At 47.9% G+C, this 72,089-nt stretch overlaps 1 long non-coding RNA gene across 1 annotated transcript; it reads right to left on the reverse strand.

The window, feature by feature from the left end:
- Positions 1-8,553: 8,553 nt before the first annotated feature.
- On the reverse strand, positions 8,554-32,025 carry LOC141083633 (uncharacterized). The gene is made up of 2 exons (XR_012230774.1): positions 31,807-32,025; positions 8,554-9,671 (listed from the first exon to the last, which is right to left on the reverse strand). It is a non-coding gene; the product is annotated as an uncharacterized lncRNA (long non-coding RNA).
- Between the last annotated feature and the right edge of the window lie 40,064 nt (positions 32,026-72,089).

The raw sequence follows: 72,089 nt of genomic DNA on the forward strand, positions 1-72,089 counted from the left end.
GGATAATGGAGATTTTGAATCTCTGCGTACACTTTTGGACACTGGACACTTGTGGATTGTGTGCGGCCCACTGATATCTAAGCTCTATGTGACACGCTCGATGGCACAGCTGCCTGTGACCAAAGTGACGAGAGGATAATGGAGATTTTGAATCTCTGCGTACACTTGTGGACAGTGGACACTTGTGGATTGTGTGCGGCCCACTGATATCTGAGCGCTATGTGACACGCTCGATGGCACAGCTGCCTGTGACCAAAGTGACGAGAGGATAATGGAGATTTTGAATCTCTGCGTACACTTTTGGACACTGGACACTTGTGGATTGTGTGCGGCCCACTGATATCTGAGCGCTATGTGACACGCTCGATGGCACAGCTGCCTGTGACCAAAGTGACGAGAGGATAATGGAGATTTTGAATCTCTGCGTACACTTGTGGACAGTGGACACTTGTGGATTGTGTGCGGCCCACTGATATCTGAGCGCTATGTGACACGCTCGATGGCACAGCTGCCTGTGACCAAAGTGACGAGAGGATAATGGAGATTTTGAATCTCTGCGTACACTTGTGGACAGTGGACACTTGTGGATTGTGTGCGGCCCACTGATATCTGAGCGCTATGTGACACGCTCGATGGCACAGCTGCCTGTGACCAAAGTGACGAGAGGATAATGGAGATTTTTAATCTCTGCGTACACTTGTGGACAGTGGACACTTGTGGATTGTGTGCGGCCCACTGATATCTGAGCGCTATGTGACACGCTCGATGGCACAGCTGCCTGTGACCAAAGTGACGAGAGGATAATGGAGATTTTGAATCTCTGCCTACACTTGTGGACAGTGGACACTTGTGGATTGTGTGCGGCCCACTGATATCTGAGCGCTATGTGACACGCTCGATGGCACAGCTGCCTGTGACCAAAGTGACGAGAGGATAATGGAGATTTTGAATCTCTGCGTACACTTGTGGACAGTGGACACTTGTGGATTGTGTGCGGCCCACTGATATCTGAGCGCTATGTGACACGCTCGATGGCACAGCTGCCTGTGACCAAAGTGACGAGAGGATAATGGAGATTTTGAATCTCTGCGTACACTTTTGGACACTGGACACTTGTGGATTGTGTGCGGCCCACTGATATCTGAGCGCTATGTGACACGCTCGATGGCACAGCTGCCTGTGACCAAAGTGACGAGAGGATAATGGAGATTTTGAATCTCTGCGTACACTTGTGGACAGTGGACACTTGTGGATTGTGTGCGGCCCACTGATATCTGAGCGCTATGTGACACGCTCGATGGCACAGCTGCCTGTGACCAAAGTGACGAGAGGATAATGGAGATTTTGAATCTCTGCGTACACTTTTGGACAGTGGACACTTGTGGATTGTGTGCGGCCCACTGATATCTGAGCGCTATGTGACACGCTCGATGGCACAGCTGCCTGTGACCAAAGTGACGAGAGGATAATGGAGATTTTGAATCTCTGCGTACACTTTTGGACACTGGACACTTGTGGATTGTGTGCGGCCCACTGATATCTGAGCGCTATGTGACACGCTCGATGGCACAGCTGCCTGTGACCAAAGTGACGAGAGGATAATGGAGATTTTGAATCTCTGCGTACACTTGTGGACAGTGGACACTTGTGGATTGTGTGCGGCCCACTGATATCTGAGCGCTATGTGACACGCTCGATGGCACAGCTGCCTGTGACCAAAGTGACGAGAGGATAATGGAGATTTTGAATCTCTGCGTACACTTTTGGACACTGGTGGATTGTGTGCGGCCCACTGATATCTGAGCGCTATGTGACACGCTCGATGGCACAGCTGCCTGTGACCAAAGTGACGAGAGGATAATGGAGATTTTGAATCTCTGCGTACACTTTTGGACACTGGACACTTGTGGATTGTGTGCGGCCCACTGATATCTGAGCGCTATGTGACACGCTCGATGGCACAGCTGCCTGTGACCAAAGTGACAAGAGGATAATGGAGATTTTGAATCTCTGCGTACACTTGTGGACACTGGACACTTGTGGATTGTGTGCGGCCCACTGATATCTGAGCGCTATGTGACACGCTCGATGGCACAGCTGCCTGTGACCAAAGTGACGAGAGGATAATGGAGATTTTGAATCTGTGCGTACACTTGTGGACAGTGGACACTTGTGGATTGTGTGCGGCCCACTGATATCTGAGTGCTATGTGACACGCTCGATGGCACAGCTGCCTGTGACCAAAGTGATGAGAGGATAATGGATATTTTGAATCTCTGCGTACACTTTTGGACACTGGACACTTGTGGATTGTGTGCGGCCCACTGATATCTGAGCGCTATGTGACACGCTCGATGGCACAGCTGCCTGTGACCAAAGTGACGAGAGGATAATGGAGATTTTGAATCTGTGCGTACACTTGTGGACAGTGGACACTTGTGGATTGTGTGCGGCCCACTGATATCTGAGCGCTATGTGACACGCTCGATGGCACAGCTGCCTGTGACCAAAGTGACGAGAGGATAATGGAGATTTTGAATCTCTGCGTACACTTTTGGACACTGGACACTTGTGGATTGTGTGCGGCCCACTGATATCTGAGCGCTATGTGACACGCTCGATGGCACAGCTGCCTGTGACCAAAGTGACGAGAGGATAATGGAGATTTTGAATCTCTGCGTACACTTGTGGACAGTGGACACTTGTGGATTGTGTGCGGCCCACTGATATCTGAGCGCTATGTGACACGCTCGATGGCACAGCTGCCTGTGACCAAAGTGACGAGAGGATAATGGAGAATTTGAATCTCTGCGTACACTTTTGGACACTGGACACTTGTGGATTGTGTGCGGCCCACTGATATCTGAGCGCTATGTGACACGCTCGATGGCACAGCTGCCTGTGACCAAAGTGACGAGAGGATAATGGAGATTTTGAATCTCTGCGTACACTTGTGGACAGTGGACACTTGTGGATTGTGTGCGGCCCACTGATATCTGAGCGCTATGTGACACGCTCGATGGCACAGCTGCCTGTGACCAAAGTGACGAGAGGATAATGGAGATTTTGAATCTCTGCGTACACTTTTGGACACTGGACACTTGTGGATTGTGTGCGGCCCACTGATATCTGAGCGCTATGTGACACGCTTGATGGCACAGCTGCCTGTGACCAAAGTGACGAGAGGATAATGGAGATTTTGAATCTCTGCGTACACTTGTGGACAGTGGACACTTGTGGATTGTGTGCGGCCCACTGATATCTGAGCGCTATGTGACACGCTCGATGGCACAGCTGCCTGTGACCAAAGTGACGAGAGGATAATGGAGATTTTGAATCTCTGCGTACACTTTTGGACACTGGACACTTGTGGATTGTGTGCGGCCCACTGATATCTGAGCGCTATGTGACACGCTCGATGGCACAGCTGCCTGTGACCAAAGTGACGAGAGGATAATGGAGATTTTGAATCTGTGCGTACACTTGTGGACAGTGGACACTTGTGGATTGTGTGCGGCCCACTGATATCTGAGTGCTATGTGACACGCTCGATGGCACAGCTGCCTGTGACCAAAGTGACGAGAGGATAATGGAGATTTTGAATCTCTGCGTACACTTTTGGACTTTGGACACTTGTGGATTGTGTGCGGCCCACTGATATCTGAGCGCTATGTGACACGCTCGATGGCACAGCTGCCTGTGACCAAAGTGACGAGAGGATAAGGGAGAATGGATTGCTTTTAAAAAAGCAGTTTGCGGAGCAGTGGGTAAACAGCAATGCCAGCGTTTCAGGAAGCCTTAAAAGGCAGCCCAACAACCAACACCACTGATACACCACAATATAGCCTCCCCTTGCACTGCACACACAGTGACTTGTGTGTTGTGCAGGCCAAATCGCTAGCAGCAGAAGCAGTTTTTTTCTTCTTCCCTGCCTAACGCTCTCCCTACAGAATCAGCAGCAACCTCTCCCTATACTAAGATCGGCAGAAGTAAGATGGCGGTCGGCGTGCACGCCCTTTTATACCCCTTGTGACACCCACCAAAGCAAGCCAATCACTTGCATGCCCTTCTGAAAGATGGTGGTGACCCGTGCCTATGTCATTACGTTGCCCACAGTGTCCGTGGATCCTGATTGGCTGAAAAAGAGCGCAAAACAAACTTTTGAAACGCGACTTTGGCGCGTAAGTCGCCGACCTCGTGGCCGACCTCATCCTAGGGTCGGGTTTCGTTTCATGAAACCCGACTTTGCCAAAAGTCGGCGACTTTTGAATTTTTTCGACCCATTTTGCTCAACTCTATTTGGGACATCTGGAAAACGGCTTATTCGGAGAAGACCAGGTGAGCGCTACCACCAGTCTTGTCTCATGCCAACTGTCAAGCATCCTGAAACCATTCATGTGTGGGGTTGCTTCTCAGCCAAGGGAATGGGCTCTCTCTCGGTCTTGCCTAAAAACACAGCCATGAATAAAGAATGGTACCAGAATGTCCTCCAAGAGCAACTTCTCCCAACCGTCCAAGAGCTGTTTGGCGATCAACAATGCCTTTTTCAACATGATGGAGCACCTTGCCATAAAACAAAGGTGATAACTAAATGGCTCAGGGAACAAAACATAGAGATTTTGGGACCATGGCCTGGAAACTCCCCAGATCTTGATCCCATTGAGAACTTGTGGTCAATCATCAAGAGACGGGTGGACAAACAAAAACCTTCAAATTCAGACAAAATAAAAGCATTGATTTTGCAAGAATGGACTGCTATCAGTCAGGATTTGATCCAGAAGTTGATTGAGAGCATGCCAGGGAGAATTGCTGAGGTCCTGAAGAAGAAGGGTCAACACACTGCAAATACTGACTTGCTGCATTAACTTATTCTAACTGTCAATATAACCTTTTGTTACTCATAATATGATTGCAATTATATTTCTATATGTGATAAAAACATCTGACAAACACACATAAAAAACAGAGGGCAGCAGATCATGTGAAAATATAATATTTGTGTCATTCTCAAAACTTTTGGCCATGACTGTACATGTGGGGGAACTGTGGGGTAAAATTGTAGATGATTCACTATGAGGATATCATACTCTGTGAGCGTTCAGAGGAACCTTTTACTCTATAATGGCCATGAATGTGTATGGCAGTCTTTCAGTAACCTTTTAGTCTTAAAGGGATGTAAAATATGAAGGATACATGGGCAGTCCATAATCAGAAACAAACCATACCGTGCTGATGCTTCCCTCACCCCTCTCCGGTCTCTATTCACCAGTAGTGTCATTGTCGGGAACAACAGCATGCCTAGGTTCCCTCATTTTCACTTCTATCATATTGACGTCAGATACAATAAATCTTGAATGAGGTTTAGTTACTGTAATTGGGAGATTTTGATCAGGAAAATTCCCAGGCTAATGTTTTAGTGTTCACATATTAAACTAGAGGAAATGATTGACCGTCGGGGTCATTGGTTAAGAATAGTTCCAAGAACAGGGAGCAAATCTGGAGAATGCATCATAGACATAACCTCATGACAATCACATACTTAACCCATGCCTTAGTCCCCTTGGGGATCAATGTTCGCTATTTAGCATTAGTGGTTTGATGACTACTCATCAAAATAATGATAACTAAGTACGCTATACTATTGACATATACTATCACACTATCCAATGCAAAATCAGCCATGTGCCATTTATAATCCATGGATTGTTTTATGTGGCAAAAAACCTTTAGAATTCTTCAGGAAGCAGGTCTTAGGGACAATTACTTTCTTGTACCTCCTAGAGCTACACCCCTGAGCATTAATCAGATGTTTGCAAAAAAAAAATTAGGTTGAAAATTTCTTTGACTTTTGCCCATTAAAGACAACATATTATACTGGCTGCATCACAAATTACTATCCTATAAGCCTCGCACACTCTCTGAATGGCAAAGTCATTGGTTAACAAGGTAAAGGAAATCTGTCACTGGATTTCAAAATGCAAACTGTATACATTATTAAATAGATCTCTTATACCTGATGAGGCTTGTGTACTTACTCTGATAACTCACGTCAGAATGGCTGTTTTTTTTTTAAAGTTGCTCTCCCTGACAATAAAATGCTTAGGTTCAGTCAACAGGCTAATGTGTATAGGGGTCCCAGATAGATGATAGAGGAGTTGAGGATCTGATATTTCCAATTTTAGAGTACCGATTCTTTTGTTCAACCAAAAGTAGGCCGCCACCAGAGATCTCATAGGGAACACAAGTGTGCTTGGCCAATCGAGTACTCTTATATTTAAGAGAGACAGCAAAGAAGGCTGCTGACGGAACAATCAGCCGAGAGTGCACCGAGTGCCTGTACTTGGTTTGAAGAGTCATTCTGTGTTGACAGAGTTCTGTGAAGTCCAACTTCCCATCTGCTTGTTCTACATTTATCTCCTCTCCTCCCTTCTCTGGTTCTATGAAGCCAGAGCTGTCAATCAAAGAAGAGGAGAAGTAGGAGAGAGGGAAAGCAAATTGGCATGGAAACCTTACAGTTTGGAGTGTGACTGTTTGAGGTTGTGGACAGGTGTCTTTTATACTGATAACACGTTCAAACAGGTGCCATTACTAATGGTAATGAGTGGAGGACAGAGGAGCCTCTTAAAGAAAAAGTTACAGGTCGGTGAAAGTCAGAAATCTTGCATGTTTTTAGATGACCAAATACTTATTTTCCACCATAATTTGCAAAATAAATCTTGCCAAATCAGGCAAGTTGATTTTCTGGATTTGTTTTCTCATTTTGACTTTCATAGTTGTGGCCTACCTATAATGTCAATTACAGGTCTCTCTCATCTTTTTAAGTGGGAGAACTTGCACAATTGGTGGCTGACTAAATATTTTTTCCCCACTGTTGCTGTAAGTTAGACCCGATGTGGACACACCTTTGGTGCAATTTCTCTAACCGTACAAGGGTCCATAAGGTAAGGGTGTCCACTTCAACTTATAAAACATGATACAGCTTTTGTCAGAGACACATAAAGCGGTGCATTATGATGAGCTATTGGACAACTAAGGACCCATATACTGTTTTGCACACTGTTCTGTCTGTCTACACCTGTGTCTGTGACCGTAGTCGTGTCTTCTTCCCCTTTCCCTGTTCATAAGTCCATTATAAGCCCTTTTTACTCCCATCCCACTTCCCCACCCTCTCATTGTCCTCTCCCCACCCCTTCATTGATATCTCCCCCACCCCATCATTGTGCTCTCCACCACATCCATCATTGTCCTCTCCCCATCCCCATTATTGTCCACTCCCCACATTCATCATTGTCCTCTTCCCCACTCCCCATCATTGTCCTGTTCCCCAGCCCCATTACTGTCCTCTCCCCCACCCCACATATTGTCCTTTCCTCCACCCCAACATTCTTCTCCCCAACCACACCTCAGTGTTCTCTCCACCACCCCATCATTGTTCTCCGCACCACACCTGTGTCCACATGCCTCATCATTATTCTCCTTCACCCTCATCATTGTTCTCCCCCACAACTGTCCTCTCTCCCACCACACCTTAGTGTGATCTCCCCCACCACAACTCAGTGTCCTCTCCATCACCCCATCATTGTTCTCCCCTACACACCTGTGTCCTCTCCCCCACCACACCTCAGTGTCCTCTCCACTAGCCCCATCATTGTTCTCCCCCACCCTCATCATTGTTGTCCCCATCCTCATCATTGTTCTCCCCACCACACCTCTCCTCTCTCTCACTATACCTCAGTGTCCTCTCCACCAGCCCCATCATTATTCTCTCCCACCCTCATCATTGTTCTCCTCCAACACAACTCAGTGTCCTCTCCCCCAGCCCCATCATTGTTCTCCCACACCACCTCTCAGTGTCCTCTCCCTAGTGTATTGCTTAAAAAAAAATCAAACCACCACTCACCTCTTTGTCCACTCCCAGCAGCATCATCAGCTTTCTCTCTCTGACACAGGCGCACGCTACTTGCTGATGTTGTAAGAAATGAAACCGGGTTGGGGTTGCCTTTCTTGTGCCTGGTCCGGAACTGTCGGGGCTGTCTCCTCTGTTGTTCGGGGGAAAGTTTAGGCATCCGGACCAATCTTTGCACTGGCTGACAGGGGGCATGGCTAAGCATTACCAGGGGCAGCGCAGTGTGATGGAATAGACAGAGTTGAGGGAAGGCGCAGGGCATGGCTGAGGAGAGTGAGAGCTCCTGCTTCAGGGGCCGTTAGCAGCAGAGATGCGCACCCGGCCATGAGAGAAACCTACCACAGAGACTCTGACGAGAAGGCCGCCATGTGCAGGTTGGCTCCCTGACATCGAGGTGCCAATCGCTCTATAACGGTCAGTGCTGTGCGTGTGCCGCCTGACAGATACTGAGACTGATTCCTGAATCCCCGGTACATATTTGTAGAGTTTCGCTTAATTTTGACAGGACTGTGGCCTATACATTGCCGGCCACTGGAGTCTCCTTGTTGAGGTAGGGCTAAATTAACCCTTCACGGTTGAGCCAGTGATTTCCAAATTAATTTACAGGGCGTTGCTAGCAACTGGGAATGACCACACGGAGACGGGGGTCTCTGTACGGGAGGATCGAGGCAGATCACTGAGCCCCTTTACTGAATCTCACATTACATAGCATTCTACTTAATTATGCAAAGTATACAGCTACCAATAGAATCGTAATACATTTAAGCCAATAGTATTGCAAGAAAATCGGAATATGTCCCCAGCTGTGTGACGTAGAATATAGAACAATAGCGCATTCTTTTAGGGTCTCATCTCATATCTTGTACAAGCTGGAACAGTCTGGTTTCATAACAGCCGTGAACTTTCATCTAGTTAAGTTACAAAATTTAACTCATAAACAACAAGATGGCGTCGCAAGCACAAAAATGGAGTCTGAAGAACAAGATGTCCAGTACATCTGAATACTGTACTTCACAATTCCCCCCTAGATAAATTTTGATAACACATATGCAGCATCAGAGGTGCTATCCCAAGCTAACAGCTCAAGGGGTACTGGTCTTCACATGACTGATGCCGTGTTATCAGTCATGGCTGTCGCAGCGCACCCGTACCCCCGTATACTGCAATTTACGAATAACAATTTTTGATCACGGTGGTGGGGATCTTTTGTAGGTAGCCATGCGCTTGGCTTCAACATCTTCATCAAGTAGCCTTTTGAGATCGGTGCAGAGAAGAGCAGGGGCAACGACACCTTTGGTATCATCATTAGCTGGCTTAGTGTAGAATTTCCTAATACATACAGAAGTACACCAAAAAACAAGTTTTAGTATCACATATACAACAAGGATACAGGCAGCAACGTGTAACAAGCTTTGTAAGATCCCAGCTATCCAGCCCCCAATTCCCTTAAATCAATTGGCTGGATTGAGAAAGGAGAAGGTGTCTGACCACCAACTGTCCTTAGTACGATCATTGTTTTTATCGTATTGATCTCTGAGTCTTTGAATATCTTCTAACTTTAACTTTAAACTTCTACCAATAATAATATGGAAAATGCGAAAAACCAAAACATTATGTCCCCTTCATTTGCTATTGGCTTGTTGGGTGATGAGAACTTGATAGGGACCGTCATACAAGGGTTCTAGTCCGTGCTTCCTGACATGTCTTTTCACGACAACCAAATCACCAGGCTTCAGGTTATAACAGGTGTCGGTTTCTGCTGAATCTGGAAAAGAAGAGAAAACTAGAACATAGGTGTTAGCAAGATTTTTACTAAGCAGAATAACATATTGAACAGCACGGTCAGTTTCTTCTGATAACTGCTGAGGCTGGAAATTTGCAACTGGGGGCCTAGTACCAAACAATATCTCATATGGGGACAGGCCATATTTTTACAATAGGGGTAGTACGAATGTGGTATAGTACAATGGGTAGGAGCTCTGGCCATGGAGCCGTAGTCTCCTGCATCATTTTGGTCAATTGTTCCTCAGTGTGCCGTTCATCCTCTCAACTTCTCCACTGGATTGTGGGTGGTACGGAGTATGGAGGGCTACAGTGGATCCAAGCATTGTCAGAACTTCTTGGTACACATGAGAAGAAAAGGTCGGACCTTGATCACTTTCAACAACTTCTGGAACCCAATATCTGCATATAACTTCCATCACCAGTTTCTTTGCTGTGGGTTTTGCAGTCATGTTGGTAACAGGGAATGCTTCCAACTGGAGAACCGGGGCCCAGTAGAATTTTTGCGCCAGTGCGAGGGCCTGATTCTTTCCTCGATGTGTAGGCCCATGTGCCCATATGGCAATAGCAGGGTACATCCGCTTAGGGAGACACACAAGTTGGTCCTTTTTCCAGAGACCATTATCCATACGTGCCTCATCAGTCTTCCATTGCTTCACCTCTTCCTTTGGAGACATTCTCTGCATCGTCATTAAGCGGTCTCGCTGGGTCCGACAGAAAACTTCAGTCTGTTGTAGATCATCAGGTTCTTGTAGGGTTAATGCTTCTTGTAACTGTTTACACTGAGAGCGTGTGGTCACCATAGTTGGTATGGTTAGTTCAACGGGTAAGAGAGCGGAGGCTTTTGCTTGCATATCCGCAAATGCGTTGCCAGCAGTCTGTGGACTGTTCCTAGGACCGTGCACCTTAACTTTGATAATGGCCACCTGAGTAGGTAATTTGATTGAGTCCATGAGGGTTTTATCAGCTTCAGCATTTTTCACTGGGGTTCCAGCAGTAGTAATAAACCCTCGATTGGCCCATAGAGCCCCAAAATCGTGAGCAATACCAAATGCATACCGTGAGTCCGTGTATATATTAGCCCGTCTGTGCTTGGCCAAAGTACATGCAGTAGACAGAGCCTGGAGTTCTGCTTCTTGTGCTGACTGTGAGGGCGGGAGCGCAGCTGCGTGCACTACAGTGTCCTCTGTGGTAACAGCATATCCCGTGTGGAATCTACCAAACTCGTCAGCATATCTTGAACCATCCGTGTATAACACCAGATCAGGATTTGGGAGTGGATTCTCACTGACATTTGGTGGAGTAGCTGTTTCTTCAGTCAGAAGTTGGGAACAATCATGTTGGAGGTAATCCTCATCACTGCCATCTTTCCTTATAGTTCATTATACGTCTTTCAAGGCGTTGTAAAGGGGTTGCATTACGCGGGATGCATCCGGTATCCACTGACAAAAATAAGTGCATAGGAAAACACTGGAGTTCAGTTTCATCTTTTGGGAAAGGAAGGGAGCTGGCAGCTATTTTTCTTTCTTCTGCGAGGTGTCTGGCACCCTGAAGGAGACAGTGACCCAAGAACATCACTTGACCAAGGCAGAACTGAAGTCCCGAGGCCGAAACCCGACAGTTCAGTGCTGCCAGATGCTTTAAGGAGGCTAACAATGGCAACAATGGCAAAAGACACCTGCTCAAATTTTTTTTGCAAACTGGTCGGGACTGTTTTGGGCCCCTTGTGACATAACTGTCCATGTTAACTGTCGTCCCTGCTAAGTGAATGCAAATAGAAACTGGCAGTCATTGTGTAACGGAATGCTAAAGAAGGAATTGGTAAGATCAATAACTGTAAACCAAGCAGCATCCTGGGGTATTTGGGACAAAAGAGTATGTGGATTAGGCACCAGGTTTGAGAAACACTTTTACTGGTTCTACAGGCATTTTCCCTATATCATTTGACCAGAGTTTAGATAGTATCTCTGAGAGGTATGGGGTGAGCCATTGATCCTCAGGCAATATTGGGGGTGGATCTGAGCCTATCAGGGCCATCATAACTGTAGGAAGGGCATGCAAAATACAGATTTCCTCACTGTCCTCATAACGTAAGAGCCATCTGACCATCATCTTGGAATTGTATTCCGGAGCGGAACTGTGATAATAAATCTGCCCCTAGTAAATTTACTCAACGTGGGGGAGATTACAAACTGAACAGTAACCTTGGGAAAAGGTCCCACAGAAATAGGGTTTATAAAAGTATATTAATTGGGTCTACCATCTACTCCGATTAAAATAGCAGGGGAATGACAATCTCTGAAAATGTTCGAGTCTGGCACAGCACCATAATTAGCAGGGAGGGGCTGAGGAGTAAGGTTCTCAGTAGCTGAAGACTGGGGGGGGCAGAGTTTGCTGTGTGGGCTGAAGGGCACACTGTGTGCTCGCAGCTGCGGTGGGGACTGGAGGCTGCTGTTTGCTTTTGCTTTTTTTTTTCTCTGTACGCTGAACAGACGGGTTAAATACTTCTGAAAACTTTTTTTTCTTTTTTTTTTTTTAGCGGGGACTGAGGCTGGCAGCGGTGGCTCATAAGAGATACTGTGAGTGTTTAACAAATAAAAGGTGGGGGCTGCGACTCTCGGTCTCCTTGTACAATTGTCATCTAGCAGGGAGACCTCTTCTTTCAAATCATTACTTTTAACTATTCGTCTGCCTGACACATTAGTATCATTAATTTCAGTTCCTTCTTTTAATCACTTCCTCACACCACAGCCACTTGCTTGAACCACAAACAATCCATCTTTTCCATAATAGACAATTTTCCATCTTCAACATAGCAGTAAGAGAAAAAAATCAGAATTCACTTCCTCTGTTCTTCCTAACACCTTCGTCAGTTCCACCCAACCATCAAACTCACCCTCAACTTTTCAAAATCCCAAATCCATTTTCTGGAATCTACAGTCAAGCTCTAAGGTACATTCGGATCTGTTCAGACAATGAGAATAGAAAACTACAACTACTATCACTCAGAAAAACATCGCTGACCTCCAACCCATATTCCACAGAGACCACAGACTGAAAGCAATATTCCCGGAACCGCCACTGCTCTCCTACAAACAGCCTCCCAACCTAAGGAATATCCTTGTCAGAAGTGCCCTCGCATCACCTTCAGAGACAGGCACAGTCCCCTGTAACAGTAAGAAATGCAAGACCTGCACCCACATATCACCAACAGATGAAGTCCCCATACCCAACACAAATCAGGACTAGAAGATCATGGACTCTTCTTCATGTACATCCTCCAATGTCGTATACATGATACAGTGTACAAGGTGCAATGCAGGGACATACATCGGGGAAACTAAGTAAAAGCTACAAAAAAGGATGAATCTGCATAGACATACGATAAAGACTGAGCTGGACACACCTGTAGGGATACACTTCTCTAGACCTGGACACAGCTTGGCAGATCTAAAAGTCCTAATATTGAAAGGTCATTTTAATAGTGACAGAGAAAGGAAGATTTGGGAGTTTAAATTTATAAATATGTTCCAATCGCTAACAATAGGACTGAATTTGACACCTGGGTTCATGACTCATTACATGGACACAGTTCACACCTCCACAAGAAGGTCTTCAGATCTCTAATAGAACACTTGGTCCTCATCTGCATGTGTAACAAAAACCTTAATTTGATTTCCTTGGCCTGTCTATAGCTAGCATCATCTCATGTCCTGTTGTAATTCCTATTTAAATGTTGCCATCTTTTCTCAGTGATTCACTTGTAATCGAGCCTGATGAAGGGGCCGCCTGAGCCCTGAAAGCTTGCTTACAAATATAATTTCTCTGGTTAGCCAATAAAGGTATCACACCTTGAATCATTACATCTATTTTTCTGGCTAACACGGTACCACAATTTTATTTTGTATTATACATGTGCCAAGCCACAAAATTCTTCTTTTCCTTCCACAGATTCTCTCATTTACAGCTAAATACCCTTACTTCAATTGTGCACAATACTGGAGCGGCCGTCTCAGTCTGTTCCACAGGGTCAATAATCCCCCTCTGGGATTGCCCAAAATTCGTGGTACTCAGTGAAAGGAGGAGGGCGTCTCAGACTATCCCTCCAGACACCTCTGGTTATATATATATATATCTATATATACCTGAGTTACGTATCCTACCCATCTTCGATCACATGACCACCCTGATAACTAACAATGATCAGGAATTCAGTATATTTTGACTATAAAGAGAGTCACAATCACTGGTCAATCCGGGGTGTCCGTCCCTTATGAGGTACGGTTCGAGCACTGGGCCCCCAACGGGACTGCACCTCTATATGATTCCACCCATGAATCACCCCACCACGGGGACAAACCTCAGATCCTCTTTGCAGCAACAAGCACAGGAAAACCACACCAACGGTCAGTCTGAACAGTATAACTGCCAACTTACCGTGGTTGTGGGGGGTGATCAGTCCCAATTTTCCAACACCTGTTTCCGCTCCGAGGGTCCTTTGTCTTGTTGTCCTCCGGGGGCAGAGGCGTCCCTATTCGGGGGCCCCACGTTTGGGCGCCAAGACTGTTGAGGTAGGGCTAAATTAACCCTTCACGGTTGAGCCAGTGATTTCCAAATTAATTTACAGGGCGTTGCTAGCAACTGGGAATGACCACACGGAGACGGGGGTCTCTGTACGGGAGGATCGAGGCAGATCACTGAGCCCCTTTACTGAATCTCACATTACATAGCATTCTACTTAATTATGCAAAGTATACAGCTACCAATAGAATCGTAATACATTTAAGCCAATAGTATTGCAAGAAAATCGGAATATGTCCCCAGCTGTGTGACGTAGAATATAGAACAATAGCGCATTCTTTTAGGGTCTCATCTCATATCTTGTACAAGCTGGAACAGTCTGGTTTCATAACAGCCGTGAACTTTCATCTAGTTAAGTTACAAAATTTAACTCATAAACAACAAGATGGCGTCGCAAGCACAAAAATGGAGTCTGAAGAACAAGATGTCCAGTACATCTGAATACTGTACTTCACATCCTTACTGAGGACTCCACAGGAAATTTCTAACACTCAACGTTGCCAGCCGGGAACGTATCATCGCCTTCTTCAGTACCACACCGGATTCACCGTGCCGACGGCTGTTGGCGCCATTATCTACTCCTGGACCAATGGATAAGTGACTTATTTAAGAATGACTTTCTTTGTTATTCCTGCGTTGATTTTCCCCTAAACAAACACCTGTATTCCCTATTCTGCCTGCATTTTCCCTCACATTTTTCCTATCTCCCTGAGTGGAGTAACTCCCTGTTTTATTAAAACCTGTTAACCCTTGATCTGTCTCCTGTCTGTCACTGCATCTGCCAGCCTGCTCACACTTGGCGTAGTCGGCAGGATGCAGTCAACGGGCACAGAGGCGGCAGACCAAGCAGTTGGGGGTGCCCCGAGGTCCAGCATATCCTTAGGGGCAATGTTGAGTAACCTCCCCAAAGTTACTGGCAGTAACACTCTGTTGTGGAACTGGACTGAGCAGGTCAGGGGTATGTTGAGAATGCACCCCATGACACCGGCATTAGAGGCAGAGGTTGTTGTGATGGCTTTAGATGGAGAGGCGAGGAGCATTGTCATGCTCCGGCCCCTCACTGAACGGGATACCTTCGGCAAGGTTCTACGAACACTGGAGGAGATGCACCCTTCTGACTTTGGAGAATTGTACAAGCGGTTATTTAGCCATATACAAAGGGAGGGGGAGACCGTGACTCAGTACATGAACGCGCTACAGGAGATCCATACTATAATTGTGAAGCGTGATGGTGTAGGCATAGGGCCCTTTGATATAGTGCTGCGAGATCACTTAGTGGCAGGTTTGAGGGATATGTTGTTGAAACAGGCCTTGCGAGAGCACTTGTGGGTGAATCTGCTTATGACCTTTCTGGAAGCTGGGGCCGAGGCGTGCTCACGTGAGCAGGAACAGGGGATGACAGTCCCGGCGGGGAAGGTCTGGAGTGGGGAGGTATCTCTAACGCTGGCGACAGAACCAAGTTGGGTGAGAGAACTGCTGAAGGAACTCCAGGAAATACGAGAAGAGCTGTCTGACTCCAAGAGGAAACCCTCAGCACCACCGCACCCCCCCGAAGGAGACCTACTCACAGAGAGAAGCAACCCACTTGTTACAATTGTGGAGAACCTGGACACCTGGCCCGGGGATATGTCCGGCGAAGGCGAACCTGTGGTGCCCCTGCGGGTCCAGACACCACAGAGGTACTGCACCTCAACCAAAGGTGTGGTATCCCACTAACAGGTAGGGTGGATGTACCCGACCAGCTGACCAACACTCACACCCACACCCACACACAGTAGTGTAGCAGAGCACCCTTCATGGCCCTTTGTGCCAGCACAAAGTGTGCTGGGAGGTGGGCGGAGTTTAGCATGGCGGGAGAATCCTAGGCTGAGGTTTGAGAGGAGATACCCTGAGAGGGAGGAAAGTAGAAGGACGCAGTCTGCGCAGCTCGTGGCTATATGCGGAATGCCAGACGGTTTGGACTGAAACAGCAGATTCTCTTTAGGAAGAGTGGTTCTTCCAGGGACACGGTTGGAAAGTTATCCCGTGGGTCTCATTCCATGCTGACGGCTGTCAGGTGGAGGAAGGAACCAGACTGGTCGCAAAGGGAATGGCCCCTAGTCTAGATCGCATTCCTCTGGGTGCCACTAGCAAGCCGATAGCTTTGGTTTCTTTATGGACCATCACCCCTACTACAGTTAGTCCAACTGGAAAGATGGCTATATAGAATCACAGAAACGGGAAAACATACGTTGTCTGGACAGGATTCGCAGTCGCTGGCCCAGAGCGATAATTGTTAAGCGCTGAAGTGGAAGAAGGAGTTTAAGCAGCGTAGTGTTTGGAGACGGCCAGGAAAGGAACACACTGACTGGGAAAGCTGGAAAGGTGCATTTCATCTTATCTGGGAGTTATCTGGACCCCTTTCCTGGAGGACTCAGTACTGAAGAGGGCACCTGTACTGCAGACAGACTGTGAGTAAAGCCTTGGAACTACATGCCCTTGTGTCCTCCATTTTATTCCTGCACCATTCATCCACTCCACACCAAAACCCCATCAACAACCTCATCTATTCTGTCCTGGGACTACAGCCCTACCTGTACCTGAGAGCTACAACATCATAGCTGCATCCAACATCCATCCCAGGGAAGCAACACTGCAGCGCTGGCACTCTGACCAGAAACCACAGGTGGCGTCACGAATCACTACAATAACTTTATCCCCATCATTCTACCCCTTTTACATGACCGCCTGAGGCAACGGACTGGGTCACCGCCACTGTGACATCTCTCATTGAAATCAACGGGCCCGGCGCCGAGTACCCCACTGCCTCCGGGGCGAGTCAAACCCTTCAATGTTGACCATTAAATTAGGGGGCTCCGCGGCTTGGGGACGCCGTCCGGAGTCTGAATAGTCAGGAAGGAGAGCTAGAAGTCCCACAAGTTTAGTTTCCTTGTGTCCCCTCGTATGGGCCGAAATGGGTGGTCGGGCCATTCGCTGTTTAGTTGACATGATGCTGGAGTCATACTGCAGAAGACATTTCTCTGATACAATGCGGACTGAATGGGGCCCAGAGATCAAGTTAACCACTGCTAATCAGTTGCCCATCCCAGTCACAGGGGTAGTCTGGATGCAGATCACCCTGTGCGGTAAGAATGTGGGTTGGAAAGGAGTTGTGTTAACCGCAGGAGACTCTGACAATGGCCCAACTATGATTCTAGGAATGAATGTGCTAAAAGAACTCGGAAATCCTCTGATTAACGAGCCGACAGATGTGTTTTTGAAGCAGTGGAACCCTCACACTCCCAAAAGGAGGGTGTTTCAGCAACTGATCAGGGTGGCGCAGGCCCAAGAAAGTTGTGGGAAAAGTGATCATCTCAGCAGCAGCCAACATTAGTCTGTACCCCTCTGAAAGGGGTTGAAGTTCAGATAGAGCCAGCTTTTATGGAATATCTACCTCCAGGGCTCCTTGTTGAACAGACACTAGCCACTATCCAGGATGGAAATGTTCCAGTGCGATGTGTTAATCTCGGAGACAACAATATCAAGCTTTCACCCTAAAGTGAAGTAGCGTAGATCCTGGGCATTCCCGAAGAACTGATACCAGCAAAGAACGTACAGCTGGCGGTGAAGCAAGGAGATCCCTGGACAGAGTCCGTAAAGGTGTCTTCTGAGCCGGAGCCCCAACATCTCCAGGAGGGAGGCCAAATTTTAGAACAGACGCAAGCTGAACTCACGGAACTCACCTCACAAAAGGTGCATTAGGTGGAAGCTTTGCTTGGCCGATATCAGGACGTTTTTTCCCTTCATGATGATGATTTCAGGTGTACCACTACAATTACTCATGAAATCCCGACAAGGAATGCTACAGAAATCGGAGAATGCTACTGACAGATTCCTCCACAAATGTATCAAGAAGTGAAGGGAATGCTGACACAAATGTTGCAGAGTGGAGTGATAAGAGAAAGACAAAGCCCATGGGCAGCCCCAATTGTACTTGAGCGAAAGAAGAACGGGACTCTGCTTTTCAGTGTAGACTATCGGAAATTGAACGCCTGTAAGATTCGTATCCTCTCCCCAGAATTGAAGAATCCTTGTCTGCTCTAGGAAATGCAAAATACTTCTTGTTAGATTTAGCCAGCAGATACTGGCAAGTTCCCATGGCTGAGCAAGATCAAGCAAAGACAACCTTCATAATGTCCCCGGGACTTTCCGACGATTGATGGAGAGATGTCTGGGAGATGTAAACTTCGAAGCCACCCTTATTAGAGTTGAGCGACTTTTGTTTTTTTAGGGTCGAGTTTCGTTTCGTGAAACCCGACTTTTCCAAAAGTCGGGTCGAGCAAGATCGGCCGATTATAGGGAAAAGTCAGGGTCGTCCCAAAACACGAAACCCAATGTAAGTCAATGGGGAATAAAAGTCGGCAGTGAGAGGAGGACAGGAAACACACCTACAGTGCTCATTTGAATGCCAAAAGCATCAATTCTTCTTACTTAAGCTTGTCAACCTTAATTAACTTCATAATACAAGTTACGCACTGAAAAATGGGGGTTATTTGGCTAAAGTTGTGGGGGGGTAGGGCTGGATCCAGGTTTTCATGTGCCCTGGGCAAAAGAGCGCCCCTTTAACACATACCACAACTCATCATGCTCCGATACGGCAGAGAAATAGCGGTATAGTACAATGAAAAATACTTCACTTTTTACATCTCATGACGAGGCCCATCTATTTCTCCATACAGAATCATTGGTCCCATATAATGTTTGAAACTGTATATGATGAGCTCCACATAATGCTACAGTATATGTTGGTCCCCATGGATGAAGCTCCACTGTCTTATGGGCCCAAATAATGCTCCAAACATAATGGGCCCCATTTCTAATGCTCTAGTGTATAATGGGCCCTGTAAATGCTGCTCCAGTGTCTGATGTCCACCTTTGGAATGTTCCAGTGTATGGTGGGCCCCATCTATCATTCTCCAGAGTATAGTGCTCCCCAAAAATTGCTGTCCCAACATTGAAAACAATCAAAAAAGTCTCCTCGCTAGGGAATTCCTGTACTAGTCTGGACTCCTCATCGTCCCCATCTTCCATCTCACTGCACAGTATTTCAACCTTGCAAGTGCTGTGATCCTGAGCAAGCAGGGGGGGCCCACTCATTGGCGACGGCACTGGCACAGGGCCCCTGATAGTACGGTGTTGTGTCTGGTGGCGGGTGGGCCAAACCTGCACTTTCATCTGCATCTTCCTCTTTGTCACCGTGTAAGATGGAACTGTATATGGGAAGGGTAACCTGAGTTTCATCAGGGTCAGATTCAGGCCGTGTAGCGTGCGAGGGGAATGTAGTGGTCTGGGTCAATGTACCAGCAGATTCATCGAGCAGTGGCTGGGCATCAGAGCACTTGTGTCGCCCCCAGGAGTACGGTCGCCACAGTGGCATTACCTTCCTCCTAGGGAGTGTGATGTCATGCTTGGGAGCAACGAAGGATCTCTCTAGCAGGTTAACTGATTGGGCGGCGTTATTCCCACGAGTCATGACCCTCCAAACAGCGTTCATGAAGGCAAAGTGTTTGTTTTACGTGGGCAGTATGGTTGCAAAGCTGAACCTTAAAGGAATGTCCAGAAGGGCACCACCAGGAGTGGAGCCTACGGTTAAATTCGACTCCACCTGGGAAACCTCAACCATGCCAGCTACAGAACAGATGCACACATTGCAAGCTTAATTCCGTTAACGAACGAGACTCCGTCATGCCCCACGGTCCGAGTCCGGCTTACTAGAGGGACACGTGAGGCTCTGGCACATGAGATTGGCCAATAACTGGTGTGTCATGCCCTTACATGTCCGTGGCTGCATGTGCGCTACACTGAAAAGGCCAGCGTTTGTCGCTTACAGGTGCAGATAACCCGCTGAACAACGTTAGTGATGGGGATCACTGATTACAATTATTACCCGCGAACGATGATTTCCCAGTAAGTGCAGGTCAACCGCAGTTCCGGAATTAGGCCTAACCGTCATTCCTGAAAAAATGAAAAACTTACGTGTGCAAACCACAGGTGCTGTAGCTTGCTTAACAGCTCGCCAGCCGTTCTCACGCCCAGTATGGATTACACGTGATTGCACAAAGGTGAGAAAGGGTAGCGTATCCCCGGATAACATGTATTGATAGCGTACACATTCAAAAGATATGTCTATACATCAGGAGGCAGGCTCAGACGGTGTTAGGCCCAGTATGGATTGCACGTGATTGCACAAAGGTGAGAAAGGGTACCGTATCCCCGGATAACTTGTATGGATAGCGTACACATTCAAAATATATGTCTATACATCAGGAGGCAGGCTCAGACGGTGTCAGGCCCAGTATGGATTGCACAAAGGTGAGAAAGGGTACCGTATCCCCGGATAACATGTATGGATAGCGTACACATTCAAAATATACGTCTATACATCAGGAGGCAGACTCAGACGGTGTCAGGCACAGTATGGATTTGACGGCCCAGACTACACAGCGGAGGAGCAGGGAGAGGTAAAGATTGCAAATGCTGGGGCCCTGCCCAAGCAAGGGGGGCCCACTCGTGGGCGTCGGTACTGGCACTGGGCCCCTCATAGTACGGCGGTGTGTCTGACGGCGGGTGTGCACCACCACCGTCAGAGACACTTGATTGCACTATCAGGGACCCTGTGCCAGTGCCCGCGCCCAAGAGTCGGCCTACCCACCTGTCCAGGGCAACGGCACTCGCACGGTGTCGTGCGCTAGGTGGTGACCCCGGCCATGGGGGGGGGAGGCAGCACAGTTAGGGAGTTTTAGAAAGTGGCATATGTTGATGTTGGACATTCAGCTGATGCAAAAGGCGAAATAGGTCAAGTCCCAGGAAGAGGTGGACCAAAGCAAGCCATTTTTCTGTCACCCTATGTGTCATCAGGGGAAGGTGGGACAAAATCCTTGGAAACCCATGCATGGTTCATTTTAATGAAGGTTAGATCATCCACATTTTGGGTTGACAGACGGGTCCTTTTTTCTGTCAGGATTGATCCAGCTGCACTGAAGACTCTTTCCGATAGCACACTTGCAGCTGGGCAAGCGAGCTCCTGTAAGGCATATTGTGCCAATTCAGGCCAGGTGTCCAGTTTAGCGGCCCAATAGTCAAAGGGGAATGACCTGTGTGGGAGAACATCGATATGGGAGGAAAAGTAGTTTGTAACCATAGTTGACAACTGCTGTCTCCTGTCACTTTCCATCGATGCTGTATTACCAGTTGTGTGAGCGGTACTTGAAAAATCAGTCCACAACATTGTCATGAAACCCCTGTCTCCAACGCCACTTCTGCTGTGTGCACCATGAACACCTCTGCCAAGCTGCCCCCGGCCCGTACGGCTCGTGTGAGAACCATCACCGCTGCTGTGTGCTGGGAATGCCTCAAGCAACCGATTTACCAGAGTTGCTTGTTTATTAGCCAATATTAGGTCAAGGTTCTCCTGTGGCATGATGTTTTGTAATTTGCCTTTATAGCGTGGATCCAGGATGCTGGCCAACCAGTGGTCGTCATCGTTCATCATTTTGGCAATGCGGGGGTCCCTTTTTAGGATCCGCAAGGCATAATCTGACATGTGGGCCAATGTTCCCGGTGTCAATGATGCACTGCGAGTGCTGGTTGGAGGAGCACTTTCTGGCAAATCCACATCCCTCCAGTCACACACAAACCCTGTACCAGACCTTGCCACGCCAACATTTTCACTTGCCCCACGAGATGCATCCTCCTCCCCTAAGTAATCATCCTCCTCCTCCTCTTCTTCCTCCAACTCGTCCAGGAGAGGTCCCTGAGCAGACAATGGCTGAATGTCATCAAGGATTCCCTCCACCTCTTCCTCCTCGTCAACATTGGCTGCAGACGCCTGCTCCTTAAGGTGCGTCAAAGTTTGCATGAGCAGACGCATAAGTGGGATGCTCATGCTTAGGATGGCGTCGTCTGCGCTTACCAGCCGTGTGCATTCCTCAAAACACTGAAGGACTTTTTCAAAACACTGAAGTGTTTTTCACTTTTTTTCAAAACACTGAAGTGTTTTTCAGTGTTTTTCAAAACACTGAAGGAATTTTTGAGGAAGCACTGCACCACCAGGTTCAAGGTGTGAGCCAAGCAAGGTATGTGGCTGAGTTTTGAAAGGGCTATGGCTGCCACAAAATTACGGCCGTTATCACTAACTACCTTGCCTGCCTCAAGATGTACACTGCCCAGCCATGACTCAGTTTGTCGCTTCAAGTACTCGGCCAGCACCTCGGCGGTGTGTCTGTCGCCCAAACACATCATCTGCAACACAGCCTGCTGACGATTTCCACTAGCTGCTCGATAGGGGGACACCTCGTGTGCAACAGTGGCAGCTGCAGATGGAGTGCTCGTATGACTGCGCTCTGTGGACGAGCTTTCGCTTCTGGAGGAGGAGGAGGAGGAGGGTCGAACGCCTACAGCCAACTGTTTCCTATACCGTGGGCTAGGCAGCACTGTCCCACCACCGCTGTCCCCTGTGGACCCTGCATCCACCACATTAACCCAGTGCGCAGTGATGGACACGTAACGGCCCTGGCCATGCCGACTGGACCATGCATCAGTTGTGAGGTGCACCTTTCCACTCACTGACTGCTTGAGTGCATGGACAATGCGGTCTTTTACATGATGGTGGAGGGCTGGGATGGCTTTGCGAGAGAAGTAGTGGCGACTGGGTAGGTCATAGCGTGGTACTGCATAGGCCATGAGTTCGCGGAAAGCTGCGCTTTCCACCAACCGATAGGGCATCATCTCAAACGAGATTAGTTTGGCAATGTGGGCGTTCAAACCCAGTGTACGCGGATGAGAAACTGAGTACTTTCTTCACCTACTCATAGTGTCTGGGAGGGTGAGCTGGACTTGAGAGCTGCATATGGTGGAAGTAGCGGTGGACAGGGTGGACTGAGAGAGGGTTGATGATGGTGATGGAGTTGGTGTTCTTTCTGATGGCCTAGATTCAGTATTTCGTTGATATGACAGTGGGATTCCCTGACTGCTGTGGCCTTGCAACGACACCTCAACATTTGCTGCTGTGCTAACCGGTGGGCTTACAGTGGGGGAAACAATGTAGCGTTGCTGACTACCTTCTTTGTGATCAGTTGCACATGTGGCACTTGAGGTTTGGTGTTGTGTCCACGCTTGCAAGTGCATGCTGGTTAAATGTCTAAGCATGCAACTGGTATTCAAATTTTTCAGATTTTTCCCTCGGCTAAAGGTCTTTGCGCACTTCTTACAGATAACCTTGGCCTGATCATGAGGATTTTGTTCAAAAAAGTGCCACACTGCACTCTTCCTACTTTGGCAGACATTTTGCGGCCTAGCACGCTGTGATCTTTTGACCCTCTGGACAAGCTGTCCAGCAACTCTTTTGATTTTTGGAACCTGTCTTTGGAGTGCTCCGGGCCTGCCAGATAACAGCTGTTGCGATGTCGATGTCTGCTGTGGATGCTCCTCATCTGAGCTATTGGGAGCAGCACCCTCTTCCCCCAATGGATGCCAATCTGGGTCAACAACTGGGTCATCCATCACCTCCTCTTCAATGTCATGTGCACCTTCCTCTGTGTCACCGTGTATGGTGGTATAGTGTGCGGGAAGGGGCACCTGAGTCTCATCAGGGTCAGAATCTGGCTCTGTACACTGCGAGGACAATGTAGTGCTCTGAGTGAATGTACCAGCAGAATCATCTATCAGCGGCTGTGCATCAGTGCACTCCATGTCAGATTCATCTTGGCCTGGGTATTCACCATTTCACTTGATAATCCAGGCATGGTATGTGAAAACAGCTCCATGGAGTAATCAGTAGTATGGCCTGCGTCATCCTTCATTCTTGGTTGGGGTGAAGGACACAAGGAAAGGTGTGGTTCATGAACATGAGCCTCCAATGATGACTCAGTGCTTTTACTTTTTACAACTTCAGTAGAGGAGGCGATAGAGCTGGAGGCTGAGTCAGCAATGTAAGACAAAACTTTTTCCTGATGCTCTGGCTTTAAAAGCGGTTTGCCAACTCCTAGAAAACTAAGCCTTCGAAGCCTTATGGAGCCAGACGATGACGCAGGCTCAACACCTCCTGCATTCGGTCCTATTTTGCTTTTGCCACTACCATCAGATCCACCACCAACACCATCATTACCAGCTGCCAACCCCCGCCCAATTCCACGGCCTCTTCCACCAGCCTTCCTCATTTTTGGTAGAAATGTAGACAAAATCCAACAAACTATATAGTAATGTAAAACAAGGTACAAGGTGTCTATAGGACAGGGGAGATTTAGATTTTCTGCACACACTAGTGGACACTGGACACTTTTGGATTGTGTGAGGCCCACTGAATATCAGAGCGCTATGTCAAAGGCTCGATGCAACAGGTGTGAAAAAAGTGACTACAGGATAAGGGAGATTTTGAATTTCTGCAGACACTTGTGGACACTGGACACTTGGATTGTGTGAGGCCCACTGACTATCAGAGCGCTATGTCACAGGCTCGATGGCACAGGTGTGAAAAAAGTGACTACAGGATAAGGGAAATTTTGAATTTCTGCAGACACTTGTGGACACTGGACACTTGGATTGTGTGAGGCCCACTGAATATCAGAGCGCTATGTCACAGGCTCGATGCAACAGGTGTGAAAAAAGTGACTACAGGATAAGGGAGATTTTGAATTTCTGCAGACACTTGTGGACACTGGACACTTGGATTGTGTGAGGCCCACTGAATATCAGAGCGCTATGTCACAGGCTCGATGGCACAGGTGTGAAAAAAGTGACTACAGGATAAGGGAGATTTTGAATTTCTGCAGACACTTGTGGACACTGGACACCTGGATTGTGTGAGGCCCACTGAATATCAGAGCTCTATGTCACAGGCTCGATGGCACAGGTGTGAAAAAAGTGACTACAGGATAAGGGAGATTTTGAATTTCTGCAGACACTTGTGGACACTGGACACTTTTGGATTGTGTGAGGCCCACTGAATATCAGAGCGCTATGTCACAGGCTCGATGGCACAGGTGTGAAAAAAGTGACTACAGGATAAGGGAGATTTTGAATTTCTGCAGACACTTGTGGACACTGGACACTTTTGGATTGTGTGAGGCCCACTGAATATCAGAGCGCTATGTCACAGGCTCGATGGCACAGGTGTGAAAAAAGTGACTACAGGATAAGGGAGATTTTGAATTTCTGCAGACACTTGTGGACACTGGACACTTTTGGATTGTGTGAGGCCCACTGAATATCAGAGCGCTATGTCACAGGCTCGATGGCACAGGTGTGAAAAAAGTGACTACAGGATAAGGGAGATTTTGAATTTCTGCAGACACTTGTGGACACTGGACACCTGGATTGTGTGAGGCCCACTGAATATCAGAGCTCTATGTCACAGGCTCGATGGCACAGGTGTGAAAAAAGTGACTACAGGATAAGGGAGATTTTGAATTTCTGCAGACACTTGTGGACACTGGACACTTTTGGATTGTGTGAGGCCCACTGAATATCAGAGCGCTATGTCACAGGCTCGATGGCACAGGTGTGAAAAAAGTGACTACAGGATAAGGGAGATTTTGAATTTCTGCAGACACTTGTGGACACTGGACACTTTTGGATTGTGTGAGGCCCACTGAATATCAGAGCGCTATGTCACAGGCTCGATGGCACAGGTGTGAAAAAAGTGACTACAGGATAAGGGAGATTTTGAATTTCTGCAGACACTTGTGGACACTGGACACTTTTGGATTGTGTGAGGCCCACTGAATATCAGAGCGCTATGTCACAGGCTCGATGGCACAGGTGTGAAAAAAGTGACTACAGGATAAGGGAGATTTTGAATTTCTGCAGACACTTGTGGACACTGGACACTTTTAGATTGTGTGAGGCCCACTGAATATCAGAGCGCTATGTCACAGGCTCGATGGCACAGGTGTGAAAAAAGTGACTACAGGATAAGGGAGATTTTGAATTTCTGCAGACACTTGTGGACACTGGACACTTTTGGATTGTGTGAGGCCCACTGAATATCAGAGCGCTATGTCACAGGCAGAAATTGGCTAGTGTATCACAAACTACAAGATGTATGTAGAATTGGGCAGAATAGGAATCTCCCTAGAGTGTAGGTCTGTAAGAACGGAACAAGTCCTCCACGTATCCTTCCACAGTGACACACAGATAGCTTCACTGTGGCTGTGATAACAGCCGTTACACGGTACTGTGTGAGGAGCGTACACCGCTGTATGGTGTGAAAAAATGCACGCTCAGTACCTCAGCAGGACAAAAAAAAAATTGTGATTGCTTTTAAAAAAGCAGTTTGCAGAGCAGTGGGGAAACAGCAATGCAGCTGTCAGGAAGCCTTAGAAGGCAGCCTAACAACCAACACCGCTGATCCACCACAATATAGCCTCCCCTTGCACTGCACACACAGTGACTGGTGTGTTGCACAGGCAAAATCGCTAGCAGCAGAAGCAGTTTTTTTTTCTTCTTCCCTGCCTAACGCTCTCCCTACAGAATCAGCAACCTCTCCCTATGCTAAGATCGGCAGAAGTAAGATGGCGGTCGGCGTGCACGCCCTTTTATAACCCCTGTGACGCCCACCAAAGCAAGCCAATCACTTGCATGCCCTTCTGAAAGATGGTGGTGACCCCTGCCTATGTCATCACGTTGCCCACAGTGTCCGTGGATCCTGATTGGCTGAAAAAGAGCGCAAAACAAACTTTTGAAACGCGACTTTGGCGCGTAAGTCGCCGACCTCGTGGCCGACCTCATCCTAGGGTCGGGTTTCGTTTCATGAAACCCGACTTTGCCAAAAGTCGGTGACTTTTGAAATTTTTCGACCCGTTTCGCTCAACTCTAACCCTTATATATCTGGATGACATCATTGTGTACACAGCCACGTTGGTGGTGAGTGGGTGGCCCTGAAACAGCTTCCCCATAATGAAGAGAGAGACACCGTCTTCAGGAACTCTGCAGATCTTTCGACAGTGGGAAAGACTCCTACTGAGGAATGGCTTGTTGTATCGAAAGATTCAGCTAAGTTGAGAGCTGAGGATCACTTGGCAAATAGTGCTCCCCGAAACGTTGCTACACAAGGTGACCACAGAGGCCCACAAAAGAAGGCCTCACTTTGGAAAAGAGAAGACATTTTAGAGGCTACAAAAGGTAGTTTATCATCCCCGATTGAAAGCCACTGTAGAGGAAGCTTGTCGGCAGTGTAGGTGCTGTGAGTTAGCGAGACCTCCTGAACAGAGAGCTCCCACACAAACCATCAAAACTTCTGCTCACTTGGAGGTACTGATGGTAGATTATCTAACTATAGGCCCAGCCCATTGTGGATATGAACAATGTCTGGTGATGACGGACCACTTCACTAAATTTGCCGTGATAACTCCAACCCGGGGATCAGACTGCTGAATTAGCGGCTTAGACCATTTTTAGGGATTTCATTCAAGTTTATGGCTGTCCAAAGAGAATTCACTCCGATCAAGGTGCCTACTTTCAGGGGCGATTGATGGAAGAACTACATCGCATGTACCAAATTGAGAGATCCCGGACGACGCCTTATCACCCCCAGGAAAATGGAGCCTGTGAACGGTTCAATCGAACCTTGATCAAGATGTTGAGGACATTAGAGGAAGACAGGAAAGTATGGTGGCCTGAGTTTGTGGCTGAACTGGTTTGGGTGCATAATAATTGAGTACATCGTTCCACTGGGTACACACCCTACACCCTGCTATTCGGCAGACCAGGACGAGACTGCTGAGATGGAGTTGGACCCAGAGGAGGACTACCCATGGACGGGGGTGTCTACCTGGGTCCGAGAACATCGTCAGTCGTCACCCTTTGCAATCACTACATCGACTTGTGTAGACCAAGTTTTGGGAGCTGGAACACTCGGTGATAGCTCCTTTACGAGGGACAGCTCTCAAGGTCGGAGATCATGTGCTAGTGCGAGATAAACGTCCCCGAGGCAAGTTGAAGTACCGGTGGGAGAAGACCCTGTACTGGGTAAAGCGAAGGATCAGCTCTGAGGGTCCCGTTTATGAGATTCAGCTTGCAGGTAAAGAAGACGCCCCCCCACTCGGGTGGTACATCGGAACATGCTACGTCCATGCTTCTCAATGGATCCTGACCTAGTAGAAGAATCACCAAGTACCCCTGAACCGATTCCGCCTGTAGTTGTCGATTCTGATGAAGAAGAATTTCTAAATTTACCACATGCTGGCCCAGAAGAGGAATAGGGGGCTGAAGCTCCTGAATTGGCTGTTCCACTTTATTTGGGCGCATCCCTGTCTTCGCCAGTTCAACCTGACTCCACCACCCAAGATTCTTTTACTCATTCTGACTTACGACGCACTAAATGCGCAACAGCCAGAGTACCTACCAACCGATACAATCAATATCAATTTATTTGGCAGCGGGTCATCCAGGAAATGGAAGAATGCCAACGCTTATTACAAGAACTCTCGCCTGTGGAATGGCGAATGAAAGGAGAGGGGGAGTGTAGGAAGAGAAACCGGGCTGGGGTGCCTTTCTTGTGCCGGGTCCGGAACTGTGGGGATTGACTCCTCTGTTGTCCGGGGGAAACTTTAGGCAACCGGACCGATCTTTGCACTGGCTGACAGGGGGTGTGGCTAAGCGTTACCAGGGGCAGCGCTGCGCGCTGGAACAGACAGAGTTGGGGGAAGGTGCAGCGCGTGGCAGAGGAGAGTGAGAGCTCCTGTTTCAGGGACCGTTAGTAGCAGAGATGCTCGCCCGGCCGTGAGAGAAACAATCATCGCCTTCTTCAGTACCACACCGGATTCACATCATGCTGACGACTGTTGGTGCCATTATCTACTTTGGGACCGTTTCCGTCAGGAAGACACCCGATCGATAAGTGACTTCTTTGAGAATGACTTTCTTTGTTATTCCTGCATTGATTTTCCCCTAACCAAACCCCTGTATTCCCTATTCTGCCTGCATTTTACCTCACGTTTTTCCTATCTCCCTGAGTGGAGTAATACCCTGTTTTATTAAAACCTGTTAATCCTTGATCTGCTTCCTGTCTGTCACTGCATCTGCCAGCCTGCTCACAATGTCATTAAGCTTTGCGCCCTGTGTCTGAAGAAAGCGCCGGGCAGGAATCAGAGAACGGATCCCTGCAGCTCCGCTCCCATTTTCTCCTGAAGGCAGCGGAGCTGCAGGGATTGCTCATTGCTCACCTCAAATTAGCACAATCTGACCATAGGCCCCTTGGAGCCTCGGGCTCCAAGAAACGGGCCAGATTGCTCTCAATATTAGCTTCCTTCCACCTCCAGGCCCAGGTGCAGCTGCACCAGCTGCATCAGCGGTATGTCCGTCCCTGTATATTTCCTTCCTTATCTCTATCTATCACCCTATCTGGATTCTATGTTACGCTAATGACCTAAAATAAACATCCTCCATAATCCAAACTTCCCACTCCAATCTCCAAGACTTCTCTCATGCTGCCCCAGTTCTCTGGAATGCACTACCAAGGACAATTCATTGAATTTGCAATATCCACAGTTTTATGAGTGTCCTAAAAATGTATTTCTTTAGACTGGCCTATCACATGCCTTCATTTACGTAACTATTCCCTTTTTGACCTTCCAAAATTATCCTTAGAATCTGGTCCCTCGTAGCATCTGTTCACATTCCCTCCATGCCCTTAATAGCACTGTGTATCTGTACTTGAACACATACTGGCTGGTGAATACCCTATTTATTATATTGATGGCTGGACCGTACACCATAAGCACTTTTTACCATTCTCCTTTTGTGTCTTGTCTCCCCTAGATTGTAAGCTTACAAGCACGGCCCTCGCTTCTCTTGGTATATGTTGAATTATGTGTTACTCTGTTTTATGTTTATTGTCTGTACACTCTGCCTTGTAAAGTGTGGAATATTATTAATTATTAATATTAATCCACTCTGATGCTGGTGGACAATATATGCGAATGATAACTATAAGATCATATTTTTAGGTATGAGCCTGTAAACATAAATGAATGAAAGAAAGAAAAAACTGCAGAAGATGTAAGAAGCCCCTTTGAAACCTTATGAAATCGGTCAATTAGTGCCGCCAAGGAATGCGAAAAGATTGAGATGCTTTGCCCATAGGTGCATTGCCCTGTAGCGCCACCTAGTGGATAATAACAGTTAATGAATTGCACAATAGCTTTACGTTTGCTGGTATTGTGCCCGCATGACACATGTTGTCCAAAGTTCTTTTCATATAGATAAGGATGAAGTGTACACAAGATTGTTCCTTAAAAAGATAATCTAATGTACACATGAAAGAGTGTGGCCATTTAGACCAATAATCAGATTCAGGCGGGGGCGACTTATTCAATGGGCATTGTGAGTACTTTCATAAGTAAAGTACTGTACATGAAATATGGATTTAGGTATTGTACCAAAAAAACATGATACGCTTTGTATATTATCTGAATGTTTTAAAAATGGAGCAGTTGTCATATATGTAAATCCTGATTAAAGGTCATGGGGCGTGATGATATCTACAAGGCCAAAGAATATGTAGAGTCCTGAAGGTTGGAAAAAGGGGAAGAGGGAGAAGAAGAGTAGTCAGATATTGATAGGAGGTCATTATAAATCTCCATGTTCAATGAAATACATGTTGGAAAGAGGGGTGCATACTGCCCTTAATTTTTTTTAACTCGCCCAGTCATTTTTCTGTGTCCACAAAAAATATTGTTCCCAGTGAAGTCCAATGGTGTTTGTACTAAGGCTAGTTTCAAATTAGCGTTTATGGCCGCAGCGTCGAGCTGCGCACGGCCGCCGCTAAGCCCCGCCCCCTGCCGTGCCTCCGCCGGTAGCTCCACTTATGGACGCATGATGCTGCATGCGTCCTGCGTCCCCTATCTTTAGCACTGGGGACGCAGGCTGTGCGCAGTATGCGTTTGGCGGCGCATGCATCCTTTTGACGCTGCGCCGAGCGCACCAAATTGCAACCTGTTGCGTTTGGTGCTGGTCGGTGCAGCGTCAAAAGGACGCATGCGCCGCCAAACGCATACTGCCCACGGCCTGCGTCACCTGTGCTAAAGATAGGGGATGCATGCAGCGTCATGCGTCCGTAGGCGGAGCTACCAGCGGAGGTGCGGCAGGGGGCGGGGCTTAGCAGCGGCCGTGTGCAGCCCGACACTGCGGCCGTAAACGCTAATGTGAAACTAGCCTAAGCACAATATGATGCTCCCATAGTACTGTAAGGGAGTGAAGCACAAGAAGAATCAGAAAGGGGTTAGCTCCACTGCTCCGTGCCCGGAACCATATAGCTGGGTGACAGGGTTGCCAGGGGGAAGACTCTTGGATCTGGACCGACTGCATCGTGGGCCTGTGCATAGCAGCGGGGAAGGGGAAGTGGTGCTGGACAGGAAAGAGTGCGGGAGAAAGGCGCGAAGATAGAGCGCGCGCAGCTCAGAGCAGCGGGTGCAGGGGACAGAGCAGGTCGCAGCTGTGCGCAGGAGAGCAAAGAGAGCTCCCGGGCAGAGGGATAAGACAGGAGGACATGACATACTTACTGCTGTCTGTGAGTACGTGAATGTGAAGTCCCCATTGAGGAGTGGAAGACGTCCTCCTATGGATAGCTTTTTTGGTCAATACCTCGATCCGTAGCGGCTGCAGCCCAGCACATCACGTGCCTCTGGCGTCACGCAGGTCCTGTGCTGACGAGTACAGCGTGACGGTCAGGCACAGCGTTCAGCACGTGAAACTTTTTTTAAGCCTGCATATAAAGCTTGCTGCCGCCGGCCGGGGCAGCACCGCTACCGTGACTATTGCAAGCGATAAGGAGAAAGGAATCATTTGGTTATTTATCAGAGGAGTGATAACGATCCTAAAAGGAACCTGTAACTTGGAATCAGCGGCGGCTTCATTCAAGGCTGTAGCCGCCTACTTCACTTGTGGCAGCCTCAACCCTTACTACTGGAGGAGGTGACTTTGATCCATGTGCAATATCTGTTACTGGGCACCTTGATTCCAGACTCAGTTCATTCCTTTTTTTTGTAGTAGTAGTTTAACCCCTACTGCAATAGGAGACAGGATCTATGTGCAATATCTGTTACTGGGCACCTTGATTCCAGACTGAGTTTAACCCCTACTGCAATAGGAGACAAGATCCAAAGGGATTTATATGACTAGTTTTGTGCTAACTATACTGTTTGTCCCAATTTGGTTATTCATTACTGGCTCATATATTTGTTTTTCCATTTTATTTTACGGTGACTCCAAGCGCAATAGTAATATTTTTCAGTTCTGTTGATTTTATTCTGACACCGACGGTGACTGGTGTATTTTACATATGCTGCTGGAGTCCGTGTGTATACTTGAGCGCCACTGATTGTTTGCATTATTGGAAGGAAAGCCCTGCCCACTGGGAGCCAGAGGAAGAGAGCAGAGGTGGTGATGCAATGTTGGTTAGTGAAGAATCAATCTCTACTGGTTAAAGCCTCTTGAAGGCAAGATCCGGAGCTGCAGAGGCGAGGTGACAGGAAGAAGCCTTAGGCCGGGATCACACACAGCGAGATTCGGCCGAGTCTCGCAGGTTAAAACCAAGCTCTGGCGCCGGCACCCCGGAGCGCAGCGTGCAGCTCTATGTATTGCTGTGCGGCTGCACGCTGCACTCCGGAGTGCCGGTGCCAGAGCTTGGTTTTAACCTGCGAGACTCAGCCGTATCTCGCTGTAGTGTGACTCCGGCCTTACACTATGAAACACTAAGTAAGGAGCAGCAGGATTCAGTGCGCTCTTTGTGTGACCTAGTGACAGACATCATGGCTAGTCATCCAATGCTTGAAGGCAAGATAAGCCTCTGTGGTAATGGACAACGAGGAGGTCATGGACATATCACCAGCCCAAAACCAGGAGCAGGAAGCAACATCCCCTGCAGAAGCCCAATGACACTGTAAATATAGTACAGTGGGTACGGAAAATATTCAGACCCCTTTAAATTTTTCACTCTTTGTTTCATCGCAGCCATTTGGTAACTTCAAAAAAAGTTCAATTTCTTCTCATTAACGTACACTCGGCAACCCATCTTGACTGGAAAAAAAAACAGAAATGTTGAAATTTTTGCAATTTTGATAAAAAAGAAAAACTGAAATCTCACATGGTCATAAGTATTCAGACCCTTTGCTCAGTATTGAGTAGAAGCAGCCATGAGTCTTCTTGGGAATGATGCTGTCATGCTGCTGCCATGCAGATAGGTGCAGGCTCCACTAGATGGCAGAGCAGCTCTTCCTCTTCCGGTCTGCTCAGCTGACGGGGCTTTGACTGCCGTTGTCATGCTGAGTGACTGACGCCTCCTCTCAGTTAGGCAGCTGGAAGGCCGCTGTCAATCATCATGATGTTGGCAGTCACACCTTGTCAACAGAACAGACCTGAAGAGAAGCCACTGTCGAAGTGACATCAGCAAAAGCCACTCAATCTCTGAAAGGAGTGGTCTGTGACTGCTTTGTGCAGGCAGAGATCGGCGCCGGACACAACAGGCAGGTAGTTAGCAACTACCTGTCTATTAGTTCTCAGGCCCAGAGTTGAAAAAAAAAATAGTCCTGGATAGCCACTTAAAGGTTTAGAGACTGTCTACACATCGGTGACACCTCTAGGAAGTGTTTTAGGCTCTTACGCAGAGCAAAGAAAAATGGAGAAGAAATGATGACTGCGAGAAAATTTGTGACATTTTGGTATGTGAAAGCACAGAAAGAAGGACCTGGTCCTTAAAATGTTAAAGGGGGTTTGTCCATAAGAAAAAAATATCTTTAGATCTGCGTGAATTATACAGCCATATAAGTTATGTATTTATATTTACGGTATCTATTACAGTTACCGCTAACTACACATGCTGCAGAATTGTCTATCAATGTGTCGTAACTGTAAGTACGCCTTTCACTGCCATGATGACTCGTAGCAAGCGGCTGCAGGGAGGAAATCATTTCATTTTCTCCCAGAGGCTGCAGCTCCAGTAAACTGGTAATAATTTTAACGCTATTTACCAGCAGATTACCACTATATCTGCAGATAAATAGTTTTTGGGGGTGACATGTTCCCTTTAAACAAGGTATAAATTTTCATGAGGAATGTCTGATCTGTTCACTTTCATTGGGATTGAAGCTGTATGGAGAAAATGGGAGCGGTAATGGAAAAAAAGGTGTTTGTTATGTTACCTCTTTTCCTTAAACCCAACAGTATCTTTTGGCGATACTATAATTATTTAAGCCTTAGAAAGCAAGCCCTGGTGCTGGCATCATAGCAATTGTGTTGTAATAAGGGCGGATAATAAGTCTGATGACCGATCTATAGGAAAAGAGTAAAATGTTTTTCTTAGACTGTCTGGCTTGTTGTTTTTTAATAATTAAATCCAGGCTGCGCTCTGGTATGCAGAGGAAGGGAACTTGGTCTGAGCAATGGCCAAACATGTGGAAAAAATAGCCCTGGCAATGTTAGGACTACCACTCACTCATGCAATACTCAATGTATTAAATAGTCTCCAAGATACAAATGTTATGTGTAAACTATTGCTTTGTACATTTAGATGTGATCTTTAGACTATGCTCCAAGGCAAAACCTTAATAAAGTGTTTGCTACTTAATCAGGTCTATGCATAATAAATATGGATGATGGGATTACTGGGCAGGAAGAGTAACGGGGCAATGAACAGTGATTTTAATAAATTTGTGATTTTAGTAATAAGTGTTTTTTCTAAAAATGAGGACTCTTAGATGTCCTTCTAGAGCCAATTAGAAACCAACACAGAATCCAAAGACCCATGCTAAGTAAACCAATACCTTGTACACTCTATGGAAGTCCCCCTGACAAAGCTATATGCGAAACACGTATCAGGGTACTGGGCAGTGTGCTTTGTCCATTGGTGTGTCAATGATGGCTTGTATTGGTTTATATTTGTGTCCTGGCACTTTTGCACTTTAACAGTAGGTCTGGTTGAAGGGTCCTGAGATGAACTGATATACATATTAACTATTTAATTATTTTCTCCTATTCTTGAACTTTGTTTGTTGAAAGGAGTTTTGTTACATTATAAATTTGCTATGAGGATTATCAGGGCATATGGATAAGCATTTATGTATTTAATTCATTAATTACATCCTATGACTTATTTTATGGTTGTGTAGGTACTTTATCTTCCATCCTTTTAGAATATTAGATTAATGTCTTATCAAATGTAGAGTTGAGCGAAACAGGACGGTCAGATTCAAAAGTCGCCGACTTTCACCAGTCGGGTTTCATGAAACGAAACCCGACCACAGTGTGAAGTCGGCCATGCGGTGGGCGACCCAAGCGTCAAAGTCGGGTTTCGCTGAATGCTTGCACGTGACTTTTTTCAGCAAATGAGAGAAGCGGAGCGGGAGCGTAGCTGGGGTGGGAGTGGGAGTGGGAGAGAGAGAGAGAGGGAGAGAGAGAGGGAGAGAGAGAAGAGAGAAGAGAGAGAGATTTCGCCGCCTCTGGGGTTAAAATTCATGCCAGGTGTGTTTACAGTCCTCCACTCACTGCCGACTTTTCTCCCCATTGACTTGCATTGGGTTTCGTGTTTCATGACTTTTCCTGACTTTTCCCTACAGTCGGCCGATTTCGTTCGACTCGACTTTTGAGAAAGTTGGGTTTCATGAAACCCGACTCGACCCTAAAAAAGGCAAAGTCGCTCATCTCTAATCAAATGTTCTATATAATGCTCTATATAATGTTCCATGGACAGTCATAGAATCTAATGCACTCCCCATGGTCCTCTATAGAATATAATGCACTCCCCATGGTCCTCTATAGAATATAATGGACTCCCCATGGTCCTCCAAAGAATATAATACACACCATGGTCCTCCATAGAATATAATGCTCTCCCCATGGTTCTCTATAGAATATAATGCTCTCCCCATGGTGCTCTATAGAATATAATACACACCATGGTCCTCCATAGAATATAATGCTCTCCCCATGGTTCTCTATAGAATATAATGCTCTCCCCATGGTGCTCTATAGAATATAATACACACCATGCTCCTTCATAGAATATAATGCTCTCCCCATGGTTCTCTATAGAATATATTGCTCTCCCCATGGTCCTCTATTTCTATATATAAAAATGAATGTATGTATGTGTGTATCACCAACCAATCACGAAGCATCTTTCATTTCACCAGAGCTGTTCAAAAGAAGCTCAGCTGTGATTGGTTGCTATGACCAACAGTTTTCCCACCTGACAACACCTCAGCAGACAATGACATAGTGGGAGAAATCTAGCATCCCCAGGAACATAAGCTCCCAGCCATTGTCTGCCCCCAGAAAGGAGCACAGAGCACATGACAGAAATGAATCCCCCCCTCCCGTGGGTATCATTAAGTGACACACATGAATGTAGGAAAGTGCACATATTAAATGTCATGTGGATTTAATATTTTCTCACAGACACTTTTATGCATTATTGATGTGTTACTGTGCTCTGATGCTGTGAGTTTTTTTAAAGTGCTACTTTCCCCATAATTCACCTGAATATACCCATATAACATGTAATGCTTTTCCCATAACAACCCATTAAATATGTTACAATACTGCATACAGATGCTGTACGTCCATGAGCAACTCAGCCGGACAAATTACAAGTTGACGGTGCATGAAAATGTGTGTGAAGGTTTCTCTACTGTACTATTGTATAAGGTTTGTGCCTGTCCATTGGTGAAAAGCATGAGCTGTGTATCTATTCCTACACTGTGTGATACTGACTGCTGAGCTGTGTATCTAATCCTTTCCTGTGTGATACTGACTGCTGAGCTGTGTATCTAATCCTATCCTGTGTGATATTGTCTGCTGAGCTATGTATCTATTCCTATACTGTGTGATACTGACTGCTGAGCTGTGTATCTAATCCTTTCCTGTGTGATACTGACTGCTGAGCCGTGTATCTACCATATATACTCGAATATAAGCCGAGATTTTCAGCCCGTTTTTTTGGGCTGAAAGTCCCCCTCTCGGCTTATTTTCGAGTCATATACACCGGGGGGTCGGAGGGGGAGAGGGGGCGGGGGTGTCAGGTCATACTTACCCGTCCTGACGCTGTCTCTTGAGCCCCCAGCTTCTCCGCGCTCTCTGTTCCTGCCTTCAGCGGTCACGTGGTACCGCTCATTAAAACTCATGAATATGCGTATATTCATGAGTTTTAATGAGCGGTATCACATGACCGCTGAACGCAGGAAGAGAGAGCGCGGAGAAGCTGGGGGCTCAAGCGACAGCGTCAGGACGGGTAAGTATAGCGATACTCACCTGTCCTGCGTCCATGGCTGCTTGCTGCTGTCTGTCATCGGTCAGTGACTTGAGACAGCAGAGGGCGCGGTGGCGTGATTAGTGCGCGCCGCGCCCCCTGCAGTCTGAACGTCACTGAGTGATGACGTGGCAGATAGCGGTGAGCAGCCATGGACGCAGGACAGGTGAGAATCTGACACCCAGCGACGGAGAGGTGAGTATGTCATTTTTTTTATTTTTACATGCAGCAGCAGCAGCGGCAGCACATGGGGGAATAATCTTTAGGAGCTTCTAATGGGGGCAGTATATGGGGGAACAATCTATGGAGCTTCTTATGGGGGCAGTATATGGGGGAATAATCTATGGAGCTGCTTATGGGGGCAGTATATGGGGGAACAATATGGAGCTTCTTATGGGGGCAGCATATGGGGGAATAATCTATGGAGCTTCTAATGGGGGCAGCATATGGGGGAACAATCTATGGAGCTGCTTATGGGGGCAGTATATGGGGGAACAATATGGAGCTTCTTATGGGGGCAGTATATGGGGGAATAATCTATGGAGCTTCTAATGGGGGCAGTATATGGGGGAACAATCTATGGAGCTGCTTATGGGGGCAGTATATGGGGGAACAATATGGAGCTTCTAATGGGGGCAGCATATGGGGGAATAATCTATGGAGCTTCTAATGGGGGCAGCATATGGGGGAACAATCTATGGAGCTTCTTATGGGGGCAGCATATGGGGGAAAAATCTATGGAGCTTCTTCTGGGGACACCATATGGGGGAATAATCTATGGAGCATTTCCCACCCTAGGCTTATACTCGAGTCAATAAGTTTTCCCAGTTTTTTTGTGGCAAAATTAGGGGGTTGGCTTATACTCGAGTATATACGGTAATCCTATTCTGTGTGATACTGTCTGCTGAACCGTGTATCTATTACTATTCTGTGTGATACTGTGTGCTGAGCTGTGTATCTAATCCTATCCTGTGTGATACTGACTGCCGAGCTATGTATCTAATCCTATCCTGTGTGATACTGACTGCTGAGCTGTGTATCTAATCTTATCCTGTGTGATACTGACTGCTGATCTGTGTACCTAATCCTATCATGTGTGTTACTGACTGCTCAGCCGTGTATCTAATCCTATCCTGTGTGTTACTGACTGCTGAGCCGTGTGTCTAATCCTTTCCTGTGTGATACTGACTGCTGAGTCATGTATCTTATCCTATTCTGTGTGATACTGTCTGCTGAGCCATGTATCTAATACTATTCTGTGTGATACTGTGTGCTAAGCTGTGTATCTAATCCTATCCTGTGTGATACTGTCTGCTGAGCCGTGTATCTATTCCTATCCTGTGTGATACTGACTGCTGATCTGTGTATCTAATCCTATCCTGTGTGATACTGTCTGCTGAGCCATGTGTCTAATCCACTCCTGTGTGATACTGACTGCTGAGCTGTGTATCTAATCCTATCCTGTGTGATACTGACTGCTGAGCCGTGTATCTAACCCTATCCTGTGTGATACTGACTGCTGAGCCGTGTACCTAATCCTATCATGTGTGTTACTGACTGCTCAGCCGTGTATCTAAAACTATCCCGTTTGATACTGACTGCTGAGCCGTGTATCTAATCCTTTTCTGTGTGATTCTGACTGCTGAGCTGTGTATGTAATCCTATTCTGTGTGATACTGTCTGCTGAGCCATGTATCTAATACTATTCTGTGTGATACTGTGTGCTGAGCTGTGTATCTATTCCTATCCTGTGTGATACTGACTGCTGAGCTGTGTATCTAATACTGACTGCTGAGCCATGTGTCTAATCCTCTCCTGTGTGATACTGACTGCTGAGCTGTGTATCTAATCCTATCCTGTGTGACACTGACTGCTGAGCCATGTATATAATCCTATCCTGTGTGATACTGACTGCTGAGCCATGTATCTAATCCTATCCTGGGTGATAATGTCTGCTGAGCTGTGTATCTAATCCTATCCTGTGTCATACTGTCTGCTGAGCCGTGTATCTAGTCCTATCCTGTGTGATACTGACTGCTGAGCCATGTGTCTAATCCTCTCCTGTGTGATACTGACTACTGAGCTGTGTATCTAATCCTATCCTGTGTGATACTGACTGCTGAGCCGTGTATCTAATCCTGTCCTGTGTGATACTGGGCTCCCCATGCAGTCTGTGTCAGAGGGTGGTCTGTGTTGGCACGGTAATAAATTGTGTTACAGTATTTCCAGCTTTAAAGAAGGACGATAACACCATAGAAATGATAAGAATAATAGACCAAATTGTTTGGTGAATTGGAACGCGCGGGGTTAAAATTTCACCTCACAACATAGCCTATGACGCTCTCGGGGTCCAGACGTGTGACTGTGCAAAATTTTGTGGCTGTAGCTGCGACGGTGCAGATGCCAATCCCGGACATACACACACACATTGAGCTTTATATATTAGATATAGAGATATGATCATTATAATTTGTTATAACTAACTGTAGTTAGTCACTATGCCCAGGCAGCGCCAGGCTCTTCAGCTAGTAGAATATAATGCACTCCCCATGGTCCTCCATAGAATTTAATGCACTCCCCATGGTCCTCCATAGAATATAATGCACTCCCTATGGTCCTCCATAGAATATAATGCACTCCCCATGGTCCTCCATAGAATATAATGCTCTCCCCATGGTCCTCCATAGAATATAATGCACTCCCCATGGTCCTCCATAGAATATAATGCACTCCCTATGGTCCTCCATAGAATATAATGCACTCCCCATGGTCCTCCATAGAATATAATGCACTCCCCATGGTCCTCCATAGAATATAATGCACTCCCTATGGTCCTCCATAGAATATAATGCACTCCCCATGGTCCTCCATAGAATATAATGCACTCCCCATGGTCCTCCATAGAATATAATGCACTCCCCATGGTCCTCCATAGAATATAATGCACTCCTCATAGTCCTCCATGGAATATAATGCTCTCCCCATAGTCCTCCATAGAATATAATGCTCTCCCCATAATCCTCCATAGAATATAATGCTCTCTCCATGGTCCTCATAGAATATAATGCTCTCCCCATGGTCCTCTATAGAATATAATGCTCTCCCCATGGTCCTCTATAGAATATAATGCTCTCCCCATGGTCCTCCATAGAATATAATGCACTCCCCATGGTCCTCCATAGAATATAATGCTCTCCCCCTGGTCCTCATAGAATATAATGCTCTCCCCATGGTCCTCTATAGAATATAATGCTCTCCCCATGGTCCTCTATAGAATATAATGCTATTCCCATGTTCATCCATACTCTATGGCTACTAGTCACTGATGTAAAAAAAAAAGTACAATACTCACTGCTCCTCATTCCACCCGATGCTCCGGTCTCCTGAGCTTGTGAAGCGCTGCACATCTCAGCACAAAGGGCGCCCTGTAATGACGTCATCTTGCCCGCTGAGCTGAGACGTCAGACGCCAAGAAAGAATGAGCTGACGCTCCCTCCTCCATCATCATTGCTCGCGAAGATGATGACGGGGGGAGGGAGGTCCAGTGCAGGCCCTGCCCAGCTCACGAGCCCCATAGCAGTTGCTTGGCCTGCCGCTATTGGCAGTACGCCACTGGAGCCACGCTGTAAACAGTTCCTGAATGACAAGACGTACGAGTGTAAAAAAGCCCTAGTGACTGGTGTAAAAATTACAAGAGTCCTAACTCTGTATCGCAAAAAATAAAAAAAATGAATAAATATGTATGAAATAAATATAATGATATGAATATAAAAACCAATTTGACGATTGCCAAATTTTTTGCCTAATCACTTGTAACACAAAAATCTGATTTAAACAATAAGTCATTTTCTGATTTTAGCTTCTCTTTAACTTCTGTCTCAGCTGATTAGAAGATCTGGGGCAGGGGTACCCCAACTCAGTGGGTGGCGTAACACATCCATTCGGATTGCCCAGTTTTAGGGCTTAAATTGTAATAAATTGTAGTTTTTTCATCCTTTGTACTCCTGAATATATCGAGTACATTCCTTAGAATTATTTCCCCTTCCAAATAAAAAGTATGGGTGGTCGGAAAGTGGAGAAGGGTTATTTTATTTTTTTAACTTACTGACTTGAACCCGGTGCTACTGACTTGGGCACAGTGTTCAGGAGCACGATGTATAGAGGGCAATCTCTCTGGGTTGCATCATTTAGAGCAGCGTAACATTTCTTCTATTATTATGAAATTAGAGTAGATTTACAGTCGTTTTTTGGGGGAGAGGCTATATTGCTGGTTCATACTTCTCTTCTGTATGCATCTACAGCCTTACCTGCTACATTTCGCCTTCTATCACAACAATAGATGTGTTATCTGACACCAAATTTCCTTCAATAGATAATGAGATGTCTCTGCTGACTCTGTCCCAGTCAACACAGTAAAGCTGCATAGGACAGGAGACGTCAGGCTATTCAGCGTCAAAATAAGGATATTTCTAAATATAATATTATGTGGTGATACATTCTCTTTAGCACATTGTTGTCTAAAGCATTTTCAGGCCCAGGTAGTGTCACTACCACATAAGGTATCTGTAACAGCGAGTTGCATGAACTAAATGTTCTGCTTTATTTCTCGGTGAGCTGTAGTCATGTAAACCGTCTTCATTTTGTATGAATATGGTGAGATTAACTTTATGGACAGAGAAACCGAACTGCTCAATTTTTTTAGGAGGCAGTGGAATGATTTGTGGTGGACCCACCCATAGTGAGGTCAGCTTTATCAGTGATGTCATTTGGTGCCCCTCCTATGAACACGCTGCCCAATGTTGATCAGACGTCCTCCACATAAACCATCTGCTTTCTATCTTAGTCTGAAGTGACTAAGGTTTTGCTGCTGAATAACATCCAAGAGACATTTTACTGTTTTAATGTTTGCACCATTTGTTCCATCAGAGACCTGTATGAGTTTAGAAAACACAAAAACTTTACCAAGAGCAAAGTAGTGAAAGAACTTTTATTTGTCAGTAATATTGATGACTATTAGTGATGAGCGAACGTTCTTCGACAGCCGTAACACATGCTTTGATTGCCTGTCAAACAGGGAATCCCTGCATGTGATGCGGCTGTCAAACAGCCACGAGACGTGCAGCCTCAAGGGACTCAAACATAATTTTAGAGCATGCCGAAGACACTCAACTAGCACATGAGAATACTCGGATAACATCTTATCTGAGCATGTTCGCTCATCAGTCATCACTAGAGTTGAGCGACTTTTAGTTTTTTAGGGTCGAGTTTCGTTTCGTGAAACCCGACTTTTCCAAAAGTCGGGTAGAGCAAGATCGTCCGATTATAGGGAAAAGTCGGGGTCGTCCCGAAACACGAAATCCAATGTAAGTCAATGGGGAATAAAAGTCGGCAGTGAGAGGAGGACAGGAAACACACCTACAGTGCCCATTTGAATGCCAAAAGCATCAATTCTTCTTACTTAAGCTTGTCAACCTTAATTAACTTCATAATACAAGTTACGCACTGAAAAATGGGGGTTATTTGGCTAAAGTTGTGGGGGGGGAGGGCTGGCTCCAGGTTTTCATGTGCCCTGGGCGAAAGAGCGCCCCTTTAACACATACCACAACTCATCATGCTCCGATACGGCAGAGAAATAGCGGTATAGTGCAATGAAAAATACCTCACTTTTTACATCTCATGACGAGGCCCATCTATTTCTCCATACAGAATCATTGGTCCCATATAATGTTTGAAACAGTATATGATGAGCTCCACATAATGCTACAGTATATGTTGGTCCCCATGGATGAAGCTCCACTGTGTTATGCGCCCAAATAATGCTCCAAACATAATGGGCCCCATTTCTAATGCTCTAGTGTATAATGGGCCCTGTAAATGCTGCTCCAGTGTCTGATGTCCACCTTTGGAATGTTCCAGTGTATGGTGGGCCCCATCTATCATTCTCCAGAGTATAGTGCTCCCCAAAAATTGCTGTCCCAACATTGAAAACAATCAAATAAGTCTCCTCGCTAGGGAATCCCTGTACTAGTCTGGACTCCTCGTCGTCCCCATCTTCCATCTCACTGCACAGTATCTCAACCTTGCAAGTGCTGTGATCCTGAGCAAGCAGGGGGGGCCCACTCGTTGGCGACGGCACTGGCACAGGGCCCCTGATAGTACGGTGGTGTGTCTGATGGCGGGTGGGCCGAACCTGCACTTTCACCTGCAGCTTCCTCTTTGTCACCGTGTAAGATGGAACTGTATATGGGAAGGGTAACCTGAGTTTCCTCAGGGTCAGATTCAGGCCGTGTAGCGTGCGAGGGGAATGTAGTGGTCTGGGTCAATGTACCAGCAGATTCATCGAGCAGTGGCTGGGCATCAGTGCACTTGTGTCGCCCCCAGGAGTACGGTCGCCACAGTGGCATTACCTTCCTCCTAGGGAGTGTGATGTCATGCTTGGGAGCAACGAAGGATCTCTCTAGCAGGTTAACTGATTGGGCGGCGTTATTCCCACGAGTCATGACCCTCCAAACAGCGTTCATGAAGGCAAAGTGTTTGTTTTACGTGGGCAGTATGGTTGCAAAGCTGAACCTTAAAGGAATGTCCAGAAGGGCACCACCAGGAGTGGAGCCTACGGTTTAATTCGACTCCACCTGGGAAACCTCAACCATGCAAGCTACAGAAAAGATGCACAGATTGCAAGCTTAATTCCGTTAACGAACGAGACTCCGTCATGCCCCGCGGTCCGAGTCCGGCTTACTAGAGGGACACGTGAGGCTCTGGCACATGAGATTGGCCAATAACTGGTGTGTCATGCCCTTACATGTCCGTGGCTGCATGTGCGCTACACTGAAAAGGCCAGCGTTTGTCGCTTACAGGTGAAGATAACCCGCTGAACAATGTTAGTGATGGGGATCTGTGATTACAATTATTACCCGCGAACGCTGATTTCCCAGTAAGTGCAGGTCAACCGCAGTTCCGGAATTAGGCCTAACCGTCATTCCTGAAAAAATGAAAAACTTACGTGTGCAAACCACAGGTGCTGTAGCTTGCTTAACAGCTCGCCAGCCGTTCTCAGGCCCAGTATGGATTACACGTGATTGCACAAAGGTGAGAAAGGGTAGCGTATCCCCGGATAACATGTATGGATAGCGTACACATTCAAAATATATGTCTATACATCAGGAGGCAGGCTCAGACGGTGTTAGGCCCAGTATGGCTTGCAGGTGATTGCACAAAGGTGAGAAAGGGTACCATATCCCCGGATAACATGTATGGATAGCGTACACATTCAAAATATATGTCTATACATCAGGAGGCAGGCTCAGACGGTGTTAGGCCCAGTATGGCTTGCAGGTGATTGCACAAAGGTGAGAAAGGGTACCGTATCCCCGGATAACATGTATGGATAGCGTACACATTCAAAATATATGTCTATACATCAGGAGGCAGGCTCAGACGGTGTTAGGCCCAGTATGGCTTGCAGGTGATTGCACAAAGGTGAGAAAGGGTACCGTATGACCGTACCGTAATGACATTGGGGGGTGGAGTAATGACATTGGGGGTGGAGTAATGACATTGGGGGTGGAGGTGGCATGGGGTGGGGTTAAAACAGTTAATAATTTAAGAAAGAATAGAGGTACAGAGAGATACATAAAGTGCATGTATACTAATGCCAGAAGTCTCGCCAACAAAATGGAGGAATTGGAGTTAATGTTGTTGGAACATAATTATGACATGGTGGGGATATCTGAGACATGGCTGGATGAGAGCCATGACTGGCCTGTTAATTTACAGGGCTATAGTCTGTTCAGAAATGACCGTACAAATACGCGAGGGGGAGGCGTGTGTTTATATGTAAAATCATCCTTAAAACCCATCCTTCGTGATAATATATGAATCTAATGAAAATGTAGAGTCCCTGTGGGTAGAGATAAGGGGAGGGGGGAAAAATAATAAATTACTGATAGGGGTTTGTTATAAATCTCCAAAAATAATGGAAGCTACAGAGAATATCCTTATAAAGCAAATAGATGAAGCAGCGACTCAAGGAGAAGTCATTATTATGGGGGACTTCAACTACCCTGAAATACATTGGGGAACCGAAACCTGCAGTTCCAGCAAAGGTAATAGGTTTCTGACAACGATGAGAGACAATTACCTTTCACAACTGGTTCAGGACCCAACAAGAGGGGGGGCACTGCTAGACCTAATATTAACCAACAGGCCAGACCGCATATCAAATGTAAGGGTTGAGGGTCACTTGGGTAATAGTGATCACAAATTAATAAGTTTTCATGTATCCTTTAATAAGATGTGTAGTAGAGGGGTTACAAGGACACTAAACTTCAGGAAGGCAAATTTCCAACGGATGAGAGATGATCTTGGTGCAATTAACTGGGACGATATCCTGAGACATAAAAATACACAAAGAAAATGGGAGACGTTTATTAGCATCCTGAATAGGACCTGTGCACAATATATACCGCATGGGAATAAACATGCGAGAAATAGGAGGAAACCACTATGGCTAAATAGAGCTGTAAGGGGTGCAATAAGAGATAAAAATAAAGCATTTAGAGAATTAAAGCAAGTAGGTAGTGATGAGGCATTAAATAAATACAGAAGATTAAATAAATTCTGTAAAAAGCAAATCAAGACAGCAAAGATTGAGACAGAGAGACTCATTGCCAGAGAAAGTAAAAATAATCCCAAAATATTTTTTAACTACATAAATAGTAAGAAGCTAAAAAATGATAGTGTTGGTCCCCTTAAAAATAGTCTGGGTGAAATGGTGGATGAGGATGAGGAAAAAGCCAATATGCTAAATGACTTTTTTTCAACAGTATTTACACAAGAAAATCCCATGACGGATAACATGATCAGGGATAAAAATTCTCCATTAAATGTCACCTGCTTAACCCAGCAGGAAGCACGGCGGCGTCTACAAATCACTAAAATTGACAAATCCCCGGGCCCGGATGGGATACACCCCCGAGTACTGCAGGAATTAAGCACAGTCATAGATAGACCACTATTTTTAATCTTTAAAGATTCCATAATAACAGGGTCTGTACCACAGGACTGGCGTATAGCAAATGTGGTGCCAATATTCAAAAAGGGGACAAAAACTGAACTTGGAAATTATAGGCCAGTAAGTTTAACCTCAACTGTGGGTAAAATCCTGGAGGGTTTTCTAAGAGATACTATACTGGAGTATCTGGAGAAGAATAACCTTATGACCCAATATCAACATGGGTTTACAAGAGACCGTTCCTGTCAGACTAATCTGATAAGCTTTTATGAAGAGGTAAGTTCCGGACTGGACCAAGGGAATGCAGTGGACGTGGTGTACATGGACTTTTCAAAAGCTTTTGATACGGTGCCACACAAAAGGTTGATACATAAAATGAGAACAATGGGGATAGGGGAAAATATGTGTAGGTGGGTTAAGAGCTGGCTCAGGGATAGGAAACAAAGGGTGGCTATTAATGGAGCACACTCGGACTGGGTCACGGTTAGCAGTGGGGTACCACAGGGGTCAGTTTTGGGCCCGCTTCTTTTTAACATATTTATTAATGACCTTGTAGGGGGCATAGAGAGTAGAATTTCAATATTTGCAGATGACACTAAACTCTGCAGGGTAATTAATACAGAGGAGGACAATTTTATATTACAGGAGGATTTATGTAAACTAGAAGCTTGGGCTGATAAATGGCAAATGAGCTTTAATGGGGATAAATGTAAGGTCATGCACTTGGGTAGAACGAACAAGTTGTATAATTATGTGCTTAATTGTAAAACACTGGGCAAAACAGTCACTGAAAAAGACCTGGGTGTATGGGTGGACGACAAACTCACATTTAGTGGCCAGAGTCAAGCAGCTGCTGCAAAGGCAAATAAAATAATGGGATGCATTAAAAGAGGCATAGATGCTCATGAGGAGAACATAATTTTACCTCTATATAAGTCACTAGTGCGACCACACTTAGAATACTGTGTACAGTTCTTGTCTCCGGTGTATAAGAAAGACATAGCTGAACTGGAGCGGGTGCAGAGAAGAGCGACAAAGGTTATTAGGGAACTAGGGGGTCTGCAATACCAAGACAGGTTATTACACTTGGGGTTATTTAGTTTGGAGAATCGAAGGCTTAGGGGTGATCTTATTACAATGTATAAATATATGTGGGGACAATACAAAGACCTTTCTAATGATCTTTTTACTCTTAGACCTGTGACGGGGACAAGGGGGCATCCTCTACGTCTGGAGGAAAGAAGGTTTAAGCATACTCACAGATGCGGATTCTTTACTGTAAGAGCAGTGAGACTATGGAACTCTCTGCCATATGATGTTGTAATGAGTGATTCACTACTAAAATTTAAGAAGGGACTGGATGCCTTTCTTGAAAAGTATAATATTACAGGGTATATACACTAGTCTCCTTAATATTGCGTTGATCCAGGGAGCTAGTCTGATTGCCGTATGTGGAGTCGGGAAGGAATTTTTTTCCCCAATGTGAAGCTTACTGTTGCCACATGGGGTTTTTTTGCCTTCCTCTGGATCAACATGTTAGGGCAAATTAGGATAGGATATGGGTTGAACTAGATGGACTTAAAGTCTCCCTTCAACCTTAATAACTATGTTACTATGTTACTATGTATCCCCGGATAACAAGTAAGGATAGCGTACACATTCAAAATATATGTCTATACATCAGGAGGCAGGCTCAGACGGTGTTAGGCCCAGTATGGCTTGCAGGTGATTGCACAAAGGTGAGAAAGGGTACCGTATCCCCGGATAACATGTATGGATAGCGTACACATTCAAAATATATGTCTATACATCAGGAGGCAGGCTCAGACGGTGGTAGGCCCAGTATGGCTTGCAGGTGATTGCACAAAGGTGAGAAAGGGTACCGTATCCCCGGATAACATGTATGGATAGCGTACACATTCAAAATATATGTCTATACATCAGGAGGCAGGCTCAGACGGTGTCAGGCACAGTACGGATTTGACGGCCCAGATTACACAGCGGAGGAGCAGGGAGAGGTAAAGATTGCAAATGCTGGGGCCCTGCCCAAGCAAGGGGGGCCCACTCGTGGGCGTCGGTACTGGCACTGGGCCCCTCATATTACAGCGGTGTGTCTGACGGCGGGTGTGCACCACCACCGTCAGAGACACTTGATTGCACTATGAGGGACCCTGTGCCAGTGCCCGCGCCCAAGAGTCGGCCTACCCACCTGTCCAGGGCAACGGCACTCGCACGGTGTCGTGCGCTAGGTGGTGACCCCGGCCATGAGGGGGGAGGCAGCACAGTTAGGGAGTTTTAGAAAGTGGCATATGTTGATGTTGGACATTCAGCTGATGCAAAAGGCGAAATAGGTGAAGTCCCAGGAAGAGGTTGACCAAAGCAAGCCATTTTTCTGTCACCCTATGTGTCATCAGGGGAAGGTGGGACAAAATCCTTGGAAACCCATGCATGGTTCATTTTAATGAAGGTTAGATCATCCACATTTTGGGTTGACAGACGGGTCCTTTTTTCTGTCAGGATTGATCCAGCTGCACTGAAGACTCTTTCCGATAGCACACTTGCAGCTGGGCAAGCGAGCTCCTGTAAGGCATATTGGGCCAATTCAGGCCAGGTGTCCAGTTTAGCGGCCCAATAGTCAAAGGGGAATGACCTGTGTGGGAGAACATCGATATGGGAGGAAAAGTAGTTTGTAACCATAGTTGACAACTGCTGTCTCCTGTCACTTTCCATCGATGCAGTATTACCAGTTGTGTGAGCGGTATTTGAAAAATCAGTCCACAACATTGTCATGAAACCCCTGTCTCCAACGCCACTTCTGCTGTGTGCACCACGAACACCTCTGCCAAGCTGCCCCCGGCCCGTACGGCTTGTGTGAGAACCATCACTGCTGCTGTGTGCTGGGAATGCCTCAAGCAACCGATTTACCAGAGTTGCTTGTTTATTAGCCAATATTAGGTCAAGGTTCTCCTGTGGCATGATGTTTTGTAATTTGCCTTTATAGCGTGGATCCAGGATCCTGGCCAACCAGTAGTCGTCATCGTTCATCATTTTGGCAATGCGGGGGTCCCTTTTTAGGATCTGCAAGGCATAATCTGACATGTGGGCCAATGTTCCCGATGTCAATGATGCACTGCGAGTGCTGGTTGGAGGAGCACTTTCTGGCAAATCCACATCCCTCCAGTCATGCACAAACCCTGTACCAGACCTTGCCACGCCAACATTTTCACTTGCCCCACGAGATGCATCCTCCTCCCCTAAGTAATCATCCCAATCATCCTCCTCCTCCTCTTCTTCCTCCACCTCGTCCAGGAGAGGTCCCTGAGCAGACAATGGCTGAATGTCATCAAGGATTCCCTCCTCCTCTTCCTCCTCATCAACATTGGCTGCAGACGCCTGCTCCTTAAGGTGCGTTAAAGTTTGCATGAGCAGATGCATAAGTGGGATGCTCATGCTTAGGATGGCGTCATCTGCGCTTACCAGCCGTGTGCATTCCTCAAAACACTGAAGGACTTTACAGAGATCTTTCAGCTTCGACCACTGCACACCTGTCAACTCCATGTCTGCTCTCAAAGTGCCTGGCCGTGTATCCTCCCACAAATGCATTATGGCCTGCCTCTGCTCGCACAGCCGCTCCACCATGTGCAGGGTGGAGTTCCACCTTGTTGCAATGTCGATAATGAGGCGGTGGTTGGGAAGGTGGAGCAATCGCTGCAGCTTCTGCATACGAACGGAGTGTACAGGCGACCGGCGGATGTGCGCGCACAGTCTTCGCACCTTCTGGAGCAGGGCTGTTAACTCCGGATAATTTTTGAGGAAGCACTGCACCACCAGGTTCAAGGTGTGATCCAAGCAAGGTATGTGGCTGAGTTTTGAAAGGGCTATGGCTGTCACAAAATTACGGCCGTTATCACTAACTACCTTGCCTGCCTCAAGATGTACACTGCCCAGCCATGACTCAGTTTGTCGCTTCAAGTACTCGGCCAGCACCTCGGCGGTGTGTCTGTTGCCCAAACACATCATCTGCAACACAGCCTGCTGACGCTTTCCACTAGCTGCTCGATAGGGGGACACATCGTGTGCAACAGTGGCAGCTGCAGATGGAGTGCTCGTACGACTGCGCTCTGTGGACGAGCTTTCGCTTCTGGAGGAGGAGGATGAGGGTCGAACGCCTACAGCCAACTGTTTCCTATACCGTGGGCTAGGCAGCACTGTCCCACCACCGCTGTCCCCTGTGGACCCTGCATCCACCACATTAACCCAGTGCGCAGTGATGGACACGTAACGGCCCTGGCCATGCCGACTGGACCATGCATCAGTTGTGAGGTGCACCTTTCCGCTCACTGACTGCTTGAGTGCATGGACAATGCGGTCTTTCACATGATGGTGGAGGGCTGGGATGGCTTTGCGAGAGAAGAAGTGGCGACTGGGTAGGTCATAGCGTGGTACTGCATAGGCCATGAGTTCGCGGAAAGCTGTGCTTTCCACCAACCGAAAGGGCATCATCTCAAACGAGATTAGTTTGGCAATGTGGGCGTTCAAACCCAGTGTACGCGGATGAGAGACTGAGTACTTTCTTGACCTACTCATAGTGTCTGGGAGGGTGAGCTGGACTTGAGAGCTGCATATGGTGGAAGTAGCGGTGGACAGGGCGGACTGAGAGAGGGTTGATGATGGTGATGGAGTTGTTGTTCTTTCTGATGGCCTAGAATCAGTCTTTCGTTGATATAACAGTGGGATTCCCTGACTGCTGTGGCCTTGCAACGACAACTCAACATTTGCTGCTGTGCTAACCGGTGGACTTACAGTGGGGGAAACAATGTAGCGTTGCTGACTACTTTCGTTGTGATCAGTTGCACATGTGGCACTTGAGGTTTGGTGTTGTGTCCACGCTTGCAAGTGCATGCTGGTTAAATGTCTAAGCATGCAACTGGTATTCAAATTTTTCAGATTTTTCCCTCGGCTAAAGGTCTTTGCGCACTTCTTACAGATAACCTTGGCCTGATCATGAGGATTTTGTTCAAAAAAGTGCCACACTGCACTCTTCCTACTTTGGCAGACATTTTGCGGCCTAGCACGCTGTGATCTTTTGACCCTCTGGACAAACTGTCCAGCAACTATTTTGATGTTTGGAACCTGTCTTTGGAGTGCTCCGGGCCTGCCAGATAACAGCTGTTGCGATGTCGATGTCTGCTGTGGATGCTCCTCATCTGAGCTATTGGAAGCAGCACCCTCTTCCCCCAATGGATGCCAATCTGGGTCAACAACTGGGTCATCCATCACCTCCTCTTCTATGTCATGTGCACCTTCCTCTGTGTCACCGTGTATGGTGGTATAGTGTGCGGGAAGGGGCTCCTGAGTCTCATCAGGGTCAGAATCTGGCTCTGTACACTGCGAGGACAATGTAGTGCTCTGAGTGAATGTACCAGCAGAATCATCCATCAGCGGCTGTGCATCAGTGCACTCCATGTCAGATTCATCTTGGCCTGGGTAATTCACCATTTCACTTGATAATCCAGGCATGGTATGTGAAAACAGCTCCATGGAGTAATCAGTACTATGGCCTGCGTCATCCTTCAATCTTGGTTGTGGTGAAGGACACAAGGAAAGGTGTGGTTCATGAACATGAGCCTCCAATGACGACTCAGTGCTTTTACTTTTTACAACTTCAGAAGAGGAGGCGATAGAGCTGGAGGCTGAGTCAGCAAGGTAAGACAAAACTTTTTCCTGATGCTCTGGCTTTAAAAGCGGTTTGCCAACTCCTAGAAAACTAAGCGTTCGAGGCCTTATGTAGCCAGACGATGACGCAGGCTCAACACCTCCTGCATTCGGTCCTATTTTGCTCTTGCCACTACCATCAGATCCACCACCAACACCATCATTACCAGCTGCCAACCCCCGCCCAATTCCACGGCCTCTTCCACCAGACTTCCTCATTTTTGGTAGAAATGTAGACAAAATCCAACATACTATATAGTAATGTAAAACAAGGTACAAGGTGTCTATAGGACAGGGGAGATTTTGAATTTCTGCAGGCACTTGTGGACACTGGACACTTTTGGATTGTGTGAGGCCCACTGAATATCTGAGCGCTCTGTCACAGGCTCGATGGCAGAGCTGTGACCAATGTTACTAGAGGATAATGGAGATTTTTAATTTCTGCACACACTTGTGGACACTGGACACTTATGGATTGTGTGAGGCCCACTGAATATCTGAGCGCTCTGTCACAGGCTCGATGGCAGAGCTGTGACCAAAGTCACTAGAGGATAAGGGAGATTTTGAATTTGTGCACACACTTGTGGACACTGGACACTTATGGATTGTGTGAGGCCCACTGAATATCTGAGCGCTCTGTCACAGGCTCGATGGCAGAGCTGTGACCAAAGTCACTAGAGGATAAGGGAGATTTTGAATTTGTGCACACACTTGTGGACACTGGACACTTATGGATTGTGTGAGGCCCACTGAATATCTGAGCACTCTGTCACAGGCTCGATGTCAGAGCTGTGACCAAAGTCACTAGAGGATAAGGGAGATTTTGAATTTGTGCACACACTTGTGGACACTGGACACTTATGGATTGTGTGAGGCCCACTGAATATCTGAGTGCTCAGTCACAGGCTCGATGGCAGAGCTGTGACCAAAGTCACTAGAGGATAAGGGAGATTTTGAATTTCTGCACACACTTGTGGACACTGGACACTTATGGATTGTGTGAGGCCCACTGAATATCTGAGCGCTCTGTCACAGGCTCGATGGCAGAGCTGTGACCAAAGTCACTAGAGGATAAGGGAGATTTTGAATTTCTGCACACACTTGTGGACACTGGACACTTATGGATTGTGTGAGGCCCACTGAATATCTGAGCGCTCTGTCACAGGCTCGATGGCAGAGCTGTGACCAAAGTCACTAGAGGATAAGGGAGATTTTGAATTTGTGCACACACTTGTGGACACTGGACACTTATGGATTGTGTGAGGCCCACTGAATATCAGAGCGCTCTGTCACAGGCTCGATGGCAGAGCTGTGACCAAAGTCACTAGAGGATAAGGGAGATTTTTAATTTCTGCACACACTTGTGGACACTGGACACTTATGGATTGTGTGAGGCCCACTGAATATCTGAGCGCTCTGTCACAGGCTCGATGTCAGAGCTGTGACCAAAGTCACTAGAGGATAAGGGAGATTTTGAATTTCTGTACACACTTGTGGACACTGGACACTTATGGATTGTGTGAGGCCCACTGAATATCTGAGCGCTCTGTCACAGGCTCGATGGCAGAGCTGTGACCAAAGTCACTAGAGGATAAGGGAGATTTTGAATTTCTGCACACACTTGTGGACACTGGACACTTATGGATTGTGTGAGGCCCACTGAATATCTGAGCGCTCTGTCACAGGCTCGATGGCAGAGCTGTGACCAAAGTCACTAGAGGATAAGGGAGATTTTGAATTTCTGCACACACTTGTGGACACTGGACACTTATGGATTGTGTGAGGCCCACTGAATATCTGAGCGCTCTGTCACAGGCTCGATGGCAGAGCTGTGACCAAAGTCACTAGAGGATAAGGGAGATTTTTAATTTCTGCACACACTTGTGGACACTGGACACTTATGGATTGTGTGAGGCCCACTGAATATCTGAGCGCTCTGTCACAGGCTCGATGGCAGAGCTGTGACCAAAGTCACTAGAGGATAAGGGAGATTTTGAAATTCTGCACACACTTGTGGACACTGGACACTTATGGATTGTGTGAGGCCCACTGAATATCTGAGCGCTCTGTCACAGGCTCGATGGCAGAGCTGTGACCAAAGTCACTAGAGGATAAGGGAGATTTTGAATTTCTGCACACACTTGTGGACACTGGACACTTATGGATTGTGTGAGGCCCACTGAATATCTGAGCGCTCTGTCACAGGCTCGATGGCAGAGCTGTGACCAAAGTCACTAGAGGATAAGGGAGATTTTGAATTTCTGCACACACTTGTGGACACTGGACACTTATGGATTGTGTGAGGCCCACTGAATATCTGAGCGCTCTGTCACAGGCTCGATGGCAGAGCTGTGACCAAAGTCACTAGAGGATAAGGGAGATTTTTAATTTCTGCACACACTTGTGGACACTGGACACTTATGGATTGTGTGAGGCCCACTGAATATCTGAGCGCTCTGTCACAGGCTCGATGGCAGAGCTGTGACCAAAGTCACTAGAGGATAAGGGAGATTTTTAATTTCTGCACACACTTGTGGACACTGGACACTTATGGATTGTGTGAGGCCCACTGAATATCTGAGCGCTCTGTCACAGGCTCGATGGCAGAGCTGTGACCAAAGTCACTAGATGATAAGGGAGATTTTTAATTTCTGCACACACTTGTGGACACTGGACACTTATGGATTGTGTGAGGCCCACTGAATATCTGAGCGCTCTGTCACAGGCTCGATGGCAGAGCTGTGACCAAAGTCACTAGATGATAAGGGAGATTTTTAATTTCTGCACACACTTGTGGACACTGGACACTTATGGATTGTGTGAGGCCCACTGAATATCTGAGCACTCTGTCACAGGCTCGATGGCAGAGCTGTGACCAAAGTCACTAGAGGATAAGGGAGATTTTGAATTTCTGCACACACTTGTGGACACTGGACACTTATGGATTGTGTGAGGCCCACTGAATATCTGAGCGCTCTGTCACAGGCTCGATGGCAGAGCTGTGACCAAAGTCATTAGAGGATAAGGGAGATTTTGAATTTCTGCACACACTTGTGGACACTGGACACTTATGGATTGTGTGAGGCCCACTGAATATCTGAGCACTCTGTCACAGGCTCGATGGCAGAGCTGTGACCAAAGTCACTAGAGGATAAGGGAGATTTTGAATTTCTGCACACACTTGTGGACACTGGACTCTTATGGATTGTGTGAGGCCCACTGAATATCTGAGCGCTCTGTCACAGGCTCGATGGCAGAGCTGTGACCAAAGTCACTAGAGGATAAGGGAGATTTTGAATTTCTGCACACACTTGTGGACACTGGACACTTATGGATTGTGTGAGGCCCACTGAATATCTGAGCGCTCTGTCACAGGCTCGATGGCAGATCTGTGACCAAAGTCACTAGAGGATAAGGGAGATTTTGAATTTGTGCACACACTTGTGGACACTGGACACTTATGGATTGTGTGAGGCCCACTGAATATCTGAGCGCTATGTCACAGGCAGAAATTGGCTAGTGTATCACAAACTACAAGGTGTATGTAGAATTGGGCAGAATAGGAATCTCCCTAGAGTGCAGGTCTGTAAGAACGGAACATGTCCTCGACTTATTCTCACAGAGTGACACACTGATAGCTTCACTGTGGCTGTGATAACAGCCGTTACACGGTACTGTGTGAGGAACGTACACCGCTGTATGGTGTGAAAAAATGCACGCTCAGTACCTCAGCAGGACAAAAAAAAAATTGGGATTGCTTTTAAAAAAGCAGTTTGCGGAGCAGTGGGTAAACAGCAATGCAGGAATGTCAGGAAGCCTTAGAAGGCAGCCCAACAACCAACACCACTGATACACCACTATATAGCCTCCCCTTGCACTGCACAGTGACTGGTGTGTTGTACAGGCAAAATCGCTAGCAGCAGAAGCAGTTTTTTTTTCTTCTTCTCAGCAGGACAAAAAAAAAAAATTGGGATTGCTTTTTAAAAAAGCAGTTTGCGGAGCAGTGGGTAAACAGCAATGCCGGAATGTCAGGAAGCCTTAGAAGGCAGCCCAACAACCAACACCACTGATACACCACTATATAGCCTCCCCTTGCACTGCACACACAGTGACTGGTGTGTTGTACAGGCAAAATCGCTAGCAGCAGAAGCAGTTTTTTTTTCTTCTCAGCAGGACAAAAAAAAAAAATTGGGATTGCTTTTAAAAAAGCAGTTTGTGGAGCAGTGGGTAAACAGCAATGCAGGAATGTCAGGAAGCCTTAGAAGGCAGCCCAACAACCAACACCACTGATACACCACTATATAGCCTCCCCTTGCATTGCACACACAGTGACTGGTGTGTTGTACAGGCAAAATCGCTAGCAGCAGAAGCAGTTTTTGGTGTCTTCTTCCCTGCCTAACGCTCTCCCTACAAAATCATCATCAGCAGCAGCTCTCTCTATTCTGAGATCAGCATGAGTAACATGGCGGTCGGCGTGCACGCCCTTTTATACCCCCTGTGACGCCCTCCAAAGCAAGCCAATCACTTGCATGCCCTTCTGAAAGATGGTGGTGACCCGTGCCTATGTCATCACGTTGCCCACAGTGTCCGTGGATCCTGATTGGCTGAAAAAGAGCGCAAAACAAACTTTTGAAACGTGACTTTGGCGCGTAAGTCGCCGACCTCGTGGCCGACCTCATCCTAGGGTCGGGTTTCGTTTCATGAAACCCGACTTTGCCAAAAGTCGGCGACTTTTGAAATTTTTCGACCCGTTTCGCTCAACTCTAGTCATTACTAATGACTACCTTAGAATCAGCTGGCAAAATCTGAGTGGTGGAGCCCAGTTACCTGCTACCCCTTCCAATGAGCTAAATAAAAAACTATAATAATGTCAGTCTATCAATGGCACAATGCAACATGAATGGTTGTGTTGGTGCCTGGTAGAGATAGACAAACCCGAACAGTAAAGTTTGACGTCCATACCGAACACCTACTGTTTAGGTGTGGGAGAGAGGGTCCCCGCTGAGTGTCCGGGTCGGAACCAAGGGGACCGTCACCTAGGTTCCGGCGGAAACTGTTTCCGGGGGACAGAGTTCAGGGACGGACTGGTAAGACTGACAGATGGGCTGGGGGAGGAGCCGGTATAGAAGGGTCGGGGAAAGAGAGTCACAGTGAGTCAGCAGAACGGAACAGAAGGAGTAGGAGACCGTGGGAGCAACTGAGAGCCAGAGCGACTCACCAGAGCCAGGAAGGAGGCCAGAGACAGGAAAGACACTCCCCCTGGACATCAGTGGGATGGCGCCGAGATGACCATCCGACAACCGCTGCCCCCTTACTCCAGCCCGCGGCTGCGGCCTGCCCACGGTCACCAGCAGCCGCTGCCGCCTCCCTCCAGCCTGCGACTGCGGCCTGCCCGCGGTCACTCGCGGCCATTGCCACCTCGCTCCTGCCCGCAGCTGCAGCCTGCCTGCAGGTCCCAGCGGCCATTGCTGCCTCACGTCAGCCTGCGGCTGGGGCCTGTCCCCCGCCGCCCGCAGCCGCCCTGCTTCTACCCGTGGCCGCGGCTAGTTCAGTGCCGTCGGCGGCCACCACTGTCCCACTGCAGTCCACGGCAAGGGCCGGGCAGATGCTCGCCGTGGGCCCTCCATTGCAGTCACTGGCTGCGCAGGTGGCCTGCCAGCCGCCACCCCTCATTGCCGCTGTTTGTCCCAATCCAGGGGCTGCGGCCCATCTGTCCAACGACTCTTCTGGGGCCGGTCATGCCCCTGCCTCACTGGAGCTTTGGAACGCTCGAAGTCTGCGACAGATCTTCAGCGGCAGGGCCCAGCGGCTGCTACGCCGAAGAACCAACGTCCGGGACGCCGAGGGACGTCGAGCTGGTTAAGTGACACTATATAGTTAAGGACCCGTAGTCGGCCATACCGCAGCCCTATAGTGACCAGCTTTGCCGGACGTAGCCTTGTTCTTATATTTCCGTGTTTGCTTGTATTGAGTCCCTGCGAGGACAATTCCTGTTATCTTGTTCGGTTGCTTAGACTATCCCTGTGGATAGTTACCTATAAACCTATAAAAGTTGTTACCAAAAGCACAAGACCGTCTCGCGTCTCGTCATTGCATCCTGCGTTCCTGCTAGTACCACATTTGGCGTAGTCGGCAGGATGCGGTCTCCGAGCGCAGACAGCGGTACCCCTGACCAAAGTGGGGCCGCAGACGCCACCGATAATGGGGGCCCCCGGTCCAGCTTTTCTTTGGGGGCTATGCTAAGCAACCTGCCACGGTGTTCCAGCTCCAATACCCTGTTGTGGAGCTGGACAGAGCGGGGGCTCTTCCGCATGCATCCAATGACCCCTGATTTAGAAGAGGAGTAGCTCACATGGCGTTAGATGGGGAAGCCCAGAATTCGGTAATGTTGAGACCCCTGGGACACCACAACACCTTTGCTAGGGTCTTGCGGATTCTGGAAACTCATGGGGATCCAACAAACGTGGGAGAGTTGAGGACCCGGTTGTTCAGTCGAATGCAGGGAGAGGGGGAGACCATCACCCAGTATATGAATGTCCTCCAGGAGTTATACACAACCATCGAGCAGAAGGACGGAGTAGGGGTAGGACCTATCGACATTACCCTACGTGACCTGTTAGTGACTGGACTCCGGGACCCGTTAATAAAACAGGCATTGTGGGAGCAGATCCGAGTGAACCCTTTCTCTGAGGTGGGGAGTCAGGCCCAGGTACGAGAGCAGGAGCAGGGAGTGATGGTCCCCGTGGGGAAGGCCTGGGGCATGCAGGCAGCTGTGAACGCTACCGGAGAGCCCCAGTGGATTGAGTATGTGAGACAGGAGCTGAAGAGTATCTGAGGCGAGCTGGCCTAAGTAAAGAAGAGAAATGAGCCCACACCTGAGCAGCCTGGCTTCAATGCCCGGGGCGGCCGGGCCTCGCAGTTCCGGTGTTATGAGTGCGGAGAACCGGGCCACTTTGCACGAGAGTGTCCGCGGCGTGGGAGATACCCACCCCGACGGATATTAAACTAGAGGGCTCCACGCAAGGGGGACGCCGCTCGGAGCCGGAAGCCACAACAAGGGGTGGTGGAAGTCCCGAAGATCTGGTCGCCAAGTGCCCAGTAGTATGGGCAGAAGTCGAGGGCCGCTCGGTACGGTGCCTAGTAGACACGGGGTCGCAAGTAACGACCATGCCTGCAACCTACTTTCGGCAGCATTTCCTGGAGCCAGCGAGGCCCCAGTGGGTGCCCATGATAAAGCTGGTAGCCGCAAAGCAACTGCTGGTTCCTGTCGCTGGAGTGGTATGACTCCAAATGACGCTGTGTGGTAAACCCCTCGGTCGCCGGGGAGTGGTCCTGACCCAAGGAGAAACTAGCGACCGCCATCCAGTTATCTTGGGTATGAACATATTACGGGAGTTCGGCAGTATATTCCTCAATGACCCCACGCAGGAGACCCTGAGCCAGTGGGGTTCCCGCATGGCCCAAGGGCAGGTCTTCCAGCAGTTGGTGCAGGAGGCACTAGTGCTCCAGGATTGCCAGGAGGGCGAGGCGCTGGGCAAAGTCATCGCGCCGGCGGCTCCCCTGCTCGTGCTTCCCCCAGGGCAGACGGTGGTGGGTGGCCCTGCCGAACCGTGCCCCAATGCCATTGCACGTCGTGGAGATGCAGGTGGAGCCATGCTACTCGGAGCGCCTGCACCCTGGAATACTGGTAGCTCGCTCCCTGGCCATGGTGCGGGAAGGGACCATCCTGGTGCGTTGTGTCAACCTGGAAGACCAAGATATCGTCTTGAAGCCCCGAGCTGAAATGGCCAAACTAGTAAGGCCTTTGGAGGAGGTGCTGCCAGCCCCCATGGTCCAGTTGAAGGTGCAGCCCGAGGATCCTTTGGCTGTAACTATACGGACCCTGCAGACTGCCGAGTCCTCGACCCAGGAGAAAGGTCGAACCATCCTGGAGAGAATGCGGGCCGAGCTCTCCGGCCTAATGCCAGCCCAACTTCTCCAGGTAGAGACACTTCTCAGGCAGTATTACAGTGTCTTCGCTAGCCACGAGGACGACTTTGGATGCACCATGGCCATCACGCATGGAATCCCCACGGCAGGAGCGGCCCCCATTCGGGAACGATATTGGCAAATCCCTCCACAGCTATACCAAGAGGTGAAAACCCTACTAGCCCAAATGCTCTGGAAGGGGGTCATACGAGAAAGCCAGAGCCCCTAGGCGGCCCCCATTGTGTTGGTACACAAAAAAGACGGCACCCTGCGTTCGGAAGTTGAACGCCTGCACGATCAAGGATTCGTATCTACTTCCCCGCATAGAAGAGTCTCTGTCCACCTTAGGAAATGCAACATACTTCTCAACTCTAGACCTGGCCAGTGGGTACTGGCAGGTGCCGATGTCGGAAGAAGACAGAGTAAAGACGGCATTTATTCTTCCCATGGGGCTGTTTGAGTTCAACCGTATGCCATTCAGGCAGGCCAACGCCCCAGGAACCTTCCAACGGTTGATGGAGTGGTGTCTAGGAGATCTCAACTTCGAAGCCACGCTGATATACCTGAATGATATCATCATCTATTCCTCCACGTTCGAGGACCACCTGCGGCGGTTGGGGCAGGTGCTCGGCCGGCTGCAAAAGTACGGGTTGAAGGTAAAGCCCTAGAAATGCCACCTGTTCCGCACCCAGATCGAATATCTGGGGCATGTCGTCTCGGCAGATGGTGTTAGACCATCCCTGGAAAAGGTTGCCGCCATCCAGGGGTGACCTACCCCCGAGACGGTGAAGGACGTGCGAGCCTTCCAGGGGCTGGCCGGCTACTACCGTCGGTTCATGAAGAATTTTGCACGCCAAGCCCTGCAGGATCTGCTAAAGGGTCGAGTGGGCAGAAGATCTAGTGGCAGCAACTGCAGGAGGATGCATTCCAAGATCTTAAGGCGGCACTCTCGGAAGCCCCAGTGTTGGCGTATGCGGATTTCTCGCAACCGTTCATACTGCATATTGATGGGAGTCTCCAGGGATTAGGGGCTGTGTTGTCACAGGTTCAGGACGGCCGAGAAAAAGTGATCGCCTACGGTAGCCGGTCGCTGCACGACTCCAAACGCATCCCTGACAATTACAGCTCCTTTAAGCTCGAGCTCCTCGTGGTAGTGTGGGCAATGATGGAGCGATTCGCAGAGTTTCTGGCGGGCTTCGAAGTATTGGTGCAGAATGACAACAACCCACTAGCCCATGAAAACAAGAAATAGTCAAAAATAAGCATATATAAATTATAATAAATACTGAAGAAAATAACTTCAATCCAAAAAATTAAGGCCAAAGCCTAGATGTAATCAGAAGAGGAAATGCTCCCATTGAGAGTACACACAGAGAAAAACGGAGCAGAGAACAACATCCAATAAAAAACAATAATTTATTGATTCAAGTAAATGACAATACAAAAGTATACATATCAATAATGACTTAATAATAAAAAGGAAAAGGAGGGATACAAAGGCCAAAAACAAAGGTACACATGGTGGTCCTGTGACCAAGAGTTATAAGATGTATAAAGCGACAATATAGTATAATAAATCCCGGGCAAAAATCCATGCAGAGTATAATTAATATTGTCCAGAGCATTTAAACAAGTCAAATGCCCCTCAGTATTTAAATAGTGTCACTTACTCATGATCGCCAGTATGCCAAAGTGCACCTCTGTGACCCCCTGATGCGCGTTTCGCGTTGAATGCTTTCTCAAAAGGGGTACATATAAATGCCATATCCTTAATGCTTATATAGTGTCATCAATCAGTGCCGGAGTATTTGGGCGCACGCGCCAATGACGTCACCCGCCAAGAACGTTACCTCCCACCCCCGTGGCCGTCACTAGACGGCGCGCATGTAGGTGGAACTCCACCTGCTGACGTCATACACATGCGCCAAGCTAATACAGATAGCCACGGGGGAAGGTGGGAGGGGCATGAGGCAAAGCGCGCGTGCGCACCATAGCCACCATTTTGCTGAAGACCAGGGCGGCAGCCATATTGGAGAGGGTGAGAATCAGCCCAAATACACAGAAAAAAAAAAAGAAAATTAGAATGATCCAATGCTGAAATAGGCCGCAAGGGGGTAGTGCACGTATCGGCGCGACATTAGTGGTATTCAAATAAATAAATACTCCGGCACTGATTGATGACACTATATAAGCATTAAGGATATGGCATTTATATGTACCCCTTTTGAGAAAGCATTCAACGCGAAACGCGCGTCAGGGGGTCACAGAAGTGCACTTTGGCATACTGGCGATCATGAGTAAGTGACACTATTTAAATACTGAGGGGCATTTGACTTGTTTAAATGCTCTGGACAATATTAATTATACTCTGCATGGGTTTTTGCCCGGGATTTATTATACTATATTGTCGCTTTATACATCTTATAACTCTTGGTCACAGGACCACCATGTGTACCTTTGTTTTTGGCCTTTGTATCCCTCCTTTTCCTTTTTATTATTAAGTCATTATTGATATGTATACTTTTGTATTGTCATTTACTTGAATCAATAAATTATTGTTTTTTATTGGATGTTGTTCTCTGCTCCGTTTTTCTCTGTGTGTGAACCCACTAGCCCATTTGGAGAATGCCAAACTGGGGGCTTTGGAGCAGTGGTGGGTGGCTCGGATGGCTAAGTTCAACTATAAAATCATCTACAAGAGAGGGGCTGAAAACGTGCACGCTGACGCCCTCTCCAGGATCCGACACACCACCCCAGGGAAAAATCGAGACGATGAATTGGAAGGAGAAGAGACGCCATTTGCCCTCACCACTGCCGCGCTTACAGCTGCGGTGCAGGAGCACCCCATCTGGGACCCCCCTGGGGAATGCTGGAACAGTCATGCGACAGATGGATCCAACAGCAGCAGGAAGATGGATAAATTGGACTTCTGCGCCGATGGGTGGCCACCGCAAATTTCCCACTGGTTCACAGAGACAGATGTTGACTCAGGATATGTTGCTGATGTTGCGCCAATGGGAAAAAACAGTCAGCAGAAAGGGGCTGTTATATCGGAAGGCCGTGTCCCGGACGACATCTGCTACAACGTGGCAGGTGGTCGTGCCCGGAGCCCACCTAGGCAAACTGGCGCATGAAGCCCACGAAAAAGGGGCTCACTTCAGTGCTCAAAAGACTTTGCAATGGTTACAACAGATAGTTTACCACCCACGCTTACACGCCGCTGTGGAGGAAGTTTGCTGAAACTGCTGCCCATGCGAGCTTCCTAAACCACCCGCACAATGATCCCCTGTACAAACAATCATAACATCAGCTCCTCTTGAGCTCCTCACAGTGGACTATCTGACCATAGGTCCCGCATACCAGGGGTATGAACATTGTCTCGTTATGGTGGATCATTTCACCAAATTCGCCGTGTTCACCCCCACCCGAGACCAAACTGCAGAGTCGGCCGCCTATACGATTTATAAAAACTTCATCCAAGTGTATGGTTGCCCGTAACGAATACATTCGGATCAGGGAGCGTGCTTCCTAGGTAGAGAGTCATGGAAGAACTGCATCATCTCTACTGTATCAGGGTCACCCTCCCAGGGCCGTGGGGTACTTGATACCGGGCCGGTGCAAACTATTTACAAGGACAGTTCTGGACCATCAAAACTGGGCAACAACTGGAAAAAACAAAACTAAACCATGATAGGAAAACAAAAGGCACAACGGTGCAAATACCCTCCTGGGTAATGAGAGTTAGTTATTTTTGCTAGTGGTGGTCTCCTCCTGGGGTTTCTGGAAACTGGTGATTAGGGCTGTCTCCAGGGGAGAAAAATGCATTAATAGTCCGTAGGTAATCTTCCATTGGGGTGAAATTTGTCTGCTGGACGGGTGTTGGTTCAGCTTGGCACGTAGGGGTAGGCACAAACACTGTTTGTTTGATGACTGCGGCTGGAGGGGCAGTAGTCAGTTTCTGCCTGCAGGACTTGATGAGATCCTCCGGGACTGTTCTGATGTTCATCTCATACCAGCCTCTCAATCCTTCATTTCTGGTAAACGTCACATGCTCTCCCGGGTGTAGGTTCCTGGCAGGGTGCCCCTTCCTCAAGTGTGGCTCTACATCCCTCCGGTTAAATAACAGATTGGAGATTCGGCTGGGGTCATGGATGAAGCCGAACCCCCTCTCATGGTTCACATTTAACACGTGCCCCCAACCTGCCGAGTCCCGGGGACCGTAGTGACCGGCACGGACCTGCTCTTTCCGGGCCAAGTCAGGGCCCAGCACAGCCAACTTGCGCTGTTCCCTCGCCCGGTGCTCGGCTGCCAGCTGGCATATAGTTGCTTGGCAGCTAGCCCAATTTTCCTCCTCCCGTTCTTCCCGGGACCTATCCCGGTTCGTCGGGTACCGCTGCACCACCATTAGGGGTTCCGGTATTTTCCCCGGGGAACTGGCATTCCGGTCCCAGACCAGATCCAACACGACCTGGCCTTCCGCTGCGACCATGGTACACCCCAGGGCATCAGACGTACCTGGAGCCTCCCGGCGGCGTGGTCTCTGCTCCGGGTCCGCAGGGGCCTCTGGAAGGACCTGCGCAGCCGCGTCAGGCCCGGACGGAGGCTCCTCTGCTTCGGCTCCCAGGGCCCGGCACAACTCCTCCGGTGGTGGCGGCAGAGGGGAAACGATACGTGCTGCCGGTGGTATGGCGGCGGTCGCAGGCTCCACGGAGTCTGCCTGGACAGAATCTGGTGCAGCAGCGGCGGGTACCTGGGTGGTGGGTACCGCAGGTGTAGGCCCCTCCTGGACGCGCTGCAGGTTCAAGGTCCATAGCGCTTCCTGCCTCAGTTGCAGGCTGCGCGTAAGCTGGGTTATTTCTTCCTCCAGCTGTTGGCGATTCATCTCGGACACTGGGTTGGAGCCTTCAGCCATGGCGCCAAGGAGATCCGGCATGACCTCCCTGCGCTCCGCAGGCCTCCTCCCGTCTCTCTCCAAAATGGCGTTCTGGCATTCTTTTTCCTGCCTCGGCCCCTTTCCTGCCACTGGCTTCTGCCCCTCCTTCTTGGGGCGATGTCTTCTTCCAGCGCCTCCATACCAAGCCAGTATACGAACCCCTCGGGGGGTGGGCCATGTTGCCGTTGCATAGTAATTCAGGCAGGGGAGGCCAAGGACAGTTTGCGGTCTTTTCTTAGGACCTCCCATGTTGTCACGCCCTTCTTCACTGCGCCAGCGGCCATTTTTAACATTCATTTTACAGTCTATCAAATTGGGTCTTCTGCACATTCTCAAAAGTTTTAAGTCCAACAAATCTTAGGCACACAGAACCCGATGGCATAGGGTCTCGTCATCCTGTTCGTGACGCCAAAATTGGGTCGCTCTCCCAGGGCCGTGGGGTACTCAGTACCGGGCCGGTGTCAGGGGGATGTGTCACAGCAGCAGTGACCCGGTCCGTGGCCCTGGGTGCCCAAGTAATCAGGGGTGTTGAATGGTGGTTTGTAGTTAATGGAATAGTTCGTGACGCCACCTGTGGTGTTCAGCAAGTGGAATGTTGGGCCGACGCAGCATGCAGGTCCTCTGGGGCTGGTGGTGTGTTGCAGCCAAGATGGTGAAGCTCCCCACAGGTGGAGCTGTAGCCCCAGGGCAGTGTAGATGTAGGGGCAGAGGAGAGGTGCAGGCGGTGTAGAAGCTGATACCCAGATGTAGTGGTACAGGGTGTGTTGGCGCAGGAATAATTGGAGGACACAAGGGTGTGCAGTTCCAAAGCTTTACTCACAGTCTGTAGCACACACAGATGCCTGCCTCCGTGCTGTGTCCTCCAGGTCAGGGACTCAGTCAACCTCCAGATCAGATGGAATGCTATCTTCCAACACTCCGCCAACATGTGCCTTTCTGAACGTCTCCTCTTATAGCGCCTTTAAGTGTGAAGTACTCGTAGTACTGAGTTACACTGCAGTGCCTCCTGACAGATGTTCCCAAGAACTCTACTTGTACGGCAGACAGCTGTAGCCTGCTTCGGGAACTCCTCTCTCCTGAGTCCCGGTTCACTATTCACGTTGCTGTTGTGCCCCCAAGTCTTAGATGGGAGTAGTGCATTTACAGCCCACTACTCCACCGGTGTCTGCTGCAGGACCTTCAGTATCCATACAACCTCGGGGACCGGGCCCCGGCCTAGCGCTTAGAACTTCTAGGCAGGGTTCTCCTCTATCCCACGTCCTCTTTGTTCCCTTTTACTCCTTCGTTCAGTACTAATCCCTCTCTCTCATAGAAGATCAGGTTTCAGTCCAATGTCTTTCTCCTTCTTTCCTTTCCTGTGCCAGCTGGCTCAGATCACTGAGGCAGCTGCAGCACTCCTTCCTCCATCCCTCTTCCAGGGATCCTCACTCCTCTCCGAGTGACTCTCTCTCTCCCACTCTCTGACTGACTGACTACCTAAACCCTCCCGCTCTTTATGTATTCTAAACTCTACCCGCCTCCCAGCATGTTTTGTGTTCCAAGCAGGGAGCCACCAAAGGTGCTCGGCTACACTCCAAGCAGGGAGCCGCAATGTGGCTTTGCTGAACTACCATGTTGTGTGGGATGCGAGTGTTGGAGCATGGTTAGGAGCCTCCAACTCATCTGGATGGTGGGGTACCACACCTCAGGAGGTGCAGTACCTCTGTGGCAACTGAATCCTCAGGGGCGCCACATATCGTTAAGTCTAGACCATATCACCCGCAGGGGAACGGAGCCTGTGAACGATTTAATCAGACACTAATTCAAATGCTGCATACCCTGGAAAGTGACCGAAAGGCCCCCTGGCCTGAGTATGTCCCTGAACTGGTGTGGTTTACAACAACCGAGTGCATCGGGTGACCGGTTGTACCCCCTATTCACTGCTGTTTGGACGAGAAGGCAAAGGGATCACAGAAGTGGAGTTAAACCTGGAGGAACCTCAACCCTGGAATGGAGTATCCTCTTGGGTCCGAAGCCACCGGCACTGACTACAAACTCTTCATCGAATCGTCCATGCAAAGCTCCAGGACCTAGAACACCAGGGGGAGCGCTACCGCCACCTATTGACTTTCAAACTGGGGATCGGGTACTCGTGCTAGATCAGCACCCCAAAACAAATTAGAGCCACGGTGGGAGAAAAACCCGTACCGAGTGTTGCGCCGAATAATCCCTGTGTATGAGATACAACCCGAGGAAAGCGGCGCGCCTGTCACTCGTGTTGTACACCGTAACATGCTACGGCCCTGTGTGTCCACTGATCCCCTGCGATCAGAGCCGACCCCTTAGGTCCCCGACCCCCCGTCAGCGGTCTGGGACCTGGATGATGAGGAAGACTCCCCAGCCGCGTCCGCGGGCCATCCAAGTAGTGATATCGCAGTGGACCCAGCCACCCCACCAGAATCAACCAACCTACCACCATCCACCACCCCAGAAAAATCCACCACAACCGAACTTAGACGCTCAGAGCGGTCAACAGCTGGCAAACCCCCTGAATGCTACGAACAGGACCAGCTCATATGGGGACAAGAACTGTCGTCTCAAAAGACTAACTCGAGTCTACTAAAGCCCTCGCCTGAGGACTGGCGAGCATACAGGGTAGGGGAGTGTGGGAGAGAGGGTCCCCACCGAGTGTCCGGGTCTGAACAAAGGGGACCGTCACCTAGGTTCCGGGGGAAGCTGTTTCCGGGGGACAGAGTTCAGGGATGGACTGGTAAGACTGACAGATGGGCTTGGAGAAGAGCCGGTATGAAAGGGGCGGGGAATGAGAGTCACAGTGAGTCAGCAGAACAGGACAGAAGGAGCAGGAGACCGTGGGAGCAACTGAGAGCCAGAGTGACTCACCGGAGCCAGGAAGGAGGCCAGAGACAGGAGAGACACTCCCCCTGGACATCAGTGGGATGGCGCCGAGACGACCGTCCGAGAACCGCTGCCCCGCATTGACCAGCGGCCGCTGCCGCCTTACTCCAGCCTGCGGTTGCGGCCTGCTCGTGGTCACCAGCAGCCGCTGCAACCTCCCTCCAGCCCGTGGCTGCGGCCTGCCCATGGGTCCCAGCGGCCGTTGCCGCCTCGCTCCTGTCTGCGGCTGGGGCCTGTCCCCCGCTGCCCGCAGCCGCACTGCTTCTACCCGTGGCCGCAGCTAGTTCAGTGCCGTCAGTAGCCACCACTGTCCCGCTCCAGTCAGCGGCAAGAGCCGGGCCGGTGCTCGCCGCGGGCCCTCCATTGCAGTCGCTGGCTGCGCAGGTGGCCTGCCAGCCGCCACCCCTCATTGCCACTGTTTGCCCCTATCTGGGGGCTGTGGCCCATCTGTCCAATGACTCTTCCGGGGCCTGTCATGCCCCTGCCTCACCGAAGCGTAGGAACGCTCGAAGTCTGCGACAGATCTTCAGCGGCTGGGCCCAGCGGCTGCTACGCCGAAGAAGCAACGTCCGGGACGCCGAGGGACGTCAAGCCGGTTAAGTGACACTATATAGTTAAGGACCCGTAGTCGGCCATACCGCGGCCCTATCGTGACCAGCTTTGCCGGACGTAGCTGTGTTCTTATATTTCTGTGTTTGCTTGTATTGAGTCCCTGCGAGGACAATTCCTGTTATCTTGTTCGGTTGCTTAGACTATCCCTGCGGATAGTTACCTATAAACCTATAAAAGTTGTTACCAAAAGCACAAGACCGTCTTACGTCTCATCACTGCATCCTGCGTACCTGCTAGTACCACATAGGCATGGACACCAGCACAGCAAACACTGCTTCTGATTGGCAGTAAGATCATTACCACCGGTCAGACAACTGCAGTTCCCACGCTGTCAAAGCGTGATCGGAGGTAAAAAGTTTACCTCCAGTCAGTGGTGTCGGCTGATGTGACTACTGCTCCCATCAACCTACGCCTGCTGCCGCTAATAACAGACAGAGCAGATGGCGGCTAATAGGAGTATTCATCAACCGACATCTGCGCTCTAAATAAATAATTTTGAAAAAGATCCCGGTTTGAGTTCCTCTGTATTTTTGATAACCAGCCAATCAAAACTGACAGCTGTGGGCTGCAACCCTCAGCTGTCACCTTTAGCAGGGTTGGTTATCAAGAATAGAGGGGTCCCCATGATGTTTTTTTTTAATTATTCAAGTAAAGTGGCCCCCCATTTTTGACATCCAGCCAAGCTAAAATAGACAATTGGGGGCTAGTATTCTCAGGCTAGTAAGGGGCCGTGGATATTGGCCCCCCCAGTTTAAAAAAGAGCAGCTTGAAGCCATGTAGAAAAAGCGCATCTATAAGATGCGCTAATTCTGGTGCTTGGTCCAGCTATTCCCACTTGCCCTGTGGTAGTGGCAAGTAGGGTTTATATTTGTTGGGTTGATGTCACCTTTGTATTGTCCATTGACATCAAGCTCATGGCTCAATAATGGAGAGGCGTCTATAGATGCCTATCCATTACTAATCCGTTAGTTGTTTTGTAAATAAATACAATGCTTTAGCAAGGATGGTTGTCAAAAATAGAGGGGAACATGGCATTTTTAACCCCTTAATGACCAGAGCTTTTTTAGGTTTTGCGTTTTCGTTTTTCGCTCCCCTTCTTCCCATAGCCATAACTTTTTTATTTTCCATCAATATGGCCATGTGAGAGCTTATTTTTGCGGGACAAGTTGTACTTTTGAAAGTCATCATTGGTTTTAGCATGTCGTGTACTCAAAAACTGGAAAAAAATAATTCCAAGTGTTTGAAATTGCAAAAAAAAGTCCAATATCACACATGTCTTTTGTTTGGCTTTTTTTTGCTATGTTAACTAAATGCTAAAACTGACCTGCCATTATGATTCTCCGGGTCATTACGAGTTCATACACATCAAACTTGTCTAGGTTTTTTTTTATCTAAGTGGTGAAAAAAAATTCCAAAATTTGCTCTAAAAAAAAATTGTGCCATTTTCCGATGCCTGCAGCGTCTCCATTTATCGTGATCTCGGGTGGGGTGAGGGCTTACTTTTTGCATGCTGAGATGACGTTTTTAATGGTGCCATTTATGTGCAGATACTATCTTTTGATCACCCGTTATTGCATTTTAATGCAATGTCGCGACGACCAAAAAAAGTAATTCTGATGTTTTGATTTTTTCCCCGCTACGCCATTTAGCAATCAGGTTAATTCTTTTTTATTGATAGATCGGGCGATTCTGAACGCGACGATACCTAATATGTGTGATTTTTTTTTTTAAATTGTTTTATTTTGAATGGGGCGAAAGGGGGGTGATTTAAACTTTTACATTTTTTTATTATTTTCATATTTTTTAAAACTTTTTTTTAAATTTTGGCATGCTTCAATAGCCTCCATGGGAGGTTAGAAGCTGCCACAACTTGATCGGCTCTGCTACATATAGGCAATGAGCAGATTGCCTATATGTAGCAGAATTACAGCATTGCTATGAGCATCGACCACCGAGACCTATGAGACCTCTGGTTGTTATGCCAACGCATCGCTGACCCCCGATCACGTGACGGGGTCGGCGATGCACGTATTTCTGGAAGCGCTGGTTAAATGGCGCTGTCAGCGTTTGACAGCAGCATTTAACTAGATAAATAAACAGCTGACATGTCCCAGCTTTGATGTGGGCCCACCGTCTGAGCCCTCATCAAAGCGGGGGTACTGCCATTGGACGTACTATTGAGTCCAATGGCAGTAAGGAGTTAAATTATTTATTTAATAATTTTAAAAATGGCTTGGGAACCCCTCTATTTTTGATAACTAGTCTTGCTAAAGCTGACAGCTGTGGGTTGCAGCCCCCACCTGTCAGTTTTGCCTTGCTGGTTATCAAACATCTAGGGGAACCCACACCAGTTTTCTTTTCATTATTTATTTGGAGCCCAGGTGATGGCTGATGAATACTCCCATCAGCCATGCCTGCTCTCGCTGGTATTAGTGGCAGCAGGAGTAGGCTGATGGGAATAGTAGTCCCATCAGCTGACAGCAGTGACAGCATGGGAACTGTGGCTGTCAGTTTTTTTACGTTCTTTGGTTATTTTAGTGTTTTTTTTGTCTCTTTATGAATCTAAATCTTAAAAACTCTTTTGATTTTATTTGTGTGTTTAGGATGTATTTTGGTAATCATTAACTCCACCACTTCCAACTGAGGTCATGTATAAGAGGGTCTAGCTCTACATTTCTTCTGCAGACACCTGAGGAAAGCTGCTAACAGTCAAAAAGCATTGTGTTTCATCTGTTTTTAAATAAAAAAAACTTTTTTATTGGAGATAAGTTTTGTCTATACTCAATTTTTTTACCTTTACCTTCACACCTGGATCACTTACTGCTATCACACACTGTGGGAACTCCGCCGGAGGAATTCCCTGCAGAACACCAGGACGGCTGCACCCCATTGCATCTAGTGTTGTGCCTTAGTTAGCGCAACCCATTCAGGTGAGCACACAATTTGTTCCTCTCTAATTTGGTAGTGCCATTGATTAGTTTCTCACAAACAGCAAGAAGAAAATTGCGCATTCAAGTTTAAGGGACTTATTAAAGGAAACCAAATTTTCCCCCTAGGAACTAAAAACACCATGTTTAACCCCTTTAAGATCCAGGAAAACACCTTTCAGAATTCTCCCATGCGGTATGCTAATTGGCATTGTCCTGTCCCATGGGTGTCACAGGTCCCAGCTCGATGCCTCTTCTGTCCCAACAATTGCTGGCCCTTTTGTCTCCTACATCATCCAGTCATCCACCAAGCTGTGCAAATATCGATTCTGTACAGATGATTCACAGATTTGCGAAGATGCATTTTGCTCTGTCCTTTAAACCTGAGTTCTGTATAACCCTGCCCTCACCATTAATTGGAAGCTCGAACGCAAATCCAGCTGAAGTAGGTGAAGGGGTCGGCGGGCCCTCCTCCTGCA

The sequence above is a fragment of the Dendrobates tinctorius genome, unplaced genomic scaffold (genome assembly GCF_039654945.1).
Source record: "Dendrobates tinctorius isolate UK_male_01 unplaced genomic scaffold, ASM3965494v1 ptg000020l, whole genome shotgun sequence".
Lineage (NCBI taxonomy): Eukaryota > Metazoa > Chordata > Amphibia > Anura > Dendrobatidae > Dendrobates > Dendrobates tinctorius.